Source organism: Thermobia domestica, chromosome 9 (assembly GCF_964235325.1).
Source record: "Thermobia domestica chromosome 9, izTheDome1.hap1.1, whole genome shotgun sequence".
Lineage (NCBI taxonomy): Eukaryota > Metazoa > Arthropoda > Insecta > Zygentoma > Lepismatidae > Thermobia > Thermobia domestica.
In genome coordinates, this window is record NC_137462.1 from 140364864 (window position 1) to 140436952 (window position 72089).

Below are 72089 nucleotides of genomic sequence, written 5' to 3' on the forward strand. Positions count from 1 at the left end.
CTCAGCCTTGATGGTAAAAACTACAATATATACATATATTGGTGCTCACGACATTTGAGGCTGTCTTTTTATTTTTTAGAAAATCTATTGTGGTCTCGTTATCGAGACGAGATGAGATGCAAGCAGTGTCCTCTCTCGTGAGCAACACTAAAAGGATTACACATTACAGCTTACATTTCTCATGGCTTTCGCTTTCCAGTTTAATCAGGCCACGATTTCAAAACGAGCTAAAACGAGCTAAACGAGCGAGTCATGTATCAAACTCGACTCGACTCGAAACTCGATCTCAAAAACAGTAACTCGGCTCGGAACTCGACTCGAGAAAACTACCTTTGACTCGGCTCGAAACTCAACTCGAATTCGAGTCGAGTCGAGTTTCAGCTCGACTCGTGCCCATCCCTACTTGCAAGTGTTAATTTCTGAAAGCATTCCAAAAGAAACTTCTATTCGCAGGAAAATACCCCTGTACAATATGGAAAATGTTATGGATTCTCAGTTCACAGTATTTTTCTCACAAAAAACTTGAAAAATCAGTTTTTCATGGTTTATAAAGGTGCTCGGGTACCCTATGTGAGAGCATCTGCATAAAGTATGCTCATAATTGTAATTTGTGTAATCACTAAAACACCACGTTAAATTTAAGTTACAAATATGCATAATTGCAATTATTATGAATATTTATTCAAAGCAGTTTACCTAAAGCATAGAAGAGACTTACTAAAAAATAGGTACAAAGTTGAATAACACAAATAAGCCATTACTAATACAAGTATACATTTTCTAAACTCGTAATTTTTCACCTTAAAACAAATCTGAAATCGGGTTTATTTCCTGTTGGTAACTTTTTCGCGGTAAATCATCCGCAGCGGAATGATGTCCAACCTTCAGCCAAGAAATAACTAGCTCGTGTACTTTGAGCTTGTCTAGCGGTGGGCCATTAACATTGATGAACAACAAGTTAGACAATGTTTGAGCACTTAGTCTATTTCTAATATCAGTCATCTGTAAATTCATAAGGGGAAATCCCCGTTCGCACTCTGTCGTGGAAATTGATAATACTTCTACCCGATTTCTGCCACTCCTCATCGACAATCTGCTTGTTAGACTTAAGTCTGATAACGATTTTTCTTAGTCAGTTTTGAAATACTCAGCAAGAAGTACGTATGATCTCTCTATCACCATACAACATCTTTTCCATATCGACCATGTCAGTTGGCAATGTCGACTCATGGAGAATAGAAACTTCATCTACCACGCCTTTGGTAGGGAATCTTGTGAATAAATTATCAATTAAAGCCTGATAAACTGATTATTTCTTATTTGTTTATAAATTTAATTTTTGTAATTACACATGAAGGTTTGATGCAATTACCAAGTTCCCTCCCCCGTCTAGAAAGCGAAAGGGAACGAGGTTCCTGGAGTGTTCAGAGGTGAATGGGAATTTCCCTCCTTCTTCCCCTTCAATTACCACACTGCTGTTTGCCATTGACAAATTACGATGAATTTCAATTAAATTATCATAGTATAATTATTTCCTTGTTGAATTATTAACACTTATCAGTGGAAAAAAGGATGAAATTTGAAAGTTCCAAATCAAGGTAAGTAGACCAACGTAAAGGGGAAAAAAGTGTAAAATTTTCCATATAATTATGCGTACAATCCAAACTTAAAATTTCCGTGTAATTAAGCTTACAGTACAAATTTTATGCCTATTTTAGTCACATGTTTTTGGGTTGATTGCCCTGTGCTGTAAGTGCTCCATATAATAAACATAAGCTTCATCAATTATTATAGTAGAAAGCAATGGATCATTTTTACAAACCAACTCAATACCAATTTTCCATATATAGAAAGTGCCCCCTTCCACAAAGGAGAATTTTAAATTATGCTAGGACACATTGGGCCTTATGCAGAGTCGTTTTGACGCGTTATTTGTGCCATACTAAAGAGTTCGGCTAACATATGTTTCCTGCAGTGGACAGGCCTTTAGCATGACGCTAATCATACGTCAAAATGACTCTGCATAAAGCCCATTCTGTTTATTTTCAATAAAGAATTAATACACTGAATTTCAGCTCCGCAAGTTTAACGGTTTGCGAGATACTAATTTTCTTTTCGCAAAAATTCGGATCCTCTCTATCTCCTTAGGATATTATGCATTATAATGAAAGCAATATAACATCCCAGTTTGGATTAAGGCCTAACTATATACCAAAAGTCACTTCATTTGACTTTGCAATTTGACCGTAATGATCAAGCACACACAGTTACATTCAATTTTTTATATAATAATTTATATATTGCAGTGATTCAAAAATGTATTTTTTCCAGTAGTTAGCTCCTCTAAAAACTCACAGATCTCGAAAGCCAAGTAGTAGTAGAAGTCCTATTACTATTTTAGAATTTAAAATATCAATATCCAAAAGTCCTGAAGTTCTTTTTTCACTTGGTTAGATATACTCACCTCAGGTAAGTAGACAGAAACAAGTGGAAAAGGAAGGGAAATGAAGATCTTGAAAGTAAAACGAAGGCAAATTTACCAGTCTTCAGAAGATACTGTCTACAATGCAGTGAGCAGAGAGGGTCGGTAGATCATACTTAGTCGGTGGGTCGCAGTAGGTCATGGTGGGTGGTGGGTTGCAGTGGGTCACGGTGGGTGGTAGGTCGCAGTGGATCATAGTGGGTGGTGGGTCGCAGTGGGTCACGGTGGGTGGTGGGTCAGATGCTGTTGACCCACGACCCACTGACCCACTCAGAAAACTTGACCCACCGACCCACTGACCCACCCCATCTCTGGTCTATGCCCCACTCAACCGTTTCTTCCAGGGAATGCGAAACACGTACTCCCTCAATTTACGTCTACAATATTTGTGCTCAATTTCGTCCAGGGGGGCGCGGTGGCTCAATGGTAGAGCGTTCACCTCTGGTGCTTGGGGTCCCGGGTTCGATCCCAGCCCCCGCCAAGTGAACTTTGCGGTGGACAAACACCGTGCTCGTGGGTTTTCTCGGGGTTCTCCCGTTTCCTCCCACTTTCTTCATTCCACCATTTCACTCATCTCTCATTATCACCGTCTCCTTTAGCCTAACGGGCATAACCGTGGGACGTAAAACTTGGGGATTTCATTTCATTTCAATTTCGTCCACTTCCGTAGACTTCTTTTTGCCTTTCGGGCGTCAAATTTCAAAATTTTGGGTGCGAGTTTTGCTCCTAAAACCGTTTTCTGGCAGAAAATAAAAAAACTCGTATTCCTTTGTCTTTTGTTTATTGTCCCTACACAAAGTTTCGTTCCAATTCTTCATGTCCTTTAGGCATGTGTGACATACTGTTGTTAGCATTTTTGATATTTCGTGATCAAAGGTTTGGAGGGGTCCATGCCCCACTCAACCGTTTCTTCCAAGAAAATACGAATCACGTATTCCCTCAATTTACGTCTACAATATCTGTGCACAATTTCGTTCACATCGGTCAACTTGTTTTCGTCTTTCGGGCGTCAACTTTCAAAACATTTGGTGAGGCTTTTGCCCCCTAAAACCGTTTTTTCTGCAGAAAATAAAAAAACACGTATTCGTTTATTTCATGTTAGTATCTACCTGCCAAATTTTATCAAAATCGGAGTGTTACACTTGGGAAGTGTTACTTGTTAATCATGCGTTACGCAAAATGGGACAAATAGAGCATCCAAGATGTCAATGCGAAAAAAATAAGCACACCAGAACATCACGTATTATAATGTCCATTACTGGAAGAACGGCTAGAGGGAAGAGATCAAATAAAAAGGAAAGAAGTAAACGAAATTATACCTAATGAGGAGCACTATAGGATATTAAATAAATAACTAATAACTAATCAGAAGTAATAAGAGGACAATTCACTAGGACAAATTATTAAAATCGTAAACAAAACGGAGAAACACCAAAATAGGAATGATGTTTATAATAGTGTAGCTGAATGAATGGAAGAGTGGCTGTGAATCTTCCTGGGCCAGAGGACTCCTCCAGGAACGTCGGCGTTCCGCGTGTCCCAGAAAGAAACTGAACTCGGTATATCCCCGGGTAAAACCGGATACGAACTCTGGATATATCAAGTGTGTGTGTGTGTGTGTGTGTGTGTGTGTGTGTGTGTGTGTGTGTGTGTGTCGAGAACGGTGTCGGAAAGTGTGTTTTCTGTAAATAGTAAATTTATAAATAACTTTAATGAAAAATGTGTTGGAACGGAAGCACAATTCAGTATCCGCATTGCCATATTCAATTGACATGCGAATCTCAAGGAACGTACATGAACCTGTCGTCCGCATATCCGAATCATACCTGGTCCATTCGATAAACATAACAAAAATATGTTCATCACTAAAAGTTAGGTACCATGGCCAATGGAATAAGTCCCTGGAGCCCATTAATCCTGTTAGCATAAAAAATTTAGACTCGCAGTGAAAAAGATATTGCATCAACACTGTTCATTGGAAAGTCATACTTTATAGTTCATTCTCTTCAGGATGAAAGAAGTTCTCTAGAGGTGCTATGTATTGGCGCCCATAACGTATTTGAAAACGGGAAATTGGGAAAAATTCCCTCAAAAAATACCTCCCATTAAATTTGGCCCCCCCTCTGGAGGGGCCCCAGATAAAAGCACACAATCCAAAAGTATCTTTAAAAATACTACAGGGGTTAAAAAATGAGTATACCAAGTTTCGTTTTGATAGACGGAATAGATATGAAGGGAAAGATTATATATTAATACGCTATGTATATACAAAACCGAACAGATGACTTGAGCTATAAAGAGAACACAATATAAAAAGTATAAACGCAATACTATTTATTGAGATATCAAGAATTGTACAACGTTTGCTTTGGGAAAAGATGTGCACTGCGGGCCATGTATGAGCTCTTTTTGTCATAGGTGTCCAAACTCAGAGCTCGGGCTCGCGAGCCCACTCGTGGTCAGCTGAACTAGGGCTCAATATTTGAGCGCGAGCCCGATCCTAAAGAAGTGAGCGCGAGTCCGAGTGAGAGTGAGGCCATTCAAGAGAAGTGCGAGTGCGAGCCCAGTTTGAGGAAGTGATTGCGAGCCCGTGTGAGCGCGAGTCCAGTTGAGAGAAGTGATCACTAGCGCGAGCTCAGTCGAGAGAAGTGAAAGCGAATTCGAGGGAACGTGAGCCCACTTAGTGAGCGCAAGCTCATTCGAGGGAATTGAATGCGAGCCCGTATGATCGCATGCCTAGTTTAGGGAAATGATCGCGAGTCTAGTTGAGAGAAGTGATCGCGATTTCGAGCCCGGTTGAGGGAAGTGAGCGCGAGCCCAAGTGAGTGCGAGCTCAGTTGAGAGAAGTGAGCGCGAGTCCGAATGAACTCGAGCCCATTTAGGATTAGTGAGCGCAAGCCCAAGTGAGTGTAAGTCCGAGTGAACCCGAGCTCACTTAGTGAGCGCAAGCCCGAGTGAGCGCGAGCCCACTCGAGAGAATTGAGTGCGAGCCCGTATGGGAGCGAGTCCAGTTGGGGAAGTGATCGCGAGCTCACTTGAGAGAAGTGATTGCGAGCCGGAGCCCGGTTGAGGAAAAATTGTATAAGTAATTCACGTATTAACAATAAGAAAAAAATAAGTAGTAAATATCTCAAAATAAACAAAAAGATTAACATGGATAACAAAAAGATTAGTCAACTCTATAAGAGAAAGAGATAGATTAAGTCGTTAAGTAATAAAACACCAAAATGATTTAGAATTTAAGAAATATTACAGAAGGTACAGAAATAAACCTACACAATTATTAAAAGAAGTTAAAAGTGACTACTATAGAAAACAAATTATATTATATAATAACAATGATAGTAAATTATGGAAGGTAATAACAGACAGATAAAATGGAAAAAAATATGTAGAAATAAATTAACTAAACACTAAAAATGGTTTAGTAACGTTTGAACGTGAACCAATGTTAATAGTTAAAAGTTTTAATGATCATTTTTCCAGTGTTGGCAAAACAATAGTTGACAAAGAGATTGATGATAAAATATATTTTAATTTTAATTCCCAAACTAAAGTAGTAAACTCTATATTTTTCGCTCCAATCATTGAACAGGAAATTGAACGCTTCATAAATGAATTATCACCTAAACAACATCTCGTATAGATGGGTTATTAGCAAGTGTATTCAAACATAAGAAATCAAGTATATTAAAAAACTTTGCAGTACATATTTAACCTAAGTTTAGAAACAGGTGTATTCCGGATGATTTTAAGGCCCATATTTATAAACACTCCTTGAACTGTTCCTTGACTTGACTTCAAGGCTTCCTCGGATAAGTGTTCCTTGAAGTTCAAGGGCTACTTGAAAAAAAGTCATATTTATGAACCTTCCTCGACTGTTCCTTATCGAAGGTTGATTTCAAGGTAGACTCAAGGAAAGACGTCATAGAAGTGATGAGGTCATAGCCAACAGCCAATGAGTACTCATAAAATAAAAGAAGTACGAAATTCGCATTTTGTAAATTATTCCTTTCAAACTACTATGTTTCCTCAATGATTTTTGTTGCTTCCAACCTTCCATTTTTGTTTAATATTTTAATGTATTTGGTCTAGGAATTAATTCGTGCGGTTGGTACGCACACATTGAAGCTGTAGTACAAACACAAAATACATAATACCTTAAGAAAAATATTGTCCATCGCTAGCCACCACTTTCGCCCATCTGTCAGGCAATGTACGGATTCCGTGGCGAAAGAAGTCCTCATCCTTGGAAGCGATCCAGTCAGAGACCCATGTTTCGATATCTTCTGAAGAAGTAAACCGCTGTCCAATCAAATCGTTGTTCATGCAATCGAACAAGTAGTAGTCCGAAGGAGCAACGTCTGGTGAATACGGCGGGTGGGGTAAAACTTCCCATCCGACATTTTCTAAATAGGTTTTGACCGGTTTTGCGACATGTGGGCGAGCGTTATCATGTAGAACAATAAGTTTATCATGTCTGTTCTCCCATTCTGGTCGTGTTCTGGCCAGAGCTTGCTTCAAACGCATTAATTGTCGTCGATAACGTTCTCCATTCATAGTTTCACCCGGTTGCAGCAGCTCATAGTACACCACACCTTTCATATCCCACCATATGCACAGCATAACCTTTGCACAGTGAATATCTCGTTTTGGTTGTGATGGACCTGGTTCACCTGGTTTCACCCAGGCCTTTTTTCGTTTAGGGTTCTCGTAATGGATCCACTTCTCATCACCCGTAATAATTCGATGCAGAAACCCCTTTCTGCTCTGTCGTTGAAGCAGCAATTCGCAAATGGTTTTTCGTCTTTCAACGTCTCTGTCTTTCAATTCATGTAGAACCCAATGTGGCATCTTTTGAATCATTCCCATGGCTTTCAAGCGTTTGGAGACTGTTGTTTGATCAACGCCTAATGCTTTCTCAAGTTGTTCCTGCGTTTGACACGAATCCTGCTCGAGCAATGCTGTCAATTCTTCGTCTTGAAATTTTTTGGGCTGTCCAGCTCGCTCTTGGTCTGCCAAGCCGAAATCACCACTTCTAAACCGTGCAAACCACTTCTGACACGTTCGCTCAGCTAGAGCATGGTCACCATACACTTCCACCAAAATACGATGACTTTCAGTCGCACTTTTCTGCATGTTAAAGTAATGCAGCAGGACACCCCGCAAAAACACGTTATCAGGCACAAATTGCGCCATGTTCACTTAACTACAAACTGGTGTTGTTGACGCTTTAATCCACTGCCCTATACTACGAACGATACGCGATGACAGGGGTTTGCAACACATGTGTGGATACACGGAACTGTGGGACGCTCCGTTCGTTGCGCCATCTCTTGTCCACCCGCACGAATTAATTCCTAGACCAAATATTATGTCAGTGCTTGCACTAGTAATCAATGTGATACGCCAAAATGAAGTAGCAAAAACTTATCAACAATATGTGCATCTACAATTGGAGTTTGGCAGCCCAACCTAATATTTAAATAAGTTAAGAAGAAGCCTAGTAAAACGAACACTGTTATATATTTTAAAAGATTTTTGCCGGCAAAATCAAACTACCGCAAATTTTGTAATTTTTGGTAAATACCTCGAAAATAAGTAACATGTCAATTTTTGATGTTGCAGTCTGGTTTGGTTGTTCAGAGGTTCGTTCTCCGTGCTTTTTTTTTCTTTCTAAGGTTTTTAAAGACCATATGCAATATGTTTTCCCGTGTTTTCAGTTGTATGTAATATGGTATTACAACTATCAAATTTATTGTGTGTGCTGGAATAGATAGTTAAACAGGAACTTCCCATGTTCTGTTAGGCTTACTAGATAGGCCTAACTGCACATGAACATCCTCACATATAAATAAATTATATATCCGCACTGCAAACAAATCATTATCAAAATATACAGGGTGGACACAGATTCCCTTACCCCTGAAAATAAGTAGTTGAGTTGATTTTGAGTTTAACGTCCCTTTGAGCAGCGAGGCTATATGAGACGTAGATCTACTAATTATCGTGGAATCCGAACCAGATGAGCTCCCGCCAGGAATCGAACCCGGGTCTCCCACGCCAAGTGAAAATAAGTAACATAAACCACTAAACCTACGTAAATAACTACACGGAAAGAACTGAATGACATGAACGACAATGCTTTCGAGAAGTTTTACTGAGGTAGGAAACATTAAGTCAAAGAATCAGTCTCTCGACCGTCATTCTCATGACAAAGCCGCCAGGTTCTGGGAGACATTTTGAGGAGCATTTCAGGTGTAACTTGAGTGAAAACTTCTTTTACTGCTTCTGTCAGTTCGAAAGTGGTATCCTAACGTTTTTGTGCAACGATGCCCATAATGAACTCCCATAGCGCACTATCACAGATGGTGAGTTCTGGGTTTCTCTCATGTACCCAACAACTTCCAATAACACGTTCTTCAATACTGTAACTGGAAGTATCACACAATCTGGAACAATGGAAAACCTTACATTTGTATTTATAAAGGAGTAATGGGAAAACTTACATTAGCATTTATCAAGGGGTAACGGGACTTTCTGGCCACCCTGTAGACTCTACTACTAGACATATACTTTAATACTAAATACTATTTCCAAGAAAATGATGTCAACATACACACATACAAAATATTTAGACAATATAAATGAATACTTATTATAATCCTGCAAGTGTTATAAAAATCTTCCGCTAATTTCTTTATCGTCACGTACGATTTCTCTGCTTTGTTATCATTCATTCATTTTAGTCTTATTCGCCCTCTCCCTTCTATTTTTGCATCATACCCTCTAGGACGTCCATCACGATACAAATCCTTCTTACCTAATATCCCAAACAGTTTCTGTTCCTGTTAATAATATCTAAAACTCTTCCTTTCAACCCCACCATTTCTAATACCCTGTCATTCATTTTCCGCTCGACCCAACTAATTCTCCCGTTCTTCTCCACACCCACACTTCAAAAGCTTGTAGTCATTTTTGATCATTTTTGCGTAATTTCTGTTTCTGTCCCATACAGTACAATACTCCACACGAAGCAGTGTATGAATCTTTTTCTCAACTCTTTATTCATAGTTCCACAAAATAGTATTTTCTTCCTCCTAAATGCTTCTTTCGCCATTCCTATCCTTACTTTTTTTTCACATTCACATTTCATGTCATTATTAATAATACTACCTAGGTATCGAAAACTAATCACTAGTTCTATTTTCTCACCTTCCACTTCTATATTTGACACCAATCCCTTCGTTCCAATCACCATGGCTTTTGTCTTTCGAACATTTATTTTCATCCCATATTCTTCACAGCCCTCCCTCAAGTTTTCTAACAACTTATTGTTTTCCTCTTCAGATTCTTCTACAGCCTCCATATCATCTCCAAACCATATACACCTAATCATTCTATCTCCTACCGAAATGCCGTCTTCATTTTGTAAGGTCTTTTCACTATTTCTTTTAGGTTGATATTAAATAATGTAAGCGAGAGACAGCATCCCTATTGAACTCCTCCTCCAATTGAACTCTCCGTTGTCATTTTCTCCCCTATTCTAAAACTTACTTGTTGGTTCATATATAAGTTTATTATGAGTCTTCGATCTTTATTTTCCAACCCAACTTTCTTTAGAATTTAAAACAACAATATTTCCAATTAACACGGTAATAAACCTTTTCTAGATCAATAAATGCCACATATACCTCTTTCCCTTTTTCTATAAATCTTTCACCGATCACCCTTAATAATCAAACTGCATCTCTTGTGCCCTTACCTCTCCTGAACATAATAATGCACATTAAACACAGTTCTTTTTTCTTTTAATCTAAATTTTCATATTGAATTGCGCCGGTACCTACTAACGCAATTAGTACATGTTCCTAATCTCCCAATATGTTTTTTTTTTTTATCTTGGACGGGAAGAACCATGAGGAACGAACTTCTGAAGTACCTAGAAAAGACAAACTTAAGCACCACAATCGCCGTTGCTTGTTTCATGTGTGCAGGATCTTTCGGGCGAGTTCAAATGTACCGTCTACCTAAAAGCTACAGTATCTATTTCAGCATCCCTTGAGGCACAATCTATTCCAGTGCAATCCTCTCAACCGAAATAATAATAATAATAAAAAAGAGTTAACAAAAATATCACAATTACCCTGACGAAGTGATAGCAAACATCTTACACACGGTGCCTTCCAGTTTCCTAACTTCAAGCAGCCAGAGATCTTGGCAGAACATGCCAAAAATAATAGCCATTATTATTTGAATATATAAAAGGGTGATTCTTTTACAAATTCAGTTAAATAATTCTTGATTGGAACCACATACAGACTTGGTTTATATGTCATTATACAGACTGGAAAAACACTTCGAGCCTTATGAAGAGTCGCTCTGAAGCATGATTAGAATCATACTAAAGAGTTCGACTAACATATGTTTCCTGCAGTAATCAGGCTTTTAGTAAGACGCTAATCAAACGTCAAAACAACTCTGCATAAGGCAGTTCAAGTTTAACTCACGTATTGAGTAGTTGCGGAGGTGACCACACGCGGCGCCACCGGTCAGTCGTTGAAAATGGAGACTTTCGTTGGTGAGCTAAATGCGTATTTTGGTTTGAAGGAACGAAGTCAGCAACGAGTGTACAGCGTAAGTTTCGCATACAATACAGCAAGGAACCACCCAACAGACCAACAGTGTACAAATGGCACCAGACATTTGTTGAAACAGGTTGTTCTGTGCGACACACAACGGCTCCAGGGCGCTCACCCGTGACTGACGATGTGATGGAAGCAGTTTTGTCCACAGTCCTCGGAAATCTATACAATGTGCATTACAAGAAACTGGTATCCCTCAGACCACTGTTTAGCTCCTATGTCGTAGACGTTTGTCCATGAAGTCATACACATTGTCCTTGGTTCAAGCATTGAGTGAAGCGGATAAACATACCCGACATGAAATCTGTGTTACCATGTTTGATCGCATTAATGGTGATGAGTCATTCTTGAACAATGCGGTATACAGTGATGAATCAACTTTTCACCTTTCCGGCCGAGTCAACACACACAATTGTCGTACTTGGGCCACGAAAAATCCACATGCTCACATGGAGCTGGTTCGTGTTTGAGCGTCAAAATGAACGTGTTTTGCGATGTGTCCAGAGCAAAGGTGTATGGACCATTCTTCTTTGCTGAGAGCACCATCGCCTATCTTGATATGCTCCAGAACTTTGTTGTTCCACAGTTAGATGAAGATGACTACGATGGCCGCTTATGGTGGCAACAAGATGGCGCCCCGCCGCACTACCTGATAGACATAAGAGAATTTCTTGATCATCGTTTCCCAGATCAGTGTATAGGTCGTAGTGGATCAATTGCCTGGCCGCCGTGGTCTACAGATTACACGCTACTTGACTTCTTTCTGTGGGGGTTTGTGAAAGATAAAATGTACACCCCTTCCCTACCTGATAATGTTAATGAACTGAAACATCGCATCACAACAGCCATCGCGGACGTTTTCCATGAAATGCTGGCTACTGTTTGGCAGGAAAGCGACTTTGGTTGGGATGTGTCCAGGATGACCGCAGGTGCACACATTGAGCCAAAATGGATTTGTCACAAAAAAAAAAAAACTTGAAATGTTTTGCAGTATAATGACATATATTAAAATAAGTTTGTATGTGGTTCCAATACAGAATTATAACTGATTGAAGTTTTAAACCCTATAAAGTATCACCTTGTATAACAAGTAGTACTGAGCGACAGACTAACTAATCAACTTCCGGGCCAAATCGCTTAACCTCGAAACTCCCAATTTTGAGAGTGCATAGAAATGACAGTGAAATGAAATCTTTCAGTTTAACTTTCCACGATTATCCCTTTAGGCTAAGGGAGAGTGATAATTAAGGCAAATGAATGATGATAGAAGAATTGGTGGAATGATAATATAGGAGGAAACGGGAGCACCGTGAGAAAACCCACTAAAACGATGTTTTTCCTTACAATCTTAATTGGCAGGGAGTCGAACCAGGTACCAGGAACAACACGCATCAGAGTTAAGCGAGTGCTCTACCCCTGAGTCACCGTGCCCCGTGTATAGACATCTGACATAAGGTACCGATAAGGGATATTTTTTGAAAATTCGATAAAAAGAGGGAGAAATAAAGTAAAGAAATGATACTAAAATATTTGCAACATCTGAAGGTTAGAGACATAAAATTTGCTATGTGAACTTCTCATTTAAAATAATTAGACACGTGTTTCAGATTTGTTTGATATTTTATCTAGAAGGGAAAATAAAGTGCTGAGAACGAAAAATATTTAGGAATTACAATTTCTGAAATAAGATCCCATATCAAGAAATCTCTTAAGTTTAGTGACATGAAATTTGTCATACGAACTTTCCATTGAAAATAATTATTCACATGTTTAAGCGTTTTTCCGATACTTGACCTAGAAGGGAAGTAAATGGTTGAGAAGGAAAAACGACGAGAAGTACAATTATTTTAACAGCTTGTCCCATAAATAATGTCGTGTTTTCGATGACTGCTATAATAACGCCATTTGACAACAGACTAGTGAAGTAGAGGCCACGTGAAATGACGGCAAGCATCCAGAAGAAGAACGATTTGTTGCTTGTGTTTGATTATGGCAGCGTCGGAGGACCGGATCACATACGGCATATTATGTTAAATGAATTATACTAGGGATATCAGTCAGCGTAGCGACATGAAACATCAATTTCGTATATAGGTAGGATAGTTTGGATATGCGGAAGTACCAGATTAGTCTGGGGATACTAGCCTCACCGATGAGCAACGAGAAGGGACATCTGTGCAGCTGAGCAAGAACCCTTGCGAACAGCAGTGAAGGCAAATTCAATATATATTGTTGTAGAACTGGGCAGGGAACTCCATGTTACCTATTTCGACCGTTCATCGCCATCTACAGGATCTTAAGTACGTGTGAAAACTCGGTAAATGAGTATCCCATGCACTAACGCCTCAACAGAAGCAGCAGTTAGTGACATTTACAGTTTCTTTTCATCTGTCAAAGACATGAGCCATTTCTCGACACAATTGTGACAAGGAATAAAAAGTTAGGCCTCTACCTTAACATTACACGTAAACGTCAGTGAGTACCAAAAGAGGAGATGACCACAGGAACTGGGCCAAAACAGAACCTCCATCCCTGTGAAGTAATATTGAATGTTTGGTAGGATATCCATGGTATAATCCATTTTGAGTTATTGCCACGTAATAAGATCCAATCAATGCAGGTGACTACTGTCAGCAACTTGAATCCATACGGACTGCATTGTTGAAGAAACGTCTTACTCCGGTTCTTGGCATGGTGTGCTCTTCCACGCCCACTCACGTCAAGGAAGACCTGTGATAAGATCGAGAAATGTGTTTGGAAGAAAATCCCCATGCGGCGTTTTTACCACATCTTGCACCAACAGACAACTATGTATTTTGCAGCCTATAGAACCACCTTTCAGGTGAACATTGCTAGATAAGGATGGCATGCGACGAACTATGACCCAGTTATTTGCCTCCAGGACTGGTGATTTCTTTCAGCGGTGGATTCAACAACCGGTTGACAGGTGCCAGAGTTGTGGAGTCCGATGGAGACTATTTTCCTAGCTAACGGTAGTGTTATCGTTGTTTTCCTCACGGTGCAAATATATGACATTGCTTATGGGATGACGCAGTAATAATGTGCCCATATCTCAGAATCTCTCAAGATTAGAGGCCTGAAATTTTGTATTTGGACTTCTCATTTTAAATAACTAGATACGCGTTTCAGCGTTTTCTTTTTTCCATATTTGATTTAGAAAAGTAGAAAAGAGGTTGGGAATAAAAAGAGACGGGAATTATAATTATTATAAGGAATCCATAACTCGAATCTATATATAAGGTTAGGGACATAAAATTTAGTATTTACACTCCTCACATAAAATAATAAGTGATGTACTTTAGCGTTTTTCTTTTAATATTTCACCTAGAAAGGAAGAAAACGAAGTGAACAAGAAACGAAACCTGTGGGATTACAATTACTATCATAAAAGTTCCATATATGATAAGATGGCCATATCTCGGAGTTCCTTAACGTTAAAGGCATAAAGTTTGGTATTTGGACTTTTTATTTAAGATAATTTATTACATGTTTCGGCGCTTTTTCGTATTTGTCCTAGGAGGCAAAAAAAAAAAAAAAAAAAAAAAAAAGAGAGAGAGATAAGAAACATATCTCGGATTCCTTTAATGGTATAGACATGAAATTGAGTGTATGGACCCATCATTCAAAATAACTAAATAGGTGTTTCGTTTTTTCATACTTGTCGTAGAAGAGAAGAAAAGAAGGGAGAAGAGAAAGGAGTGGTGCTTTTTAATTTCTTTTACTCAGATATCCACATTTCGGAATCATTTAAGGTTAATGATATGAAATTTCAACAATTATAACTCCTCACAAAATCCAGATAGAAACCTCATTCTGATCAAACTATAATGAATGGTAAAAGTATCTTTGGTTAGTACAAATCTTATATAGTGTCGCCATCTTTAAACATGGTGTTATTATACTTGCTTTGTGACGAATAACTTAAACTATTAGAAATAAGGTAAAAACGCCTAGAAGTAAACGTTATTGAGAAGAATCTCACTTTTCTAACTAAATTATAATAATATTATTTCCCTGACTTTGAAACTCAGGGAACTAGTTCATTTTATGTACAGTATGCGGCAAAATAAACAGTACTGAAATTCGCGTACGGGTGGCGCTCAGATGGAATGTGGTATGAGCTGTGTGTGCCACATGTGTGCTCTGTTTGTGTGGACTAGCGTAGTTTGCAGTTGGTGCGAAGATAATGTTGCTCACAACAGAGGAGAAGGTACTTAGTTTCGAGCAATATTTCCGCTCATAAGGTGAGGGGCAGCGTCTCACTGCAAGAGATTAGCGTGGACGTCTACTGTATTGCTCTGGAGTGTTAGCTATGGCATATGAAGATTAAGATTTCATAAGTAACATATGGTTCAGTGATGAAGAGCTATGTGTACTTTAATCGCCATATCAATCGACAGTTGATTATTGACTCTGTCTTGCATGATTTGTGCGGCTTTTACCACACAAAAAATCTGTCTTTAACAACAATGGATGCAGCAAGACGAAGCTATTGCCCACACTGCAAGTGAGTCACTTACCCTTCTGCTCACAAGTGTTTGGACATCGCTTGATTTCCTGTGGAACGGATTTTCCATATCCTTCCCACTCCCCTCACCTCACCTCATGACTCGAGATGCCTACATACGGGGTATGCTGAAGGATTCAATTTTCCTAACAGATAACTTCTTACCACTATACCGGAGTTAAGAAAAAAGATTCGGTCATTTGCTTTGTCATTCCACCAAACCGTGTTCACTAACATTTTCTTCGATCTACAGGACCGCTATAAAGAATATGTGCGACATAATGTTCAACATTTTGAATACACAATGTACAAAAATGTTTCCTTGTAAATTTACTATAAGTGTTGAGTAACATTTAATTAACATCCAGTTGCCAACCTTTCTTATTTTTGATTATGTTGTACAAAAAATAAATAATTGTCAACGATGTGATTTCAGTACCGTTTGTTTTGCCGCGTACAGTAGAACAAAATGTTAAAGTTTGTGACGTTGGTTTACAATGAAGCCTACTTTGCATTTTTTTAAAGAATAGATTTTACAATTGATTGAAATGAAAACAATATTGAAAAGGTATTGAACATATATATTACCGTCCTATGAAAACGTCTGATAATCACTTAATAAATAAATAAATAAATAAACACGATATGGGCGCCGAGTAGCCAAGCATGGACATTGTGAGTAGCAATGGTTTGTACGACAATGTTTGTTCTGCATGAAGTTATAAAAAATAAAATTTCGAACAACAAATAGTTACAAATATACTGAGAGAAGTTTATTTACTGTTGTAAATTTCTTAAGAATATAGTAATCAATAACCGATATTAAAACTTCACATTGTTTGTTAGAATATTTGGTGCTGCAATATCACAGATATTTGCTCTATGCTTACTTTCAAAATAGTTATCATAGTATGAATACACAGGGATAAAGATGGAATAAGGACTACAATCAAATTAGTAATACAAACTGATCAGTCATTAGAAGAATCATTGTCACGAGGTGGATCCGGTGACAGAGAACGTTCCTGGTTTTTACATAATACGCACGCACAAACATCAATATATTGAAGCCTCTGTATGACACATACACATGGACACTCCTCTGTTCTAAACATTTTGGTCTCTGTGCAAGAACAGCTAACCGTTTCCAATATTTCTTCTTAAGTAATATTTTCTGTTGTCCATTTTATTTGGGCCACTCACCACTTGTACATTAACACTAAGGATGCATTTCTTGATTCTAAATGTTTCAGTGCTTTTCCTGCGAGGATTTCTTTTTGGAATATATCTACAGTCAATATATCCTACAACTCTAGGAAAACTAGCCATTTGATGAAATTGAACTTCAGGAATGGGGAATCAATCACATATATCAGGCGACGAGCAAAGACTGATAATACTTTCCTCACAATCTGGCAAATTGTTGGGTGGCTCATGAAATTGGTTATCTTCAATGTGTATCTGTAAAACAAGCACAGAAATACGTTACATTAAAAAACATCAGGAATATTCTTACTGGAATCTTTTTTGCTAATTTTGCAACTTCAAAATTTATTCAGATGCACCTTTCCCGTGTGAAACAACGCTACCTATAATTATGGAAAGTCACATTTGTGTCTACTTTTGATTTAGGAATGAGTAGATGGAAAATGGTAAATATTAGCTAATTTTTAATAAAATCCCTTTTGGAGCAGCCTCACTGCCATTAAGTTTAACAACCCTAATTTACAGTTGTTTTTGTTTATTATCTGTAAAATAAATTAAATTAATCAGAAAATGAAAATTATAACTAAGTTTCTTAGATTATGTTATTTTTCATCAAATGCTGTAGCTAAGACTCACCTACATAATTTTATCAATTATCAATTATGAGGATGCAATGGGAGAATAAACTAGTTTTATTATTCTCGAAAGAGAGTTTGCTAAAATCCGAACAAGAACCTGAAGGTATAATCTTGACACCATTTCGCGGATTGTTGATAGGAAGAAATACCTACGTGTATATTCTTTTCTTTAACAACTTGTATAGTTCTTTATCTTGCTGAAAATCATGGAACTATGAATAAATTGATTTATTCTGTTGTTATTTTTGTTCTGAGCTATTTTCTAAAAGTATGATATAAATTAATTACGAAAGTGACTTTGATATTAACAAAGAGTATTGCGAATTATGCGATTGATTCATCAGAGATAAACTTTGATATAGACCACTGAATCATGGTTTTCAACTGCAAAACTTTCAAGAAAAGAAAAGAGCAATTATGGAAAAGATTGAAATATTGATTATTAGGAAAGATAAGACAAAGATAAGAACATAAACCTTTTTTGTATAATTCGCCATTAAAATATAATCACATAATCGCTGGTACCTACTGTTTATGTGACAAATAAAATTTTGCTGTGAAATGTTCAACACCATTAAATAATCGAAATTGTATCGTGTGTTTGGTGCTGTAACATTTTATTGGGGACTACAAAGTTCTATATTTTCTATTATACGAAGTGTAACCCAGTACGAGGGTCACAACGAAAGTTTTGAGATACGCATTGTTGTGGCACAGTGTTTGAATTCCAACAACTGCGTTCGGTAGCGGTATCCAGAGCGAAGAACCGAAGCAAGTTTCAACTCACCTCGCTTATCGGCGTGGCCATATCGCCTTCGCTTGTTTGTTGATGTGAGCAGTATATTCGGCTGTCTAGAATGGAGCTCGAAAGGGAACATTTTCGGGCAATGATCCTTTACGATTCCAAAGGTGGTATGAACGAGACACAAAGCCTTGACCGTTTGCAGGGGGCATTTGGGGACCTTGCTCCTTCCCGTGCTACAATTTTTCGGTAGTTTGTTGAATTCAGAAGAAGCCGAACATCGCTTAAAGATGATGAGAGAGCTGGACGTCCGGCAACAGCTGTGTCAGATGAAAACATTGCTGCTGTGGAACAAATCATTCGAGAAAATCCTCGAACAACTTTCAAGGACATTGAATCTACAGTGAACATTGGATCGCCAGCAGTAACAAAAATTCTTCATGATCATCTTCGGCTCAGGAAGGTTTCATCTCGTTAGGTGCCTCACACGTTGACTGAACAGCAGAACCGCATGCGTGTGGAATGGTGTGAAGAAATGCTTGCAAGATTCGATGGAAGCAATTCTCGACGCGTCTCTGACATTGTTACTGGTGATGAGACTTGGATCTATCAATTTGTCCCTGAAAATAAACGCCAGTCTACAGTTTGGATCTTTCCAGACGAAAATCCACCCACGAAAGTGAAGCGACCGCGAAGTGTGAGGAAGAGGATGGTCGCAACTTTCTTTTCCAAATCTGGCCATGTAGCAACTGTTCCACTTGAAGAACAAAGGACTGTTACTGCTCAGTGGTACACCACTGTTTGCCTAACAAAAGTGTTCCAGAAGCTTCGGGAACGGCGTCCAAAAACTGGATTGCGTGGGATCCTGCTTCATCAGATGCGCCCGCACACACGGCCAACATCACAATTCAGTTTTTAGAATCTACGGAGGTCAAACTTATGGCTCATCCGCCATATAGCCCTGACCTGGCCCCGTGTGACTTTTTTCTGTTCCCCAGGATCAAAGATCGCATGCGTGGGAAGAGATTTTGCAGCCCTGAAGAAGCTGTAGTGGCTTACGAGAATGAACTTTCAACACTTGAAGAAAAAGACTGGCAACACTGCTTCCAAAAGTGGTTTTCGAGGATGCAAAAGTGTGTACAGTGTAATGGTGAATACTTTGAGAAAATGTAAGTGTTAAATTGATTTTAAGTATGTAAGTTATTTCACATTTCAAAACTTTCGTAGTGACTCTCGTATATAATAGTATGGTCTGAAAATAATGAAAAAGAAACATGATTTTACTACTGGTAATATTGAGCAATAAAATATTAAACTAGTTTTTGAAGAAAACATAGTGAAAATGGCAGACTACATTTTTTTAAAATTCATATGTTATGTGGTTCATAGAAAATAGCGCCTACCTGATAGTTCCCATTCACATAGAATCTTAAAACCGTGAGTACTTTCAGAATTGCTGGTAGTGAACGTTCCCACAAAATAATATTTTCTAAATCGTCTCCCAGTAATGGAAAAATTTATCTCAGAAATATTACTTTCGAAAACCTGGACCGAGAAAAGAATACAGCTTAAAACCAAAACCTGAAACGAGAAATGAATACAGTTTGAAACTAAAACCAAAATCGACACACTTTGTGTAATAAACCTATGATCAACAGAAATAAAACCTAACCTAAACATTTCCAGTTAATACTTGAAAATCAAATGAGCGTGTTCGCGGACTTTAAAGGTGGAAGACAGGCCATGACCAGTATGGAGCACGAAAGTAAGTGTGGCGTTAGTAGCTAGGTTAGGTTACTGTCGTTTTATTTCATACCGGTACTTCAAAATAAAATTCTACTTCTGCGTAGAAGTCATGCTACAGAAATGACCAGGGCGAATATATGAACAATGGAAGCGAGACCGGTTTTTGAGTACATGAACCTTTGTACAATACGCATGTGCAGGAGACATGTTACGGAAATAACCAGGCGCGGAGATATGGATTACCGAATAGGCATTTATGTCCGCTCCTCATAATTTCCTTAACATTACTCCTACACAGGTGTATTCTCTGAAGGTCCCTGTATCCCTGCTGAAAATCTCATGAAAATGAGGAATATCACAATGGTAAATGACACTCAAGTCGAGCAGCGTATATTTGACGTACAAGAATATGGAGCAAACCAAAGCTTCAAAAACTACCAACCGTCACTGACGCGCCTGCTCCCTTCGGACGTAGCCCCTTGCTACAGAGCGGGGCCATTAGTTTTGCCCTGCCCTGACTCGTTTAGATAACATTTGTGGTTTTTAAAGGCTATCTAGCACAAATCGATTTTTGATTTTTGAATTGTCGTTTTTACAGCATGTCTGCACAGAGTATGTCATATAATGTTTAAGTCCCCCTAAAATTAATCTACACATATGAATGGAATTCCTTCCATAAGAAACAATTTACAAGAACCATTTCCTGAGCAAAAGAAGTCATAATTAATGAATTTAAACATGGATACTTAATCTGGAATAGTACCAAATTGTGAAAATTTTACATTGTGTACAATTAATGCCTACCTAACCTAATATTGTGTCTACTTCGGTAACAAATCGTAAACATTTTACATTTTATGTAATTAGTGTCTGCTTCCCTTCTATAATACAATTGCATTATACTTCTTGGCTAAAAACAACAAAACACTACATTCTTAATCTAATTATACGAACGTGCCGATATATTGAGATACAAGTTGAACACGTAAATAAATTTCCTTCTGCCAATTTAATTTTACACAAACACAAACCGGTATCAAGTATAAGATTTGTTTATACAAGTAATGAATTTTGGTAATAGGCTATATATAAAGTCCTACTTCCTTTTATCTTCATGTTCCTTGGCTCCTGAGTTGCATGATTTTCTGTCTTAACCTTGTGCAGCACCCATGCGTATGGTTCTTATGTTATTGTATCTTGCACTAGATGTATTACAAGGATCTACTGTGAAAATTAATAAAATAAGCTATTCTAACCTAAACCATCCCAACCTATTTTGTTATTGCAGTTAATTTTTAAAATAATATGTAGGTAAACTTGAAACTATAAATTATATTGGGAATTTTTTTTTACACATGGCTAAATGAAAATTATGATTAGAGCAATTTAAACATGGAATACAACGCCATGAAGTGAATGTCTCTTGGTTCAAAAAATAAGACGAAATAGTTAAAACGAAAGGTCCGAAGAGAGAAGTGCCCAACGAGAATAGGATCTACAACCCATAGAGAATATAACTGTAAAAACTCCCAGAAAAGTAAAAGGAAAATAAGTGGAACTACTCATACTTTGTGTGTACAATGAATATTTGTTATTTTTGTCACTATGTTACTGTTATTAAAATTAGCATAAAAGTTAAAATCAAGATGCATAGTTGACTTACCTGTATCTCTCAAAGAATTGATTATCGTTATACAGCTCGTGGATTTTCTATGTGCCTCGTATGTCTTGACGCATCATTAGTCATCGCAAAGTAATATTTTTTTTAATATTTGTTCTTCCACATACATGACATTCAACAAAATCGTTTATTTCCATGCCAGAACACGAATCTCTATACTGTTAAAGAACTCAAGGAAGGCTTAAGGTTAGTCGATAGCTACCTTGAGTCAAGGAGAGATTTTCATTAAGGCTTCCTTGAACTCAAGGGTTCCTTGACATCAAGGAAGGGTTATAAATACCGATTTCAGTCAAGGGAGGCTTCTCAAGGAATCCTTGAGTTAAGGTAGCCTTAAGGAGTGTTTTTAAATATAGGCCTTAATTCGTGCGGTTGGTACGCACACATTGAAGCTGTAGTACAAACACAAAATACATAATACCTTAAGAAAAATATTGTCCATCGCTAGCCACCACTTTCGCCCATCTGTCAGGCAATGTACGGATTCCGTGGCGAAAGAAGTCCTCATCCTTGGAAGCGATCCAGTCAGAGACCCATGTTTCGATATCTTCTGAAGAAGTAAACCGCTGTCCAATCAAATCGTTGTTCATGCAATCGAACAAGTAGTAGTCCGAAGGAGCAACGTCTGGTGAATACGGCGGGTGGGGTAAAACTTCCCATCCGACATTTTCTAAATAGGTTTTGACCGGTTTTGCGACATGTGGGCGAGCGTTATCATGTAGAACAATAAGTTTATCATGTCTGTTCTCCCATTCTGGTCGTGTTCTGGCCAGAGCTTGCTTCAAACGCATTAATTGTCGTCGATAACGTTCTCCATTCATAGTTTCACCCGGTTGCAGCAGCTCATAGTACACCACACCTTTCATATCCCACCATATGCACAGCATAACCTTTGCACAGTGAATATCTCGTTTTGGTTGTGATGGACCTGGTTCACCTGGTTTCACCCAGGCCTTTTTTCGTTTAGGGTTCTCGTAATGGATCCACTTCTCATCACCCGTAATAATTCGATGCAGAAACCCCTTTCTGCTCTGTCGTTGAAGCAGCAATTCGCAAATGGTTTTTCGTCTTTCAACGTCTCTGTCTTTCAATTCATGTGGAACCCAATGTGACATCTTTTGAATCATTCCCATGGCTTTCAAGCGTTTGGAGACTGTTGTTTGATCAACGCCTAATGCTTTCTCAAGTTGTTCCTGCGTTTGACACGAATCCTGCTCGAGCAATGCTGTCAATTCTTCGTCTTGAAATTTTTTGGGCTGTCCAGCTCGCTCTTGGTCTGCCAAGCCGAAATCACCACTTCTAAACCGTGCAAACCACTTCTGACACGTTCGTTCAGCTAGAGCATGGTCACCATACACTTCCACCAAAATACGATGACTTTCAGTCGCACTTTTCTGCATGTTAAAGTAATGCAGCAGGACACCCCGCAAAAACACGTTATCAGGCACAAATTGCGCCATGTTCACTTAACTACAAACTGGTGTTGTTGACGCTTTAATCCACTGCCCTATACTACGAACGATACGCGATGACAGGGGTTTGCAACACATGTGTGGATACACGGAACTGTGGGACGCTCCGTTCGTTGCGCCATCTCTTGTCCACCCGCACGAATTAATTCCTAGACCAAATATTATGTCAGTGCTTGCACTAGTAATCAATGTGATACGCCAAAATGAAGTAGCAAAAACTTATCAACAATATGTGCATCTACAATTGGAGTTTGGCAGCCCAACCTAATATTTAAATAAGTTAAGAAGAAGCCTAGTAAAACGAACACTGTTATATATTTTAAAAGATTTTTGCCGGCAAAATCAAACTACCGCAAATTTTGTAATTTTTGGTAAATACCTCGAAAATAAGTAACATGTCAATTTTTGATGTTGCAGTCTGGTTTGGTTGTTCAGAGGTTCGTTCTCCGTGCTTTTTTTTTCTTTCTAAGGTTTTTAAAGACCATATGCAATATGTTTTCCCGTGTTTTCAGTTGTATGTAATATGGTATTACAACTATCAAATTTATTGTGTGTGCTGGAGTAGATAGTTAAACAGGAACTTCCCATGTTCTGTTAGGCTTACTAGATAGGCCTAACTGCACATGAACATCCTCACATATAAATAAATTATATATCCGCACTGCAAACAAATCATTATCAAAATATACAGGGTGGACACAGATTCCCTTACCCCTGAAAATAAGTAGTTGAGTTGATTTTGAGTTTAACGTCCCTTTGAGCAGCGAGGCTATATGAGACGTAGATCTACTAATTATCGTGGAATCCGAACCAGATGAGCTCCCGCCAGGAATCGAACCCGGGTCTCCCACGCCAAGTGAAAATAAGTAACATAAACCACTAAACCTACGTAAATAACTACACGGAAAGAACTGAATGACATGAACGACAATGCTTTCGAGAAGTTTTACTGAGGTAGGAAACATTAAGTCAAAGAATCAGTCTCTCGACCGTCATTCTCATGACAAAGCCGCCAGGTTCTGGGAGACATTTTGAGGAGCATTTCAGGTGTAACTTGAGTGAAAACTTCTTTTACTGCTTCTGTCAGTTCGAAAGTGGTATCCTAACGTTTTTGTGCAACGATGCCCATAATGAACTCCCATAGCGCACTATCACAGATGGTGAGTTCTGGGTTTCTCTCATGTACCCAACAACTTCCAATAACACGTTCTTCAATACTGTAACTGGAAGTATCACACAATCTGGAACAATGGAAAACCTTACATTTGTATTTATAAAGGAGTAATGGGAAAACTTACATTAGCATTTATCAAGGGGTAACGGGACTTTCTGGCCACCCTGTAGACTCTACTACTAGACATATACTTTAATACTAAATACTATTTCCAAGAAAATGATGTCAACATACACACATACAAAATATTTAGACAATATAAATGAATACTTATTATAATCCTGCAAGTGTTATAAAAATCTTCCGCTAATTTCTTTATCGTCACGTACGATTTCTCTGCTTTGTTATCATTCATTCATTTTAGTCTTATTCGCCCTCTCCCTTCTATTTTTGCATCATACCCTCTAGGACGTCCATCACGATACAAATCCTTCTTACCTAATATCCCAAACAGTTTCTGTTCCTGTTAATAATATCTAAAACTCTTCCTTTCAACCCCACCATTTCTAATACCCTGTCATTCATTTTCCGCTCGACCCAACTAATTCTCCCGTTCTTCTCCACACCCACACTTCAAAAGCTTGTAGTCATTTTTGATCATTTTTGCGTAATTTCTGTTTCTGTCCCATACAGTACAATACTCCACACGAAGCAGTGTATGAATCTTTTTCTCAACTCTTTATTCATAGTTCCACAAAATAGTATTTTCTTCCTCCTAAATGCTTCTTTCGCCATTCCTATCCTTACTTTTTTTTCACATTCACATTTCATGTCATTATTAATAATACTACCTAGGTATCGAAAACTAATCACTAGTTCTATTTTCTCACCTTCCACTTCTATATTTGACACCAATCCCTTCGTTCCAATCACCATGGCTTTTGTCTTTCGAACATTTATTTTCATCCCATATTCTTCACAGCCCTCCCTCAAGTTTTCTAACAACTTATTGTTTTCCTCTTCAGATTCTTCTACAGCCTCCATATCATCTCCAAACCATATACACCTAATCATTCTATCTCCTACCGAAATGCCGTCTTCATTTTGTAAGGTCTTTTCACTATTTCTTTTAGGTTGATATTAAATAATGTAAGCGAGAGACAGCATCCCTATTGAACTCCTCCTCCAATTGAACTCTCCGTTGTCATTTTCTCCCCTATTCTAAAACTTACTTGTTGGTTCATATATAAGTTTATTATGAGTCTTCGATCTTTATTTTCCAACCCAACTTTCTTTAGAATTTAAAACAACAATATTTCCAATTAACACGGTAATAAACCTTTTCTAGATCAATAAATGCCACATATACCTCTTTCCCTTTTTCTATAAATCTTTCACCGATCACCCTTAATAATCAAACTGCATCTCTTGTGCCCTTACCTCTCCTGAACATAATAATGCACATTAAACACAGTTCTTTTTTCTTTTAATCTAAATTTTCATATTGAATTGCGCCGGTACCTACTAACGCAATTAGTACATGTTCCTAATCTCCCAATATGTTTTTTTTTTTATCTTGGACGGGAAGAACCATGAGGAACGAACTTCTGAAGTACCTAGAAAAGACAAACTTAAGCACCACAATCGCCGTTGCTTGTTTCATGTGTGCAGGATCTTTCGGGCGAGTTCAAATGTACCGTCTACCTAAAAGCTACAGTATCTATTTCAGCATCCCTTGAGGCACAATCTATTCCAGTGCAATCCTCTCAACCGAAATAATAATAATAATAAAAAAGAGTTAACAAAAATATCACAATTACCCTGACGAAGTGATAGCAAACATCTTACACACGGTGCCTTCCAGTTTCCTAACTTCAAGCAGCCAGAGATCTTGGCAGAACATGCCAAAAATAATAGCCATTATTATTTGAATATATAAAAGGGTGATTCTTTTACAAATTCAGTTAAATAATTCTTGATTGGAACCACATACAGACTTGGTTTATATGTCATTATACAGACTGGAAAAACACTTCGAGCCTTATGAAGAGTCGCTCTGAAGCATGATTAGAATCATACTAAAGAGTTCGACTAACATATGTTTCCTGCAGTAATCAGGCTTTTAGTAAGACGCTAATCAAACGTCAAAACAACTCTGCATAAGGCAGTTCAAGTTTAACTCACGTATTGAGTAGTTGCGGAGGTGACCACACGCGGCGCCACCGGTCAGTCGTTGAAAATGGAGACTTTCGTTGGTGAGCTAAATGCGTATTTTGGTTTGAAGGAACGAAGTCAGCAACGAGTGTACAGCGTAAGTTTCGCATACAATACAGCAAGGAACCACCCAACAGACCAACAGTGTACAAATGGCACCAGACATTTGTTGAAACAGGTTGTTCTGTGCGACACACAACGGCTCCAGGGCGCTCACCCGTGACTGACGATGTGATGGAAGCAGTTTTGTCCACAGTCCTCGGAAATCTATACAATGTGCATTACAAGAAACTGGTATCCCTCAGACCACTGTTTAGCTCCTATGTCGTAGACGTTTGTCCATGAAGTCATACACATTGTCCTTGGTTCAAGCATTGAGTGAAGCGGATAAACATACCCGACATGAAATCTGTGTTACCATGTTTGATCGCATTAATGGTGATGAGTCATTCTTGAACAATGCGGTATACAGTGATGAATCAACTTTTCACCTTTCCGGCCGAGTCAACACACACAATTGTCGTACTTGGGCCACGAAAAATCCACATGCTCACATGGAGCTGGTTCGTGTTTGAGCGTCAAAATGAACGTGTTTTGCGATGTGTCCAGAGCAAAGGTGTATGGACCATTCTTCTTTGCTGAGAGCACCATCGCCTATCTTGATATGCTCCAGAACTTTGTTGTTCCACAGTTAGATGAAGATGACTACGATGGCCGCTTATGGTGGCAACAAGATGGCGCCCCGCCGCACTACCTGATAGACATAAGAGAATTTCTTGATCATCGTTTCCCAGATCAGTGTATAGGTCGTAGTGGATCAATTGCCTGGCCGCCGTGGTCTACAGATTACACGCTACTTGACTTCTTTCTGTGGGGGTTTGTGAAAGATAAAATGTACACCCCTTCCCTACCTGATAATGTTAATGAACTGAAACATCGCATCACACCAGCCATCGCGGACGTTTTCCATGAAATGCTGGCTACTGTTTGGCAGGAAAGCGACTTTGGTTGGGATGTGTCCAGGATGACCGCAGGTGCACACATTGAGCCAAAATGGATTTGTCACAAAAAAAAAAAAACTTGAAATGTTTTGCAGTATAATGACATATATTAAAATAAGTTTGTATGTGGTTCCAATACAGAATTATAACTGATTGAAGTTTTAAACCCTATAAAGTATCACCTTGTATAACAAGTAGTACTGAGCGACAGACTAACTAATCAACTTCCGGGCCAAATCGCTTAACCTCGAAACTCCCAATTTTGAGAGTGCATAGAAATGACAGTGAAATGAAATCTTTCAGTTTAACTTTCCACGATTATCCCTTTAGGCTAAGGGAGAGTGATAATTAAGGCAAATGAATGATGATAGAAGAATTGGTGGAATGATAATATAGGAGGAAACGGGAGCACCGTGAGAAAACCCACTAAAACGATGTTTTTCCTTACAATCTTAATTGGCAGGGAGTCGAACCAGGTACCAGGAACAACACGCATCAGAGTTAAGCGAGTGCTCTACCCCTGAGTCACCGTGCCCCGTGTATAGACATCTGACATAAGGTACCGATAAGGGATATTTTTTGAAAATTCGATAAAAAGAGGGAGAAATAAAGTAAAGAAATGATACTAAAATATTTGCAACATCTGAAGGTTAGAGACATAAAATTTGCTATGTGAACTTCTCATTTAAAATAATTAGACACGTGTTTCAGATTTGTTTGATATTTTATCTAGAAGGGAAAATAAAGTGCTGAGAACGAAAAATATTTAGGAATTACAATTTCTGAAATAAGATCCCATATCAAGAAATCTCTTAAGTTTAGTGACATGAAATTTGTCATACGAACTTTCCATTGAAAATAATTATTCACATGTTTAAGCGTTTTTCCGATACTTGACCTAGAAGGGAAGTAAATGGTTGAGAAGGAAAAACGACGAGAAGTACAATTATTTTAACAGCTTGTCCCATAAATAATGTCGTGTTTTCGATGACTGCTATAATAACGCCATTTGACAACAGACTAGTGAAGTAGAGGCCACGTGAAATGACGGCAAGCATCCAGAAGAAGAACGATTTGTTGCTTGTGTTTGATTATGGCAGCGTCGGAGGACCGGATCACATACGGCATATTATGTTAAATGAATTATACTAGGGATATCAGTCAGCGTAGCGACATGAAACATCAATTTCGTATATAGGTAGGATAGTTTGGATATGCGGAAGTACCAGATTAGTCTGGGGATACTAGCCTCACCGATGAGCAACGAGAAGGGACATCTGTGCAGCTGAGCAAGAACCCTTGCGAACAGCAGTGAAGGCAAATTCAATATATATTGTTGTAGAACTGGGCAGGGAACTCCATGTTACCTATTTCGACCGTTCATCGCCATCTACAGGATCTTAAGTACGTGTGAAAACTCGGTAAATGAGTATCCCATGCACTAACGCCTCAACAGAAGCAGCAGTTAGTGACATTTACAGTTTCTTTTCATCTGTCAAAGACATGAGCCATTTCTCGACACAATTGTGACAAGGAATAAAAAGTTAGGCCTCTACCTTAACATTACACGTAAACGTCAGTGAGTACCAAAAGAGGAGATGACCACAGGAACTGGGCCAAAACAGAACCTCCATCCCTGTGAAGTAATATTGAATGTTTGGTAGGATATCCATGGTATAATCCATTTTGAGTTATTGCCACGTAATAAGATCCAATCAATGCAGGTGACTACTGTCAGCAACTTGAATCCATACGGACTGCATTGTTGAAGAAACGTCTTACTCCGGTTCTTGGCATGGTGTGCTCTTCCACGCCCACTCACGTCAAGGAAGACCTGTGATAAGATCGAGAAATGTGTTTGGAAGAAAATCCCCATGCGGCGTTTTTACCACATCTTGCACCAACAGACAACTATGTATTTTGCAGCCTATAGAACCACCTTTCAGGTGAACATTGCTAGATAAGGATGGCATGCGACGAACTATGACCCAGTTATTTGCCTCCAGGACTGGTGATTTCTTTCAGCGGTGGATTCAACAACCGGTTGACAGGTGCCAGAGTTGTGGAGTCCGATGGAGACTATTTTCCTAGCTAACGGTAGTGTTATCGTTGTTTTCCTCACGGTGCAAATATATGACATTGCTTATGGGATGACGCAGTAATAATGTGCCCATATCTCAGAATCTCTCAAGATTAGAGGCCTGAAATTTTGTATTTGGACTTCTCATTTTAAATAACTAGATACGCGTTTCAGCGTTTTCTTTTTTCCATATTTGATTTAGAAAAGTAGAAAAGAGGTTGGGAATAAAAAGAGACGGGAATTATAATTATTATAAGGAATCCATAACTCGAATCTATATATAAGGTTAGGGACATAAAATTTAGTATTTACACTCCTCACATAAAATAATAAGTGATGTACTTTAGCGTTTTTCTTTTAATATTTCACCTAGAAAGGAAGAAAACGAAGTGAACAAGAAACGAAACCTGTGGGATTACAATTACTATCATAAAAGTTCCATATATGATAAGATGGCCATATCTCGGAGTTCCTTAACGTTAAAGGCATAAAGTTTGGTATTTGGACTTTTTATTTAAGATAATTTATTACATGTTTCGGCGCTTTTTCGTATTTGTCCTAGGAGGCAAAAAAAAAAAAAAAAAAGAGAGAGAGAGAGATAAGAAACATATCTCGGATTCCTTTAATGGTATAGACATGAAATTGAGTGTATGGACCCATCATTCAAAATAACTAAATAGGTGTTTCGTTTTTTCATACTTGTCGTAGAAGAGAAGAAAAGAAGGGAGAAGAGAAAGGAGTGGTGCTTTTTAATTTCTTTTACTCAGATATCCACATTTCGGAATCATTTAAGGTTAATGATATGAAATTTCAACAATTATAACTCCTCACAAAATCCAGATAGAAACCTCATTCTGATCAAACTATAATGAATGGTAAAAGTATCTTTGGTTAGTACAAATCTTATATAGTGTCGCCATCTTTAAACATGGTGTTATTATACTTGCTTTGTGACGAATAACTTAAACTATTAGAAATAAGGTAAAAACGCCTAGAAGTAAACGTTATTGAGAAGAATCTCACTTTTCTAACTAAATTATAATAATATTATTTCCCTGACTTTGAAACTCAGGGAACTAGTTCATTTTATGTACAGTATGCGGCAAAATAAACAGTACTGAAATTCGCGTACGGGTGGCGCTCAGATGGAATGTGGTATGAGCTGTGTGTGCCACATGTGTGCTCTGTTTGTGTGGACTAGCGTAGTTTGCAGTTGGTGCGAAGATAATGTTGCTCACAACAGAGGAGAAGGTACTTAGTTTCGAGCAATATTTCCGCTCATAAGGTGAGGGGCAGCGTCTCACTGCAAGAGATTAGCGTGGACGTCTACTGTATTGCTCTGGAGTGTTAGCTATGGCATATGAAGATTAAGATTTCATAAGTAACATATGGTTCAGTGATGAAGAGCTATGTGTACTTTAATCGCCATATCAATCGACAGTTGATTATTGACTCTGTCTTGCATGATTTGTGCGGCTTTTACCACACAAAAAATCTGTCTTTAACAACAATGGATGCAGCAAGACGAAGCTATTGCCCACACTGCAAGTGAGTCACTTACCCTTCTGCTCACAAGTGTTTGGACATCGCTTGATTTCCTGTGGAACGGATTTTCCATATCCTTCCCACTCCCCTCACCTCACCTCATGACTCGAGATGCCTACATACGGGGTATGCTGAAGGATTCAATTTTCCTAACAGATAACTTCTTACCACTATACCGGAGTTAAGAAAAAAGATTCGGTCATTTGCTTTGTCATTCCACCAAACCGTGTTCACTAACATTTTCTTCGATCTACAGGACCGCTATAAAGAATATGTGCGACATAATGTTCAACATTTTGAATACACAATGTACAAAAATGTTTCCTTGTAAATTTACTATAAGTGTTGAGTAACATTTAATTAACATCCAGTTGCCAACCTTTCTTATTTTTGATTATGTTGTACAAAAAATAAATAATTGTCAACGATGTGATTTCAGTACCGTTTGTTTTGCCGCATACAGTAGAACAAAATGTTAAAGTTTGTGACGTTGGTTTACAATGAAGCCTACTTTGCATTTTTTTAAAGAATAGATTTTACAATTGATTGAAATGAAAACAATATTGAAAAGGTATTGAACATATATATTACCGTCCTATGAAAACGTCTGATAATCACTTAATAAATAAATAAATAAATAAACACGATATGGGCGCCGAGTAGCCAAGCATGGACATTGTGAGTAGCAATGGTTTGTACGACAATGTTTGTTCTGCATGAAGTTATAAAAAATAAAATTTCGAACAACAAATAGTTACAAATATACTGAGAGAAGTTTATTTACTGTTGTAAATTTCTTAAGAATATAGTAATCAATAACCGATATTAAAACTTCACATTGTTTGTTAGAATATTTGGTGCTGCAATATCACAGATATTTGCTCTATGCTTACTTTCAAAATAGTTATCATAGTATGAATACACAGGGATAAAGATGGAATAAGGACTACAATCAAATTAGTAATACAAACTGATCAGTCATTAGAAGAATCATTGTCACGAGGTGGATCCGGTGACAGAGAACGTTCCTGGTTTTTACATAATACGCACGCACAAACATCAATATATTGAAGCCTCTGTATGACACATACACATGGACACTCCTCTGTTCTAAACATTTTGGTCTCTGTGCAAGAACAGCTAACCGTTTCCAATATTTCTTCTTAAGTAATATTTTCTGTTGTCCATTTTATTTGGGCCACTCACCACTTGTACATTAACACTAAGGATGCATTTCTTGATTCTAAATGTTTCAGTGCTTTTCCTGCGAGGATTTCTTTTTGGAATATATCTACAGTCAATATATCCTACAACTCTAGGAAAACTAGCCATTTGATGAAATTGAACTTCAGGAATGGGGAATCAATCACATATATCAGGCGACGAGCAAAGACTGATAATACTTTCCTCACAATCTGGCAAATTGTTGGGTGGCTCATGAAATTGGTTATCTTCAATGTGTATCTGTAAAACAAGCACAGAAATACGTTACATTAAAAAACATCAGGAATATTCTTACTGGAATCTTTTTTGCTAATTTTGCAACTTCAAAATTTATTCAGATGCACCTTTCCCGTGTGAAACAACGCTACCTATAATTATGGAAAGTCACATTTGTGTCTACTTTTGATTTAGGAATGAGTAGATGGAAAATGGTAAATATTAGCTAATTTTTAATAAAATCCCTTTTGGAGCAGCCTCACTGCCATTAAGTTTAACAACCCTAATTTACAGTTGTTTTTGTTTATTATCTGTAAAATAAATTAAATTAATCAGAAAATGAAAATTATAACTAAGTTTCTTAGATTATGTTATTTTTCATCAAATGCTGTAGCTAAGACTCACCTACATAATTTTATCAATTATCAATTATGAGGATGCAATGGGAGAATAAACTAGTTTTATTATTCTCGAAAGAGAGTTTGCTAAAATCCGAACAAGAACCTGAAGGTATAATCTTGACACCATTTCGCGGATTGTTGATAGGAAGAAATACCTACGTGTATATTCTTTTCTTTAACAACTTGTATAGTTCTTTATCTTGCTGAAAATCATGGAACTATGAATAAATTGATTTATTCTGTTGTTATTTTTGTTCTGAGCTATTTTCTAAAAGTATGATATAAATTAATTACGAAAGTGACTTTGATATTAACAAAGAGTATTGCGAATTATGCGATTGATTCATCAGAGATAAACTTTGATATAGACCACTGAATCATGGTTTTCAACTGCAAAACTTTCAAGAAAAGAAAAGAGCAATTATGGAAAAGATTGAAATATTGATTATTAGGAAAGATAAGACAAAGATAAGAACATAAACCTTTTTTGTATAATTCGCCATTAAAATATAATCACATAATCGCTGGTACCTACTGTTTATGTGACAAATAAAATTTTGCTGTGAAATGTTCAACACCATTAAATAATCGAAATTGTATCGTGTGTTTGGTGCTGTAACATTTTATTGGGGACTACAAAGTTCTATATTTTCTATTATACGAAGTGTAACCCAGTACGAGGGTCACAACGAAAGTTTTGAGATACGCATTGTTGTGGCACAGTGTTTGAATTCCAACAACTGCGTTCGGTAGCGGTATCCAGAGCGAAGAACCGAAGCAAGTTTCAACTCACCTCGCTTATCGGCGTGGCCATATCGCCTTCGCTTGTTTGTTGATGTGAGCAGTATATTCGGCTGTCTAGAATGGAGCTCGAAAGGGAACATTTTCGGGCAATGATCCTTTACGATTCCAAAGGTGGTATGAACGAGACACAAAGCCTTGACCGTTTGCAGGGGGCATTTGGGGACCTTGCTCCTTCCCGTGCTACAATTTTTCGGTAGTTTGTTGAATTCAGAAGAAGCCGAACATCGCTTAAAGATGATGAGAGAGCTGGACGTCCGGCAACAGCTGTGTCAGATGAAAACATTGCTGCTGTGGAACAAATCATTCGAGAAAATCCTCGAACAACTTTCAAGGACATTGAATCTACAGTGAACATTGGATCGCCAGCAGTAACAAAAATTCTTCATGATCATCTTCGGCTCAGGAAGGTTTCATCTCGTTAGGTGCCTCACACGTTGACTGAACAGCAGAACCGCATGCGTGTGGAATGGTGTGAAGAAATGCTTGCAAGATTCGATGGAAGCAATTCTCGACGCGTCTCTGACATTGTTACTGGTGATGAGACTTGGATCTATCAATTTGTCCCTGAAAATAAACGCCAGTCTACAGTTTGGATCTTTCCAGACGAAAATCCACCCACGAAAGTGAAGCGACCGCGAAGTGTGAGGAAGAGGATGGTCGCAACTTTCTTTTCCAAATCTGGCCATGTAGCAACTGTTCCACTTGAAGAACAAAGGACTGTTACTGCTCAGTGGTACACCACTGTTTGCCTAACAAAAGTGTTCCAGAAGCTTCGGGAACGGCGTCCAAAAACTGGATTGCGTGGGATCCTGCTTCATCAGATGCGCCCGCACACACGGCCAACATCACAATTCAGTTTTTAGAATCTACGGAGGTCAAACTTATGGCTCATCCGCCATATAGCCCTGACCTGGCCCCGTGTGACTTTTTTCTGTTCCCCAGGATCAAAGATCGCATGCGTGGGAAGAGATTTTGCAGCCCTGAAGAAGCTGTAGTGGCTTACGAGAATGAACTTTCAACACTTGAAGAAAAAGACTGGCAACACTGCTTCCAAAAGTGGTTTTCGAGGATGCAAAAGTGTGTACAGTGTAATGGTGAATACTTTGAGAAAATGTAAGTGTTAAATTGATTTTAAGTATGTAAGTTATTTCACATTTCAAAACTTTCGTAGTGACTCTCGTATATAATAGTATGGTCTGAAAATAATGAAAAAGAAACATGATTTTACTACTGGTAATATTGAGCAATAAAATATTAAACTAGTTTTTGAAGAAAACATAGTGAAAATGGCAGACTACATTTTTTTTAAATTCATATGTTATGTGGTTCATAGAAAATAGCGCCTACCTGATAGTTCCCATTCACATAGAATCTTAAAACCGTGAGTACTTTCAGAATTGCTGGTAGTGAACGTTCCCACAAAATAATATTTTCTAAATCGTCTCCCAGTAATGGAAAAATTTATCTCAGAAATATTACTTTCGAAAACCTGGACCGAGAAAAGAATACAGCTTAAAACCAAAACCTGAAACGAGAAATGAATACAGTTTGAAACTAAAACCAAAATCGACACACTTTGTGTAATAAACCTATGATCAACAGAAATAAAACCTAACCTAAACATTTCCAGTTAATACTTGAAAATCAAATGAGCGTGTTCGCGGACTTTAAAGGTGGAAGACAGGCCATGACCAGTATGGAGCACGAAAGTAAGTGTGGCGTTAGTAGCTAGGTTAGGTTACTGTCGTTTTATTTCATACCGGTACTTCAAAATAAAATTCTACTTCTGCGTAGAAGTCATGCTACAGAAATGACCAGGGCGAATATATGAACAATGGAAGCGAGACCGGTTTTTGAGTACATGAACCTTTGTACAATACGCATGTGCAGGAGACATGTTACGGAAATAACCAGGCGCGGAGATATGGATTACCGAATAGGCATTTATGTCCGCTCCTCATAATTTCCTTAACATTACTCCTACACAGGTGTATTCTCTGAAGGTCCCTGTATCCCTGCTGAAAATCTCATGAAAATGAGGAATATCACAATGGTAAATGACACTCAAGTCGAGCAGCGTATATTTGACGTACAAGAATATGGAGCAAACCAAAGCTTCAAAAACTACCAACCGTCACTGACGCGCCTGCTCCCTTCGGACGTAGCCCCTTGCTACAGAGCGGGGCCATTAGTTTTGCCCTGCCCTGACTCGTTTAGATAACATTTGTGGTTTTTAAAGGCTATCTAGCACAAATCGATTTTTGATTTTTGAATTGTCGTTTTTACAGCATGTCTGCACAGAGTATGTCATATAATGTTTAAGTCCCCCTAAAATTAATCTACACATATGAATGGAATTCCTTCCATAAGAAACAATTTACAAGAACCATTTCCTGAGCAAAAGAAGTCATAATTAATGAATTTAAACATGGATACTTAATCTGGAATAGTACCAAATTGTGAAAATTTTACATTGTGTACAATTAATGCCTACCTAACCTAATATTGTGTCTACTTCGGTAACAAATCGTAAACATTTTACATTTTATGTAATTAGTGTCTGCTTCCCTTCTATAATACAATTGCATTATACTTCTTGGCTAAAAACAACAAAACACTACATTCTTAATCTAATTATACGAACGTGCCGATATATTGAGATACAAGTTGAACACGTAAATAAATTTCCTTCTGCCAATTTAATTTTACACAAACACAAACCGGTATCAAGTATAAGATTTGTTTATACAAGTAATGAATTTTGGTAATAGGCTATATATAAAGTCCTACTTCCTTTTATCTTCATGTTCCTTGGCTCCTGAGTTGCATGATTTTCTGTCTTAACCTTGTGCAGCACCCATGCGTATGGTTCTTATGTTATTGTATCTTGCACTAGATGTATTACAAGGATCTACTGTGAAAATTAATAAAATAAGCTATTCTAACCTAAACCATCCCAACCTATTTTGTTATTGCAGTTAATTTTTAAAATAATATGTAGGTAAACTTGAAACTATAAATTATATTGGGAATTTTTTTTTACACATGGCTAAATGAAAATTATGATTAGAGCAATTTAAACATGGAATACAACGCCATGAAGTGAATGTCTCTTGGTTCAAAAAATAAGACGAAATAGTTAAAACGAAAGGTCCGAAGAGAGAAGTGCCCAACGAGAATAGGATCTACAACCCATAGAGAATATAACTGTAAAAACTCCCAGAAAAGTAAAAGGAAAATAAGTGGAACTACTCATACTTTGTGTGTACAATGAATATTTGTTATTTTTGTCACTATGTTACTGTTATTAAAATTAGCATAAAAGTTAAAATCAAGATGCATAGTTGACTTACCTGTATCTCTCAAAGAATTGATTATCGTTATACAGCTCGTGGATTTTCTATGTGCCTCGTATGTCTTGACGCATCATTAGTCATCGCAAAGTAATATTTTTTTAATATTTGTTCTTCCACATACATGACATTCAACAAAATCGTTTATTTCCATGCCAGAACACGAATCTCTATACTGTTAAAGAACTCAAGGAAGGCTTAAGGTTAGTCGATAGCTACCTTGAGTCAAGGAGAGATTTTCATTAAGGCTTCCTTGAACTCAAGGGTTCCTTGACATCAAGGAAGGGTTATAAATACCGATTTCAGTCAAGGGAGGCTTCTCAAGGAATCCTTGAGTTAAGGTAGCCTTAAGGAGTGTTTTTAAATATAGGCCTAAGACTGCTGTAATAAAACCTATATATAAAAAGGCTCAAGACTGATCCCAAGAACTATAGACTTATATCAATCCTCAGTAACGGTGCTAAAATATTAGAAAAATGTATAAAGAAAAGATTAGTTAATTTTCTTGAACAAAATAAATTATTTTCTTCAAATCAATATGGATTTCAAAAAGGTGCGGTGTACAATTTAACAGAGATTGTTTGTAAAAATGTTGATAAAGCTGAAAAAGTAATTGCAGTTTTCCTAGACCTTAGTTAAAGTATTCGACACAATATCACACAAAATTCTCTTAAATAAACTAGAAAGATGTGGAATAAGGGGCATATTGCTATCTTGGTTTAGCAGTTATTTGAAAGACAGAAAACAGTCCGTCCAAATAGGTAATTTTCAAAGCAGTTGTTCATATGTAAAACGAGGAGTCCCACAAGGAACTGTGTTTTTATATTACAGTTCCAATATTATTTTTAATTTATATAAATGATTTGTGTAATTTAAAAACTGTAACGTGGGTTCCTGTCACCACGGCATGGCGCGTCCTCAGGTTGCGGATCGAGGAGAAGGCCTCTAGATATAGAGGTTAGCTGCGAATATACTGAATAAGCAGTCGCCGACAGACGACTAGGAGTGGTCCTCCAGCTTGGGGGTTTGGGTAAGGCTAACACCCTCATCCTGTAAAAAAAGGTACTTGTTCAGAAACATTCACAAAAGCCTCGGACAAGGACTGATAACTTGGCACGACATCAGCAAAAGAAAATGGACATGAGATTTGGAACATGGGATATTAGAAGTCTTTATAGGGCAGGCGCGTTAAAATCTGTAACGAGTGAGTTAGAGAAATACAGGATGGACGTAGCAGGAGTTCAGGAAGTTAGGTGGGAAGGAAATGGATCTGAGAATTCCGGAAATTTTACGTTCTTTTACGGGGAAGGAAATAAAAATCACCAGTTAGGAACAGGGTTTTCGTTCACAAACGAATATTACCAGCAATTAAACGGGTTGAATTTGTTACTGACATACTTTCTTTTATTACTCTTAAGGGACGGTGGTGTGATATTATTGTTTTAAATGTACATGCTCCAACTGAAGATAAGGGTGACGATATAAAAGATAGTTTTTACGAAGAAGTGGAACGGATATTTGACCAACTCCCGCGATACCATATGAAGATTCTATTAGGGGATTTCAAGGCGAAGGTAGGACGAGAGGATATTTTCAAACCGATTATAGGGAACGAAAGTTTGCATAAGGAAAGTAATGACAACGGTGTTAGACTCGTGAACTTTGCAACATCCAAAAACCTAATCGTGAAGAGTACAAAATTCCCACATCGCGACGTTCATAAATACACTTGGACATCACCAGACGGAAAAACACATAATCAAATTGATCACGTGTTAGTAGATAGAAGAAGACAATCTAGCATAATTGACGTCCGGTCGTTTAGAGGGGCTGATTGTGACACTGATCACTACCTGGTAGTAGCGATAATACGGGAGAGATTAGCGTTGAATAAAGGTAATACTCAATGTCCGAAAACGGAGAGATTTAATTTAAAGAAATTAGAAGAGAGCCAGGTAAGAGAGAAATACCAGATTGAAGTTTCGAATAGATTCTCGGTTTTAGAAGACTCGGAGTGCACTAGTGTTGAGGATACTTGGATTGAAATTAGAGATAGCATTAAAAGTTCAGCAATAGAAAAATTGGGACACGCGGAAATACGTAGGAACAAACCATGGTTCGACCAAGAATGCATTAAACTAGCAGAGAAGAGAAAACAGGCAAAATTACGGTGGCTACAAAATCCGAATGAAATAACTACACAAAATTTCGCAGATATCAGGCGGGAAACTTCCAAAACTTTTAGAACAAAGAAACGCGATTTTTTGAAAGCTAAAATTAAGGAACTTGAAGATAATAGTAAAAATAAAAATATTCGGGACATGTATAAGGGGATCAGCGAATTTAAGAAAGGCTATCAACCTCGTGCTTATATATTAAAGAAATCTGACGGGACAATTCTCACTGATACGGATAGCCTCTTAAATAGATGGAAAGATTTCTTTGACGAGTTGCTGAACACGCAGCCAAAAACTAATGTGCGTGGAGAAAAGGAGATACACACCGCAGAACCGTATATTCCAGAACCCAATCGAATAGAAGTGGAAGCCGCTATAAAGAAATTAAAGAAACACAAATCTCCGGGTGTAGATGAAATTCCGGCTGAGTTAATTTTAGCTGGAGGCGAAAAATTGTGGAACAAGATACACAAACTCATTCTCCTTATCTGGAACAAGGAAGAATTGCCACAAGAGTGGAAAGAATCAATCATTGTTCCAATTCACAAGAAAAGCGACAAAACTGACTGTAATAATTATCGAGGCATTTCTTTTCTGTCAACGTCCTATAAAATCCTTTCAAATATTCTGTTAGCAAGATTGACCCCATACGCAGATGAAATTATTGGAGATTATCAGTGCGGATTTAGACGAAATCGATCAACTATCGACCAAATATTTACCATTCGCCAAATACTCGAAAAGAAGTGGGAATTCAATACCCCGGTACATCAACTATTTATTGATTTTAGAAAGGCTTACGACTCGGTTAGGAGAGAAACATTATACAACGTTCTTACAAAGCTTGGAATACCGAGAAAGCTAATTAGATTAATTAAGATATGTTTAAGTGAATCCCAAAGTAAAGTCCGGGTAGGAAAATTTTTGTCCACGAGCTTCCATGTCGAAAATGGCCTGAAACAAGGAGATGCGTTGTCGCCATTATTATTTAACTTTGTGCTGGAATACGCCATAAGGAAAATCAAAGATAGCAACCAGGGCCTAGAGTTGAACGGCATTCACCAGGTTATGGCATATGCTGATGATGTAAATTTAATAGGGGATGATAGGAGAACAGTAGAAATAAATGCAGAGATATTATTAAACGCTTGCAGGGACATGGGTTTAGAAGTAAATGCAGAGAAAACTAAATACATGGAAGTGCGTCGGGACCGTAATACGGCAAATTGTGGAGGCGTTAAAATATTAAATAATACTTTTGATAAAGTGGATACTTTCAAATATTTAGGATCAATATTAACAGACGAAAATCATATTCAAAAAGAAATTAAATGTCGACTAAAAGCAGGGAATTCGTGTTACTATTCGGTTCAAAATCTCTTGTCGTCGCGAATTCTGTCGAGGAATTTGAAGCTTAAAATATATAAAAGGATAATCATGCCTGTTGTTCTGTATGGTTGCGAAACATGGTCGCTTACTCTGAGGGAAGAACATAGACTGAAAGTATTTGAGAACAGGATCCTGAGAAGAATATTCGGACCCAAGAGGAACGAGAATGGGGAATGGCGAAAGCTTCATAACGAGGAACTACATAGTTTATACGGTTTACCCAACATTGTTAGGGTCGTCAAGTCTAGGAGGCTTAGGTGGGCAGGTCATGTAGCTAGAATGGAAGAAAGTAGAAACGCTTTCAAAGTCTTGACTGGTAAACCCATCGGAAAACGACCATTAGGAAGACCTAGGCGCAGATGGGAGGATAATATTAAGATGGATCTCTCAGAGATAGGAATACAAAGTAGAAACTGGATCCAATTAGCTAAGGATAGAAGTCAGTGGAGAGCTTTTGTGAACGCGGCATTGAACCTCCGGGTTCCATAGGCCATAGAGTTAGTTAGTTAGTTAGTAATTTAAAAATGGACGGGCATATACAATCATTTGCTGATGACACCTCTCTTATATTTACTGATAGAACATGGACAGATGTATTCAAGAAAACTGAAGCACAAATGAAGAAAGTGAAACAATGGCTTGATAATCAGTATTACCTAGGTAAATGCTGAAAAACAGGTATATGACTGGTTTTTGCCAACCTTAACAGGACGGCCAAAAACACGTCACTAAAATTGCATTATTGTCAAAATACTGAAAAATGTAACTGTAGTCCTCTTATTAGTGAAACTAAAGTAAAACACTTAGGTATATTTATTGATAATAATCTAAAATGGTCTTCTCACATTACACATATTGCCACAATATTAAGAAAATTATTATATAAATTTGTTCAATTACGAAACATTGTAAGCAAAAAGATATTACGTACTGTATATTATGCTCTTGTAAATAGTATACTTACATATGGTATATTAATTTGGGGTACTGCTTACCCTGCTCATTTAAAACCTTTGATTGTTCAGCAAAATAATATTGTAAGAATATGTTTAAACAAGAATTTTAGGAATGATCCAAAAAATGGATCAAAAGATTACGATCTGGGCCAAGAATTTTACGACTGATCAAAAAAATGCATCAAAGGATTGCGATCTTGGCCAAGAATTAGGAGCCACAAAAGTTCGGAACGACTCGTAAATCAAGTTTTCGTATTTTTTACGCAATGCGCACATCATACTGAGTTAGCTGATAGTTTGGGTTTGGCTGCACTATACGTAGTTCTCCACATACAAGGCGTACAAGAAAATGTTTGATTTAATGAAATATATCGAATTTTTTGGATCAGGCGCCACAAAATTTTTGAATGGCCCCTAAATCAAGTTTTCATATTTTTTACGGAATAAGCACATCATCCTAAGTAAATTGTTAGTTTTAGTTTGGCTGCACTATATGTAGCTCTCAAAATATGTGGCGTACAAGAAAATGTTTGATTCAATGAAATATTTTTAATTTTTGGTATCAGGGGCCACAAAATTTTTGAACGGTCCCTAAGTCTAGTTTTCGTATTTTTTACGGAATAAGCACATCATTCTGAGTTAAATGATAGTTTTGGTTTCGGTACACTATATATAGTTCTCGAGATCTAAGGCCTAAAAGAAAATTTTTGCCAGAAATATATTGGAACTTTTGATCCAAAAAGCGAGTTGAAAGTAGACTTGATAGACTCTATGACCAATTTTCAGTGTTAACACTTTCAAAATTATGTTCGCAGAACATATTAATATATGTTAAAAAGGATAGTAACGAATGGGACGTAATAGAACACATGTGTATAACAAAAAATGTGACAAACAAAAATTTTGAAACTAAAGCAACGAGTAAATCTATAACTCAATATCAAACATATTACAGAGCTCCGAAGATCTATAACGAACTTCCACTCCGAATCAAAGAGGAAAGTAATTTCAAAGCATATAAAAGGTTAATTTTACAGTGGTTAAAAGAATCAAAAAGTATTTAAAAAACTATTTTAGCTAAAAGTAAGAATTATAAACCTCATATGTTACGGTAAGAAAATAAATGAATAAAACATGAGAATCAGGCTCACACACAAGCATTTGCTTAAGTGAGCCATTTTCTATCTTTTCTTTATTCTTTGCATAAGAAATACAAAAATTTCGCAATATAGAAACAAGTGCACTAATCTGCCCAACACCGGAAGTTAGGCATGACTTCCGAAAGTACAAAGTCCTGTCATCTATAAATACCAGGTACGTTAAACTCTGTTAATAAAGGGAATTTAGGAAGTCTGATTTCCTTTGGAGAAGTAATAGCACTTACAAGTAAGAAATTTGACTTGCTAATTTCATTAGCAGTTAATTTTTCCTTATACTTTTAATTTATTCCATTAATATTTTGTATATTGTTATTTTTTATAATTTAGTTTGTTTATGTATTTTTATGTACATTCTATAATATATTGGGTACATCCAATACATACATTTTCTTCTTTCTTTAAATAAATAAAATAAAAGTGGTTCTCAACCTAATTCCTATCTTGATCCGCTCGTGTGAGTGCAAGACCGAGTGACTGCGAGCCCAGCTGAGAAATGTGAGTGTGAGCCCAAGTGACCGCGAGCGCGAGTGATTGCGAGAACAGTTGAGGGAAGTGGTCGGAAGCGGGATCCCAATTGAGGTAAGTGAGCGCGAGTCCAGTTGAAAGAAGTGGGCTCGAGCGCGAGCGAGCCTAGTGTAAAATGTTCATCTATGGTTTTTGTCCATGAGCTGTTTTGCTCACGCGGTATTTGCATGCGCTGTTTTGGTCTTTGCGTGGTTTTTGTTCATGCTCTGTTTTGTCCACGCGGTATTTGCATGCGCTCTTTCTGTTCGTGTGTGGGTTTTGTTCATTCGCTGTTTCTGTCCACACGATATTTGCATGCGCTGTTTTGTCCTTGCGCGGTTTTTGTTCATGTGCTGTTTTTGTCCACGCGGTATTTGCATGCATTGTTTTTGTCTTTGCGCGGTTTTTGTTCATGCGCTTTGTCCACGCGGTATTTGCATGCGCTGTTTTTGTCCTTGCGCGGTTTTTGTCCATGCGCTGTTTTTGCCCTTGCGCTGTTTTGACCGGATACCGTTCTGAATACGAAAACAATATTTCAGTGGTAGCGCTACTCGAAGTTGGAAAACCAGCTAGTGAATTTTTTTTTAACATAATAAAAAGCTCAACATTAGTCGCATGTTCATATACCGCACCATCCAGCGGTTCCTTAATACTGGGTCTGTTCAGGATCGACCGAGAACTGGTTAACTACGAAGTGCAAGGACTCCAGAAGCTATGAAAGCAGTGGCAGCGCGTGTGATTAGAAATCATGTACGAAAGCAGACAGTAATGACCCGTGAGATGAAAAATCTCCAAGCAAATGATTTCCAGACTACTCGCGGACGATATTGGTATTCGAACCTACCGATGGTCGATGGGACACTTTCTGACGCTGCGTCTTAAGGTGGAAAGGAAGCGTAAAAGTAAACGCCTGCTTCAGCGGTATGCGCAAAATCAGCACAGAGATTCTGTTCACCGATGAGAAGTTGTTGACTATCGAAAAGTGATAGAAGTTAAAATGTATGCCACATCAGCTCAGGAAGCCAGGGAGAAAGTTGCGAAAGTCCAGAGAGTCCATCATCCCGTGTCCGTCACGGTGTATGGGGAGTGAGGTATGCTGGCAGAACACGTCTCATTTTTGTGAGACAGGAGTGAAAACTAGTGCCTGGGTGCATCAAAACACTGTGTTGGAGTCTATAATGAAGCCAAGAGTGGCTGGCGCACATTGTCCCTGACTTCTTATTCACTGAGGACTGGTCCTTTAGCAACCCTGACTTTAATCCCCTGGATTACAAACTGTGGACAGTGCTTAAGGATGTTGCCCGCAAAAAGTGTCTTCCCACAGTTGCCAGTTTGAAGTGTTCTTTACTGGCTGCATTGGCGTCAATTCCCCTGGAGACAGGGCGTTTTGCCATAGAGTAGTCGCCCGCCAGACTCCGAGCCTGTGTGCTTGCTAACGGCGATATTTTGAAACATAATTGGTGCAAACTCGGGCCCGAAAAGGTCCACGCATGCCGGATGCGAACGGGCGTACCCAGATAGTGGAAAGGCCTCAGGCGAAATAAGCAGGAATGACCTGACGAATAAGCAGTCGCGGAAAATAAGGCTGAGAGAAAACCCAGACAGAAAATCATGGTTTTCAAGGTTGGGGGTTGAGCGTAGAGCTAACAACCTTGCCTCGTAAAAAGAATATTGTTGCGGAAACCCTAACCCAGTCTCGAGCTCCTTCGTGGCTAAGCGGTTAGCATACGCGCCTTTGGCGTGGGAGACCCGGGTTCGACTCCAGGCGGGAGCTCATGTGGTTTGGATTCCACGTTAATCAGTAGGTCCCGTCGCTGCTGAAAGAGACATTAAACTCAAAATCAACTCAACTCAAGCTAACCAGCCTCGGAATTGGAATGGAAACTTGGAATCGGAACAGAAGATTAAGAGGATAATGAGAAGGAAAAAGGATATAATACTAGCCACATGGAACATTAGAACCCTAAATAAACCCGGTAAACTAAAAATAATAAGAGAAGAGCTGGATATATACAAAGTGAACATTGCTGCATTACAGGATGCACGATGGCAAAGAAATGGAATAATTAGAACCGGCAATCATATATTGATGTACAGTAAAAGAAACACGAATACCAAAGGCATAGGATTTTTGTTACGGAAGTCGCTCCAACCATAAGTAATTAAATTATCACCAATCAACGACAGAATGTGTATCCTAAGAATAAGAGGAAAAATTTTCAATACGACAATGTTCAATGTGTACGCACCAACAGTAGAAGCAAGTACGGACGAAAAAGAAGAATTCTATACGAAATTAGAAGAAACAAGCAAAGTTCAAAGACATTATATTAAAGCAATACTAGGAGATCCAAATGCGCAAGTAAAGAAAGAAAAGATTTACGGAAGCACGATAGGAGAGGAAAGTCTACATGATAACAACAATGATAATGGACCGAGATTAATAGACTTTGCCAGTGAGAAGATGATCGTAAAAGGCACTTCGCAACTTAGAAAAGATGTACATAAAGAAACATGGGATTCTACGGATGGAAACACAAAAAGCGAAATATACCACATCATAATAGATAAACGACATGCATCAGACATAATAAAGGTAGAGGAGCAGATGGGGATACGGATGACTTCCTAGTTAGGGCTACATATAGACAAAAATAGATACAATGAAAACATAAAAGGAGAAAGACAGGAAAGACACAACATAGAAGGAATAAAAGATAGAGGATTGCTAAATAAATACAAGAGAAAGTTAGAGGAAAAGCTGGATATAGAAAGCGAAAAATGGAAATAAAATAGCTTAGATATAAAATAGAACATGCTGAAGTGCAGCATCAACAACGTAGTTGAAGAAATCTTAGGAAAGAAGAAACGGGAGAAGAAAACGGAATAGTTTGATGAAGAATGTGAAGCTGCGATAGAAGAAAGAAACGAAACCAGAAATAGAATGATACAGAGCGGACAAGATAATCAGTTAACGAATACATGAAGAAAAGAACAATAGCAAACAAAATATGTAGAAGAAAGAAGAGAGAATATGAGAAGAAAAGGATAGAAGAGTTAGAGAAAATGAATGAGAAAAAGAAAATCAGAAACTTCTTTGCAAGAACAAGGGAAATAAAGAAAGGATTTCAGTCAAGAGCAGTGCTCTACAAAGATAAGCTAGGTAACCTAATAGGAGACAAAAAGAAGGCATTAGAGAGATGGAAGGAATACTTCTGCGAACTGTTAAATGGAGAAGAGGAAGAACTGAAAGAAAAGGGAAAAATAAGTAAAGAGAAATCACCTCAGGAAAACTTAGAAGAAACCATACCCCCATCACTGGAAGAGGTACAGAAGGAATTACTAAAGTTAAAAAAATAACAAAGCGCCCGGAGAAGATGGAATACAAGCAGAACTCCTGAAGGGAGGCGGAGAAGTCGTGGCAAGAACATTACATCAATTAATAATGGAGGTGTGAAAAAAAGAAAATGCCTGATGGGTGGTATATGGAAATAATACACCCCATACATAAGATAGGGGATAAGTTAGACTGCGGAAATTATAGAGGAATAACGTTATTAAATGTGGCATATAAAGTGTTTAGCAAGATATTAGGAACAAGACCAGAACACTGGGGCGAATACATAATAGGTGATTGTCAGACAGGACTCAGGAACCAACGATCAACAACGGACCAAATATTCACTTTACATCAAATACTAGAGAAATTCTACGAGTACGACAAGCCACTGTACCAGATGTATATAGATTTAAAACAAGCATATGGCAGCATATGGCAGTCTGTACAGAAACAAGATATTCGAAATTTGGCGCGGGAGACCTGGGTTCGATTCCCGGCGGGAGCTCATATGGTTCGGATTCCACGTTAATCAGTAGGTCCACGTCTCATATAGCCTCGCTGCTGAAAGGGACGCTAAACTAAAAATCAACTCAACTCAAGATATTCGAAATAATGGAAGAATTTGGAATCCCAAAGAAACAAGACAGTCTAACTAAAATGATCTTAAAATCTACAAAGTGTAAAGTAAGAATAGAACAAGACTTGACTTAAGAATTTGAAGTTAAGAGGGGATTAAGACAAAGCGATGTAATCTCATAGCGCTGGAAAAAGTAATACGACAACTACATATTAACCCAGGATGAACCATTTCAAATAGAACAGCTCAAACTCTAGCATATGCAGGCGATATGGTAACCCTAGCAAGAAACAGACACGCACTAGAAGATAATTACCAAAGTAATGAAAAATAAAGCAATGGAAATAGGGCTAGAAATAAATGCAAACAAAACAAAATATATGAAACTCGAAGGTTCCAAAAGGACCAATAAGGAAGGAGATTTAAATATGGATGACCATACAAGCGAACGAACAAGAAAGTTTCAGGTACCTGGGCACGACAATCACCCAAGACAATAAAACAGCAGAGGAGATACAGGAAAGAATAAGAAACGGAAACAAATGCTATTATGCATTACAGAATATATTCAAATCTAGAAACGTCAGCAGAAAAACAAAATTGAGCCTGTACAATACGATACTAAAACCAATAGTTATGTATGGTTCGGAAAGTTGGGTAATGACCACGAGAAAGGAGGTATGGTTAGTGAGATGGGAAAGAGAAATCCTGAGAAAAATATATGGACCAATAGGAGAGAATAACGCATGTCGAAGTAAAACGAATTTAGAATTGCAAGAACTATGCGACCAACCAAATATAACTGCAGGAATCAAACAAGATAGACTAAGATGGGCAGGACATATACAGCGCATGCAGGAATGTAGAACTGCTAAGAAGGTGTTCGTAGGGAAACCAGACGGTCGAAAAAGAAGAGGCAGGCCTAGAAAAAGATGGATAGACGATATAGAAGAGAACATAAAGAATTAGGAAGTAGAGGCTGGAGAAGAAAGGCAGATAATCGAGAAGAATGGAGTAGAGTGGTTAGGGAGATCAAGATCCTTCAAGGGCTGTAGTGCCGACAGTAAGTAAGTAAGATCGGTGCAAAGTGTTGTCAGACCATGTATACTTTACATACTATATGCATATTAAATTCCCTTTTCTGTTATTGCTGATGTTGAGTATTTTCTTTGTAACAGTATTTATGGCTAGACTAGGTATATATATTTACTCTATACTAATTAACATAGAATGTTCTGTTTTAATTTTTGTTTTAAAAGTAAACAGTAACAGTAAACCCTGATAATTATATAGCTGGATACGAAGTCGAATTCTACTACGCATTTGAAAGAAGTATACACGTTTTATATATATTACTTTTTTCGGAATGGAATATTATTCAAGCTATAGAACAAACTTATCAATCAAGTTCCTAATGTGACACATTACCAAAAGGTATCATCTTCTGTTTTCAGTTACTGCGAGACTGCGGATAATTTTGGATCTTATTTAAATATCAACCTTCTTGACCGAAATCTTCCTTAAATTGCTGCAGTCTTCTCAGGTCTTCTTCATTTACCGTTGGTTTTGATGTCGCCAAAGATCGTAACATATCACTCATTGTTACTGGAGGTTCTAGTAATTTATCTCCTGGCACTTCCATCCAAGACATTTCTATGGCTCCCGGGCATCCAGGGGAACAAGGTGTTAACAATTCAGTGTCCACTTCCTTTGGATCTCTTCGAGATTGCCCGGTGACTTTTCTAAAATGCGTAGCAGTCTGAACTTTTCGAATTGGTTGCATCAAGGCATCTCTAACAACAATACTTATATCAGCACCAGAGTAGCCAGCAGTTTTCTGTCCTAAAACTTTGAGGTCATCTTCTGTAATGGCATGAAAAGTATTTCCCAAGTGAATTTTGAATAGATAACGTCTTGCATGTTCATCAGGTAACGGAATATAAATCCTTTTTTCAAACCTTCTGCGAATTGCCGCATCCAATACCCAAGGTATATTCGTTGCACCTAATACTAGAAGTCCAGATGTATCACTACCTACACCTTGCATTTGAATTAAAAATTCTGTTTTAATTCTTCTCGCTGACTCAGATTCGTTATCTGAGCGTCTTGAGCAAAGTGAATCTACTTCATCAATAAATATAATACTAGGTGTGTGTTGCCTTGCGAGTTCAAATAAGCTTCTCACTAATTTTTCGGATTCTCCAAGCCATTTTGAAACAAGGTCTGATGACGAAACTGAGAAAAACATGGAATTACTAGCTTCCGTTGCAACAGCTTTTGCTAGATATGATTTACCAGTGCCTGGTGGTCCAAATAATAAAATCCCTCTCCATGGAATTCGCTTGCCTGTAAATAAGTAAGGAAATTTGATAGGCAAGATTACAGCTTCTTTCAGTGCTTCTTTCGCTCCATCCAACCCTGCAACATCAGACCATTTCACATTTGGCTTCTCGATAACAATTGCCTCCTCTAATTTTGATTGAAGTTTCTTCTTTTCAGAATCATCGTCCTCACTATCACTGTCAGTTTTCTTTATTCTACGCCCTGATTGTGTTCCTTGTTTCGATGAGTTTTCCTGATTCGATTTCAAATGTTCTTTCAATCTTTCAGCTCGTTCTAAGTACTGTTTGCATTTATTACGGATACTCTCTTTTGCCCTGTCACTCAAGTTATCATGCTTTATTGCATGTAAAAAATACTCTACACCATGTTCGTATAATTTTAATGCATCAATATAATTTTTAGATTTGTCCTCTTCTGTTGCTCTTGTAACAAGATCTATAGCTTTTTGTAACGTAGGAGTGGTTGCCATTATATCTAATGAAAATGTTGTAGATATCCAATGGAAAGGGGACAAATCAACAAGTTTTCTTCATAAATCACGAATGTACAATGTCTTGATCTTAGTATTTAGTCTCTTCATTCGCTGTTACACGTCGATGCACGAGCTTTATGTTATTCCTGAATCCATTGTTTTTGTTGTTTTATCCATACTATATTCTATCATGATCTGGAAAACACTGATTCTTTTCTCAATCTTCAAAGGTTTATTTTCCGTCATGTGCAGATCATGTCCATATCACCTAAATCCTTGAAGTAGTTAAATTAACTTTGTTATTATTAGATTTGGTTCTGATGAATTGATTGTTTATCCTTATGATTTTCGCTTGCTCTTTTAATATTGTTCAACATGTAAAGTGCATATTGATTCTTTAGATATTTCACTATAATTTATACAAGGATGCAGATTTTTACACACGTTGCCTATTTTGCTTACATAAGTTTTAGTTAAAATTATATCAGTATAAAATGTTTATGATAGAGTACTGGTTTCTTTTTCTCTACAATTTTGTAGTAACTTTTATATATTTCACATGCATTATCGTATTAAATACTCATTAAAATATATTATCATAATGTTTAATCTATTCACCATGTGTAATGTTTAAGCAGTAGTTTTCTTTATACAATTCATTACATAATGTTCAAAATTGATATATTATCATAAAATATTCATTGTACCTAGGTAGTAGAATGGGAAGCAAATGTGTTAACTACTGACATAATAATAGTTTCACTTGTATTAAATTAGATTGCCTTGTTATTAGCAATGCTTGTAGTAAATAAGTTGAATCTTAAAATTTTAGAATCGTTACTGGTAAAATGGTAGTTAATTAACTAAGGAAAAAAGTATGTATTTCTTTTTCGTAAATCGACTTTTTTGTACCTGACAAATTATTTTTGGGGTGTAGCCTTGCATTCCTATACACAGATTTAGTTTAGGAGGGTGCTATACACTATTAAGAACTATTATACACGTACACTATTAAGAACTATTATACAAAAGTCACTAACTTGTGCTAGACGTCCATTAAAAACCAGGAATGCTATCTTCCAAGAATGAAAAAGAAAAAGGAAAAATAACATTTACAACGGCTTTGAATGTTATTGTTTTCGAAATGCATTTGTATTTCGTCAGAAGGAGTTGGGCAGAAGTGTTCACGTTAGCTCAGTGGTAAAGCACTGGATTTGTAATCGTAATTTCATGAATTCGATTCCAGTTTGGTTCAATTATTTAGTATTGAATGATATGTCCTTCAATGCAAAAAAGAATTACATAAAATAGTTACATTAAAATAAATTAGTTGCAATCATCTCATGAAAAATTATTATGTTTAAAATATAACATCTGAGATGTGGTGGGTGTTGACAGAACGTTTAGGTGTATTATGTGAATATTAAGTAAAAATTAAGTAAAACGTGTAATGGCAATGCGTAAATGTGTGTTGTGTATTTGTCTGCAGCTACTTGTCATACGGAAATTACTTTTCAATATTCTCATTACGTCATGGGGTTTATGTTCTTAAATATAGTATTATAATAGTTAAATATGATACTTTGCGTCTGCCGTTTAATTCACTGCTAAAATGATGTATTAAAAGACACTTTATTCGTCTAATAAAATTGTTTCCAACTTCGTTTACTTGGATTCCACTTTGTAAACCTTGCATACATCACGGTCTCCATTCCATCGTCCTTTTTTACTCTACGCCTTATGTGATTTTTTGCTGACTTCTGCGATCTCACCGTCAGATACAGTTTTGAATTCTCAAATCTTCAATAATAATAATAATAATAATAATATCCTATTCTCAAGAGTTTATATTTGTTTGCTGCAAGATCTCTACATACCAAATCTGGTCTTTATGAAACCACAGTTCTTATAATATTTATTATAATATAAGAACTCAATTATAGTAGCACTTGATTATTATAGTGACATTTATCGTATATGTAAGTTAAATAACCATAAGAAAAATCGTAATTTTGTATACATTCTTGGCCTCTTGTAAATTAGTTATGAATTGTTTAAATGTCACTTAATTTTTTAGTACTTTCAAAGACAACTACAACCCTTTTCGACAAATAAAAAACTACAGACGTGTTCAAATTATTATACTCATGCTCGATAAATGCAAAGTTGATGTTGCAGTCCTAATTTCGGAGTTTTAGAACATGTAATTTAATGGTTAAACTACCAATATAGGATCCTTCGTTTATTTATTGTACACTTGAAGTAGTGATATCACCGTTGAACAGCAGATGGTATTAGTGGGGGTAGAAAGTTCTGAAAATGGTGTTTCAGCTGTAGACAGCTATTGTAGTTTCTATCAACAAGTTACAATCTAAAGTGTTGTGGTTGCAGTCGTAAATAGTTACGACATTCAAAGCGTTCAACAGTTCGAATGGGCCAGTTTAAAGTGATCGTGACGTGTTTTGAGTATTAATCTTTTATACTATGAAGTCCTGTAATTGTGGCATAATTTGAAAAGCCAGAGACCTTTCAAGGCTTTAGAGTGAAAATAAAATGAAATGAAATTTTTGAGTTTTACGTCCCACGGTTATGCCGGTTAGGCTAAAGAAGACGGTGATGATGAGTAATGAATGAAATGGTGGAATGAAGAAAGTGGGAGGAAACGGGAGAACCCCGAGAAAACCCACGCACACGGTGCTTGTCCACCACAAGGTTCACTTGGCGGGGGCTGGGGACCCCAAGCACCAGAGGTGAACGCTCTACCACTGAGCCACCGCGGCCCCAGGCTTTAAAGTGTAGGATACTACGACATTAACCAAATCTCAGTGTAAGGTGCAAAGGAACAGTTTAGGTAGGTACAAGGGAACTCAAAAGAACAACTTTAGGTTAAAATCCTGTATGCCTGGTAAAACTATTATTGTAGCTGACAGTCATGGTCGTGGCGTAGCTTCGTGTTTAAATGAAGAGTTAACCAATGTAACTGGGTTTGTGAAACCAAATGCTAAGCTGAATGAGGTAGCAGCCTCCTATATTAAAAGTAGCATAGAAATGACGTACAAGGATACAATGGTAGTGATTGGTGGTGCTAATGATGTGGCAAGCGGAAGATGTAACTAGAACATTGCGTGAAATCCTTCTGATGTTATTACATACAAATGTTATTGTAGTCAGAATACCCTTTCTCCACGATCTGAACAATCTGTTCTGTGTAAAAGATACTAATAGTAAGATAATTAAGTTATGTAAACATTTCCATAATGTAAAATACTGGATATTCAGATTATTCCTAGAAGTTATCATACAAAACACAGGCTGCATTTGAATGGTTCAGGGAAAGGGTATTTGTGTAGTAAGTTAAAGGAAATTATAACTGCAAATGTAGCTGATAGTATGAATTCCAATATAATTCCGCTTTCATATGAAATAGATGAAACTAATGTAGACAATGTAGTACACATAGGTGTCTGTAAACCGTTATGATGAAAGACTCAACTATGTGGATAGGATTTGTCTATTGCTGAAGACAGATCATAGGGTAGATCACAAAGCTGAAGACTCTAATAATGACGTTTTAGTGCAAGGGCAAATTAGCAGTAATGTTAGTAATATGTATTGTCCAGTAATAGAACTAACTGAAAAAAAGAAGTTTGATACATACAAGAAACACACTGGAAATAATAGCTATATTCAATGTCTAACACGACAATCAAACAGAGTTAGATATCCTCCTTCTAAACTCAGTAATGGTGATTTTTTATGTGTAACATTGCACAAATAGATGGTAAATATCAGAATCAAGGTACGAATTCGAACAAATTAAAACTTAATTTGAATACTAAAAATCAACAAAACACGTCAATATGTGAAAATATAGATCATCCTCCAAAGAAATACACAAGGTTTTAACACATATAAACAACTCCAATTAGCAGTACAGTTACATGATTCGTACAGAAATGTTGATATTATATGTATAACAGAACATTGGCATAGGGGTCATGAGATTGACTATATTGCAATTTCAAACTTTACCTGGGCAGCAAGATATTGCAGAACTAATTTGTCAAGAGGTGGATCATGCATTTTTGTTAAGAATGAAATGAAAGTAAAAAAGTGTAGTGTTTGCAAAACTTAATGAAGAAAAACAGTTTGAATGTAGTATAATAGAGATACCTTTGGAAACAATATGTATTATTTGTGTTTATAGGACGCCCGACAATAACATTGAAATATTTGTCAATAAGATAGATAAAATACTGGCGTATTTTCATGTTAAAAAATATATTCCAATTATTATAGGTAAATTTGAATGTAAATTTCCTATGTGAAAAACTGAATGAAGGCTTTGTATCTTTACTTCAAACATACAATTTAAATCCCACAATTAAATTACCTAAAAGAATAACAAAAAATTAGTATCTAACGAACAGATTTTGGTAAATCCATTAGTCATGAACTATGATTCAGAAGTTATAAATACAGGGTTTTCAGATCATGAAGCACAAATTGTAAAAGTAAACATTTTAAAACAAACACCTGCAACTATAGCGAAGCCCAATGAAACGCCTATAATAACAAGATGTTTTAGTTCAAATAATATTAGTTATTTTGCTTAATTGCTTAGCTTGGAGACGTAGGATAATATTTATGAATGGGACAATATTTATGACGTAGGATAATATTTATGATAACCAACGTGAATGACGTATATGAGAGAATATATGATGCTGTAAAGCATAGTTTTGAAGTAGCATTTTCAATAAAACTTAATTTTAGTAAAATAAAGAAGAAAAATAAAATGGATTACACCTTAAATCTTAAAAGCAAACATGGTAAATATACAACTAAATAAAACTAGGAAGCGTTACCCTACTAGGATGAATGAATTAATTTACAGACAACACAAAACTAGTTATAAAAATTGTTGAAGATAGCGAAACAAAATTATAACAGTAGAAAGATTCTTCAATCACACAATAAAACAAAGGCAATGTGGAAAATAATTAAAGAAGAGCTCAACATGCAAACGCATAGTATCCATATAAGTAGCATAATTTATGACGGCATAAGCATGACAAATCCAAAGGACATAGCAGAGTCTTGTAATAAAAATGTTACAAATGTAGGACAAACCCTTATTTAAAACAAAGGAACTTGTAAAACTAACTGAACGGAACATAAAATTAAAAAATATGATAAATCTATATCCTTGAAACCAGTAACAGAGAGTGAAATAATTATCATAATCAAACAAATGAAAAATTCGAACCCGGCTGGGACGGATGAAATCTCTAACAATTTGATAAAAAGCTGTTACAAATATTTAGTTAAACCATTATGTTATCTCTCAAATATTTCAATCGCCACAGGAACCTTTCCCGATAAACTAAAAGTTGCTGAAGTTAAACCATTACACAAAAAAGATATACTCAATGAAATAGAAAACTATAGACCGATATCATTGCTACCCGTTATAGGTAAAATTCTGAAAGAAATAATGTTCAATTGGGTAATGGATTTCATTAATAAATATTCTATTATATCCAACATACGACATGCTTTCTTAAAAGGTAAGTCCACAGAGGCAGCAATTTTTTAGTTTCTAGAAACCTGCAGAAAGTTGTTGGATGAGAAAGAATTATCTATAGGAATATTTTTAGATCTAACAAAAGCCTTCGATTTAGTAAATCATAATATATTGCTAGAAAAACTTAGTTGCTTTGGTATTAGAGGCTTAGCAAATAAATGGTTTGAATCATACTTTAAAGATTGGAAGCTAGTAACAGAAATCACAGGAATAGTTAATAATAAAATTCAAAAATGTGTATCAAGTGAAGAAATTATTAATCGTGGAGTATCACAGGGATCAATTCTAGGGCCACTTCTCTTTCTTCTTTATATAAATGATATTTCTGAAAGTATTAACAGTTCATGTGTGACTTTATATGCAGATGATACAAACATAATAGTTAGTAGGAAAGATGAAAGCGAATTAGCTTCAAACTGACAAACGGCAATGAACCAACTTTTAAGTTGGATGACTAAAAATGGCCTAATTATTAATGGAAATAAAACATATGACTTAAATTTTCACAATGGTAAAAGTAATCAAGCCAATCCAATAATAAGAATAAATAATAAGACAGTTAAATACGTAGGAACTGCTACCTTTCTTGGAGTTAAAATATCTAATAATTTCAACTGGGAACCACATATAGAACATGTAAGAATTAAGCAAACTATGTTATGCAATTAGATACGTAAGAGATATGATTAATTTAAAAACAGCTAAGTGTATATATTGCTCAAATTTTCATTCTATAATAACATACGGCTTGATGTTCTGGGGAAATGCACCTAAAAGTATTGTTATCTTACCCCGAGTACAAAAGACAGTGGTAAGAGTACTTGCAGGAATAGAATGGAACTCTTCTTGCAGAAATATTTTTAAGGAACTTGAAATGACTCTTCCCTCAATGTATTTGTTCGAAATGTTAATGTATTTGAAAAAACATAGTAGTGAATTTTTTTTGTTAAAAACATTCACAGGTACAACACAAGAAGTAAAGATGACATTTATTTGCATGGACATAGAACAAATGTATACAATAAATCAGTTACACACAAAGGTACTCTATTATACAATCTACTTCCATCATGTGTAAAAAATCAGGTTTCTGTAAATAGCTTTAGATCCAAACTTAAAAGATACTTGATAGAACAATGCTTTTACTCGGTTGAAGAATATGTACAAAATAATTCGTATGTGTAAAATTAAATGTATAGTAAGTAAATTAGTGAATCTGTAAGAAAAAATGAAATCTTTAAGTTTTACGTCCCACGCTTATGCCGGTTAGGCTGAAGGAGGCAGTGATGATGAAAGATGAGTGAAATGGTAGGTTGAAGAAAGTGGGAGGAAACGGAAGAACCCCGAGAAAAACCACGAGCACGATGTTTGTCCACCACAAAGTCCACACGGCGCGAACTGGAACCGAACCAGGGACCCCAAGCACCGGAGGTGAACGCTCTACCACTGAGCCACCGCGCCCCCCGTGAATCTATAAGAATCCATATGTAATAATAGTATGTATGTTTATGTATACTGGTATCAACTGACATGTCCAATTTCGTTGTATGACGATGATCGGATGCAATAAATTATGATAATGTTATTAAAACACTTCTAGCGGAAGGAAGATATACACAATGATAAATTGCTACTAGAGTTGGGGTAATGCAAAAATTTGTGAGTTGATACTCGGTTGCAATGAGCAAGAAGGAAATGTATTAGCAAAATAGAGTTAGGAAGTGTGGACGAAAACTAAATCTATCGCTAAGAGGTATCAGAACACTAAAAAATTGGTTCTGGGAAACAGAAACGCAACTTCTAGAAATACAAGCATAAAAATGATTAAGTATGGAGCAGACATTTCGCCTGAAAGTGTTCGAAGGAGTCTTTATGCTGAGGAAATAAAAGCACGCAGGCCAATAAAGAAAGGAAAAATTACTCCAATCATGGCAAAGAAGCATCTCGAATAGGCACGAGGCTCAGAATATTGGACTGCTGATGATTAGAGAATAGGGTATTTCAGTGATGAATCATGTGTCTTCGTGTCTGACGAATGTTCACAATATAGGTGTGTGACGTCGACCTGGTGAGGAATTCAAGTTGGAATGTCTCCAACAAACCGTGAAGCATCTTACTTCAGTCATAGTCTGGGGTGTGATGTTTGTTTCCGGGCCTGGGAGACTGTATGTAGTATAGGGAACAATGGAGTACGACCAATACCTATAAGTTCTTCAAGAAGAACTGCTTCCCTACAATGCAGTCCGGTTTGATGATACACACTTCATCTTTATGCATAATGGAGCTCCATACTACCGGGCAAAGCTTTGAAAAATTCTTCGAGAACAACGAAATTACTGTTGTTTGTGGCCGGAAATATTCCTGATATAAACCCGATCGAAAACCTTTGGAGCTTTATGAAGGAAAACCTAAAGGAGAAGCACATTACAACCAAACTTCAATTCATCAAGGAGATCAACAATTTGTGGTATCATAATGTTGAACTGAAGGCAAAATGTGCTAAACTTGTACATAGCATGCCACAAAGGATAAAAGACTTAGACCTAATAAAGAATAAGCGATTTCTTACGAAATACAGTACGAGAGATCATATTTTATGTAGGTATTCCATTTCGATTTTCGTTTCCAATTTGGATATACACACTGAATAGTAATTATATTTGAACGTCTCGTAGGCATTTGTTTTATTGATATTGAAAAGCATGGGCCACACCCACTAGTAATTAGGAGAGAGTTACAAACCAGCAATTTGGACTAAGTTCGAAGTATTTTCTCACGTAATATTGTAAGAACAGTAAAATATTCAGAAAGTGAATGTTGAGTCTAATTGAACACGTCTGTAATCTAATTGTTAACAAATAGCTTTAAAAACAAAGAGTTGCGGATAATGTTGAAAGAGAGCAGAACAAATTAATAAACGAAAAACCTATACTATTTATTTTGAAACTGATTAGTGATCGATTGATAATCGGCTCTATCTTTCTTGTTTCAACAGTGTCGCTATTGTGCTTCTGAATAATAAATACTATAACGCCAACTGCCTATATCTGCAGTATCGGAACCATTCACAAGCTATTGTTCGTTTCATTAATTTTCCAGGCTGGTGTTCTGATCTGAGGAGTTTATTTTGTGATGTGAATGCTATATTGATTTTGTAATTTCTCGTTTCCTTCGCAATGTGTATGTGAAGAGAAATTGCAGTGAGAAGATATATAATGAAGATTACATCAGATATGGTTTTACATTCATTGAGAAAGATGGTATCCAGCTAAAAGAGCATGTGTGTGTCATGCGTGTGTGAAGTTGGCCCCTCAAATGTTTGGGCTACACGAGATCTTTATTCCGCCAGAAACTATTTCATTTGGGCTGTTTGGGCTTCCATTACAACTGAAAGAAAAATTCCCGAACAATACCTTTAGTGTATGTCATTAGTTTTTAAATTCTTAGTTCGTGTAAACACTGAATAATTACTTTTATTCATAGTTCGTGTAGACACTGAATGCACTGACTAACACTAAGCACTGTGAAAACACTGGGGGGTGAACATAATGTTCAATTGAATGATTGCGGTCTCACTTCGAACAGTGGGAGGTGAAAGGCAGGGTCTTCAAATTGTCCTCATCGTGGCCAGCGATGAACGATGAATGTCTCTATTCACCCAATAGAAATCGAAGTGAAGACTGGATAAATAGGAGATGGCGTGATCTGCAGCTAGTTCTCTGTAAATACAGTATTCTCTCAGGGATAGCTTAGAGCTGCGACTAACAGTAGACAACCTATGACGGTTCCTGTAGATCCTGGCCTTCATATGTAGTCGGGACTCTAGTGAAGGGTGATGAAGAGCTACGCATTTGGTGTGGAATCTTGGCGTCACCTTTGGCTGGGAGCTGCGAATTAACGATGTCCTGGTCGAACCAAGGACCCTTGATGGTGGATGAAGAACAACTTGGCATCGCGTCGTGTGGATCTGAAGCGAGCTAAAGCTGCGACGATTGATTATCCAAATTCTGGAATCAAACCTCGGACCTTCATGATGATAAAACAGCTGTGGCTCTTGAATATTTTGGCAACCACTGGAGCTGGGAGCTGCCATACGTAGGAGCAACCTGTGCTGCTGAGTGATGAAGGTGACGATGTATCTGTGGTGAAACAGGAACAGGAGAAGATGCTGACTGGTGTGGTGGTGATTCTGGAACTGCTGAAGAGAAGCTGGTCATAATTGCAAGGATTAGTTGACCATTAGGTGCTCTGACTCTGGAGGAGGATGGCTTGATCTCCATGTGAGAGGCGCTGAAGAGAACAGAAGCGTGCTGGCGAAGGCTCGTACCGGAACATCTGTAAGATGACCCTTGTAGAAACTGGAACTATCATCTGGAAAAAGATTGTGCTCATGGTGGTGGACTACATTTTGCGGGAGAAGGAACTGGCCTTTTGAAGTGACATCTTGTTGCAGTTGCGTAATGACAAGAGATAGCATTAGTTTTTTATTTTTATTATTCTTTTTAAAACTTTTGTGTTTTTGTCGTATTGCAATGTAAAGTAAAATCTAACAATATCGAAAATTTATGGTAGAAATATGTTTATAGTGTAAATTAGTATTATTATTTAAAACTATTTTCTTTCTGCAGAAGGTCTGTCAAAATCTGTCCAAAGGTCTGCTCTTTAGCAGACAACTACTAACTCCGCTTATCTTGATGCTGTGTGTAGATATATCTGAAATGGAGGGTGAGATTTGCAGTAAGCTAGACGATTGTCAAGAAGGATTTTTTTTAAATTTTGTTGATATTTCACTACATAGTATTAAAGTGGCATCATATAGTGGGTCCAAACATAGTAGTTTTACATGAACTAACCAAAGCTAAGCTAACCTACACTTGACGTTCAAGGACGGAAAACAAATATCTCAAATGGCTATTTTCGTAAATGACACATTATCCATTATGGACTTCTGTTAGGGGGTTTGTTTCAGGTATATTTTTCGGGAAGCGGGAATGGTTACTGGATTCTCTATGCAATTTTCGCTAGGTAAACTATATATTACTACAGTTGTTTTAAGATTATTGAACCATTAAAATGTCAAACTCCGTTGAATAAAAATTAATTTATTTATATTTGTTGTCCTGACAACGACATTCCAAAATCCTATTATTTACAAAATATAAAACATATGAATATCTTTTTATATCGATATTATAATTAATATATACCTTTTTCCTTTTCTTCTTCGAATTACATAATCAGCCTAGTAGATATTTTAAAATATCATATGCCCAAATAAAATAAGGATTTAGAAGTAGTAAAAATATACAAATATATAACGTACTGTTGTATATTATGGCGCTCGACGGACTTTTCTTTTTATTTATTTACTCAATAAAAAGAAAAAGAATTCTGGACCGTTTACCTTTACATATTAATCATTCTAGTTTTCGAATGCACCTCGTATACTTGAAAATTACAATTCATATAAATATACATACATATCATATTTAATTTTATATAATAGTCATTACTTTCATACGTTTACATTAAAAATATCCCCTTGTTCTTTAACATCTATATTATTTACATAAATTCGAATATAATAAGAACACAAAAGTAAGAATTGCTTGAATATGAATTTCTTAAGAAAATCATAAATTATTAACTTCAATATATATTTTCGCATTACAAAGATGCTTTTAAATATACTTCAATAACATGGAACACGAATAATGTGATTGATATTGCGTTCTGCTATCATAGGAAAACGCACGAATATTAGGAAATACGAATATTAAAGAAAACACATAACATTAAGACATTTGTTGACATAAATTGAGGAACTGCGATTACAGGCATGAAGTCAAAGATTAAATAACAGAAAATAAAATACATTAAACAAACTTACATATCCATGAAATGCTTCTTTTCCTCCTATCTGAAAACTAAATTCCCTCTGTTAAGTATTCTTTATATTAGCTTTCCTTATAATCTCTGGATGAACTAAAGTTTTGACTAAATCTATCCACTGTTTTCTAGTGTTCTCAGTAGGTTGCCATAATTTAATTTCATCAATATTTCGTAATCCTAAAATTTTCCCCGTTCTTATATCCATAAGTTCAAATACTTTAGGATTAATTTGTTTCGTACATAAATAAGGTCCAGCAAACAAATCACAAAATTTATATATCCTTTTCAATGATGCATCACTCTGGGGATGTAATCTTAAGAATACCGAATCATTAGTCTGAATTTTAATTTTACCCAATTGCTGTTCTTCAACTTTCAAGTTTCGAGACTTGAATTTCTGCATTCTGCAAAAATGAATCACTCACAAGATGTGAATAATCAGTTTCATAATCAGAAAATCGATTAGAAACATTTAACGCTGATTGATTAGAGGTATTTAACGCTGACGTGGATTCAACCCCTGCCACATCAGCACAAGCTATTTAAATTACGTTGACTCATGACTTCGGTTAGATTACATTGTATTCCACAATCTTGAGTACTATCTTGGCGATTACGCACTGTTGTATCATTCGGGTTTCTATTAACGTAATTTCTGCCCTCTGTAAATCGATTTTGTGTAAAAATGCGATGATTATTGTTCCTATTGAAGTTCCGATTACTACTTCTAAAATTCCTGTTTCCATTTCTGCGATTAAGTTGGGTCTGATTACTGATAACATTGTGATAATTTATTCTGCTATTAAAACAATACGAATTGGAAGTATTTTCTGGTTGTATATTCAAATTGCGAACTGGAGCATATTGTATATGATTACGACCAGAATTGCCTTGACCTCTGTCCTGCCCTCAATTACCATTTTGCATTACAGATTGACTTTCATAATTTTGGACAAGCATAATCAGATGATTAAAATTGATACATTGCGCAGACATTAATAGCTGTTGTAACCTAAAAGGTAATAAAATCCGGATAGAAGCAATGATTCGTGATTCTGGATGACTCGGATTTAATGCTCTTAACTCGTTAAATGTAGAAACCACAAATTCAGTGACGCTTTTATGTACCTTGGGATTGAATGGTTTCGTTCTAGCAATGCATCCCTATTTGCTATCATGAAATCGTTCTCATAGATAGCAATGCGTTCTTAAAGTCGGAATAAGTACGGAGACTACTCCTAATGGCCTTGAACCAAGTCAGATACGGTGGCAATAATATATGTGGTAGTAATTTTAAAAATTGAGATTCGTCTACGCCCATTAGTTCACATTCGTCCTCAAATTTTTCGAGGAACCCCCTTGCTGTTATATCTTCCGGAATACCATTAAATTTTGTAAGTGATTTCACATCACTAAACCGTAACAATTTACCTGTGTTTGTCCTGAAATACGTGTATTGGCTTCGTTTCTGATGGGATGATTGCCTCCCTCTTCTTTCTCCTTCGGTGCTTTCTTCATTAGAGCTCGAGGATTCATTACGTTCATAAGTTGTTCGGGGATGACGTGTAGATTCCCAAGCGATAGATGTGGGATGTACAGTATTCGAGTGCCCATCAGTCTGCATTGCAATTTCGTGGATACGCCTTTCTTTAATGAAATTTACTTCATCTTGTAACTGCTTGATTTGGTTAGCGCAGCGTTTCCCAACCGGTGTGCCGCGGCACATTGGTGTGCCGCGAAAGGGCCGCTGGTGTGCCGCGAGAAAATCGAAATAAAATTATGAATTCTATAGTAACCAAATTGCAAGACACATGAACAATGTATATTTGTATTTCATATTACCATGAACTTCTACAATGGAAAAATTACTGTAATTATTGTACATACAATTCTGTGTAAAATATAGTATTTCGGTAATAGAATTTTATTTGCCAGATCCACATACACATTTTTACGGTTAGCTGCTACGTTACGCTTCAATTGAAAGTCCATACAGACAGGTGGAATGAACTTTCAAATTTATACCGTTTTCACTTTGTAAAGCGCTCTCCCAAACAACTGAGGGATAAAATATATTTGATATAGTAAGTGATTATTTTGATGCAGCAGGTTTGTTATATAAATCTTGTTTGAGTGTTGGCACAGATGGCGCTCCCTCTATGACAGGTTCCGTAAAGGGATTTTTGGCATTAGTAAAGCAAAAGAATCCGGAGATAATATTTACACGTTGTTTTTTTTTCGTAGAGAAGCACTTATTTGAAAATCACTTATTCCTGAACTTGCAAAACTATTAAATCAATTGGTGAAAATGGTTAATTACATAAACCCAAAACCTCTTGAAACAAGACTATTTTCAGGTCTATGTTCTGCAATGAATTCTGAATACAGTCAGTTGCTTATTCACACAGGAGTAAGGTGGTTGTCTCGTGGTCGCATGTTGTAAAGATTTTATACACTCAAAGAACAACTTCTCCTATTATTTCTGTCAGAAAAAAGTGAATATGCCGATTTTCTTAGTAATGATTCTTCTTGCAATAAAGTACCTTTTCTTGCCGACATATTCCAAACACTGAATGCACTAAACAAAAGCATGCAGGGGAAAAAACGAAAATATACTATTATAACTTTAAGTGACAAAATTAACTCAACTCAAAACTTGTTCATTTAGGAAGAAACTCTCACTTTGGTAGAATAAAATTAGAAAACAAAACAAATGTGACATTTTTGAGCTTACAAAGTGCTGTAAAATTGACACAAACCTCTCTACAGTCATTTCAGACACATTGTCTTTGTTGCGTACCAATGTTGAGAAGTATTTTCCTACACTTCAGTTGACTTCATTTGACTGGGTGAGGGACCCCTTTGCGAATTCTCTCCTACAGTCAGCAGAATTAAATGTTCAGGAAGAAAGTGAATTGGTCGATGTGAGGAATGACCGAGGTTTGAAGCTCTAGCACTCATAACAAGACAGGGCATCATTCTGGATTTCTCTCCAGCAGCCCTATTTCTACAAAGGCTGTGAAAGTCCTCATTCCCTTTTCTACATCCTACTTAAGTGAAGCAAGATTTTCTGGAATGAACACGATTAAGTGTAATAACCGGAAGATATGAGGGCGTGTTTGTCAACTATCCGTCCGCAATTGAAAAAGATCATAAAAGAACATCAAGCTCAAGTTGCACATTAATTTTGCTTCGTGCAGCAACTTGTCTTACTTATTTTTTAAAAATTGTATTATTATTAAACAATTGTAACTTTTAATATATATTATTGAAAGATTGTTATATTACTAATATTATTTAACAATAACCTTCATATAATATTTGAAAATGTATATTAACCATGTTAATAAATTATAAGTTTCCTACTGTGCTACTTTTCTGTACATTTTTAATGTTAAAAACATTATTTATCACTATTATGACCATTATTGCTTCATTATTTGCAGACTATTTCGTAACTTGAAATTTTAAAATACCGCTAAATCCTTCTGACAAAGCAAACATGCATACAAATTACCTACATTTGTGTCTTAAAAGGAAAAGAGATTTGCTTGTTCGTTCGTTATTTAGTGATATTCTTTCTTAGTGAAATATTGGATACAATTTTGAAAAAGAAAGTGCATTTTAAAAAAACTGAGTCCTATTTTTATTGCAATTCTTTTCTATTTTTAAATTAAAATGAAAAATAAGCATATTGATTTACCATGGAAGAGAAACAGTGATCGAGCTTTCTTCTCTGTGAGAAAGGGATCAGTAATCACAGAAAAAAATACCATTCTATTTTATATTTACAAATAATAATAATAATAATAATAATAATTATTATTATTATTATTATTATTATTATTATTATTATTATTATTATGAGTGTGCCGCGAAAATTCAAGTTACACTCGTAGTGCGCCGCAAGGTGAAAAAGGTTGGGAAACGCTGGGTTAGCGTGTTCATTTACCGTTGTCTCTATAATGTCTACAGAGTCTTGAACTTCGTTGAATCTCTGTACTATCTTGCCCATTTCTTCATCATAAAACTCGAACCTAGCTGTAATTTGCGGATTCATTTGACTTAATTGTTGTTGTATTTGGTCCCATTTGCCATCGTTATATTGCTGCAATTGCTCTAACTTTCCATCAAAATGTTGAGCTTGGGGATTCATCTTTTTATCTAACTGTTCAAACTGTTGAGCTTGATCCTTAGTTTGTTCCGATATTCCCTTTAAAACATCCATCATGTTTTCTGGAAAATTCATATCAGTATGTATATTTTGGCTATCCGTAGCACTCATATCATGATATTTCGAGATATTATCTTGCCACTTCTTAAGATGGTACAATTAATATCAGGCTCAATGTTGCTCGTTTTTACTTTACTTCTAAACGATACAACCTATTCTCGGTGTTTCGGCACCATTTAGAACGGTTCTTTTAAGATTATTGAGCCATTAAAATGTCAAATTCCGTTGAATAAAAATCCATTTATTTATATTTGTTGTCCTGACAACGACATTCCAAAATCCTATTATTTACAATATATAAAACATATGAATATCTTTTTTATATCGATATTATAATGGACATATTTCTTTTTCCTTTTCTTCTTCGAATTACATAATCAGCCTAGTACATATTTTAAAATATCATACGCCCAAATAAAAAAAGGATTTACAAGTAGTAAAAATATACAAATATACAACGTACTGTTGTAATATATGTTTCAGTTTGTGCGCTGAGGGAGTTTGAACCCATTTTGGACCCATATATATAATCGTATACCCTATATTTCGGAAAATTTTACACTAGTATTACAAGACTAATAGTTTTGAAAAATATGTCCCAGAAATGCATCGTTTCTAATCCTTGCTAATGTTTGATTTATATACTGTTAATCGAATGTAGTTTCCCGTATGTGCGAAGGGATAATAAGTAGAGCGGGCAGTGCAAACTTCACTCCTTTCGCTTTCTCTCTCTTCGACCGTTGTTCCGTTAACAACCTCCAGCTACAACTACTGATTGGCTGGTATGCTCAAAGGTGGGGTAGGTTAGGTTATTCTGATAAATCACGGATGAGGCTAATGGAAGTAAACTCGTTTCTTGAAGCTACTCTATGACACTACGGAATTCACACGTTTTTTTCTTGTTTTCCACATTCATGGTAAACGTAGCCCTTGAAGTAATACTAAAGATACAGTGCTGGTTTACTTTCGACACATCACATTTTGAGAGTCACAAGTAAAATTCAATACCTAGCATAAAAAGAATTCAGTACAAAGTAATACAGCTATATTTTAGGTTTACTAATGTAGGCTTACAAGGGACATCACCCAATTCTCCGGCTCCGATTTCAATGAAATTTTTATTGCTGATAGAGGACATGTATTCATTACTTGTGATGACAGAAATTTTTGCCATGGTGCATGTTTTCTATTTTTTAATAATTTTTAAAGGTTGTGATGTGGATAATAGAGATTACTGCAGAAGTCCCTTACTACCCTTTGTAAACGGAGTGTTAATGAAAGAACAACCATGTAGATACGTATAGGACGTAGGGGAAGTCGTATGGTACGTATGAACTTGACGGCAGCCATCTTGAAATCCGCCATTTTGAATTAAGGTCAAGTTTTTTAAATGGGAATAGGGTAATATGATACATAATTTCGGGCTAGAATTTAATCAGGAAGACAATGGTGAAGTTAGTTTTAAGATGCGCTCATTTGGTGAAAAGTTGCAGGCATATTAATTGTTTATACTTACTATGTGCGTAAGTCCCTGACCTCCGCTTTTAACCCGCGTATTAATGATAATAAGTGGATAAAGGTTTCGGTAATACATATTATGCCTAGAGGGAAGTGATACGATAAGGGTATCATTGACGGCAGCCATCTTGAAATCCGCCATTTTGAATTAAAGTGAAGTTTTGAAAACTGAAAACCAAAGCATGTGGCACCAAATTTTAATAGTAACAGTCATTAATAGTAATAGTAATTTTAATGTGACAGTCATATTATGTCTCTTTGATATTTTCTATCATTGCTGCTGTTCCTTTAAAGTTGTAAAGTTGTATTTATTTAAAAAAAAATACTCTTTGTCGTTTGCGCAACATGTAGGCTACATTTCATGATAATTTTGAGTTCGTGTTACACCAATTTCTTATAATTTCATTTGTATTTCTTTACATCACATAAGTCCATAGGTTCCTCATGTACTCTGGGTTAAAATAAATAGTTACACTGCCTAGTAAATTATTAATTACATGGCAAGTCTTCAAAATTCAGAAAGATTGCTGGATGCTTATCCCAACACTATTCATGAACTGACAAATCGCAACTCTTAAAAAAAATGTAATAAATTTAGAAAACATGAGCCATGGAAACAATTGCAAAGTGCCAGTTGGAATCTTAAAACATGCGATGAAAATTAGGAGTGTTGCCAATTTGGAAGGTCGCATAATTGACGTTTCGTGCACATTAGAAGAGTCAGAAATTCATACTTGTTAACTATAGAACAAAAATAAGCATATCATTGGCTTTTGGGGAAAATTTACTATTAAAATTTGGTGCCACATGCTTTGGTTTTCAGTTTTCAAAGCTTCACTTCAATTCAAAATGGCGGATTTCAAGATGGCTGCCGTCAATGATACCCTTATCGTATCACTTCACTCTAGGCATAATATGTATTACCAAAACCTTTATCCACTTATTATCATTAATACGCGGGTTAGAAGTGGAGGTCAGGAACTTACGCACATAGTAAGTATAAGCAATTAATATGCCTGTAACTTTTCACCAAATGAGCGCATCGTAAAACTCACTTTACCATTGTCTTTCTGATTAAATTCTAGCCCGAAATTATGTATCACATTGCCCTATTCCTATTTAAAAAACTTGACCTTAATTCAAAATGGCGGATTTCAAGATGGCTCCTGTCAAGGTCATACATACCATACGACTTCCCCCTAGGCCGTATACGTATCTACATGGTTGTTCTTTCATTAACACTCCATTTACAAAGGGTAGTAAGGGACTTCTGCAGTAATCTCTATTAACCAGATCACAACCTTTAAAAATTATTAAAAAATAGAAAACATGCACCATGGCAAAAATTTCTGTCATCACAAGTAATGAATACATGTCCTCTATCAGCGACAAAAATTTCATTGAAATCGGAGCCGGACAATTGGGTGATGTCCCTTGTTAGTATGGTAAAATCATTAAAAGTGCTTTACGAGGGACTAAGTGCTTATAAAAGATAGACTGTTTTGTGCGAAGGGATAATAACTAGAGCGCTTTATCTCTACTATCTTCCATCAGCGGTGTATTTCTGTACAATGTACAGAAGCTGTATTTCATGTTTACAAGTGAAGCGCTATTAGTATGAAATCATGACAATTGCGGTTGAAAGTCGTATCATTGCCAAAACCAAATAGCTTTCACTACCCTCGCTTACGGAAATACCCACTGTCCCTGGTGCGCCTGCTTCTTCAGATGCAACCCACGTTATAGCACAGACCTGCCAGTTTTGCCCTGCCTCTGTTAGATAGCAGCCCTGCTTTTCTTAGTGGCCGTCTAGCACAGATACGTTTGGGTTTTATACTAGTTTTTTTTATGCCATACATCCGGACGCCGTAATTATACGTAAACCGTACAAGACTTGTAACTTTTCACCAATTACTTCTAATAGCTTCCTTGAATTTTATTCCAAGTAAGATATTTACATATCGCCCAGCGCAATCGTTTTGGAGATAATAAGAAGGAAATGAAAGAAAGAATTATTATATTTCAATAATTATTTCGAGTGGTGTGTGAAAATTAAGCCTGTACGAAAGACTTTCTTATTCGATATCTTCTGTTTAACATATTCACTTAAATTAAGGTACTTTAAAAAGCTTTGGATACTTGCCTCACATGATCTTTCATAAAGTGGAACATTCTTATCTGTGGAAAACTTAATTTGCAGCCAGGAACAGCGCATTTTCTTTACAGAAAACAGTGTCTGTCTTCCATATCCTCCAAAAGTTGCATAAACCGTTCGACGCCATCTCGGGAATAACTCGGCATGATTACCTAATATTGCAATGAACAACAAAACAAATACCGTAGATGCGGGCTACTTGGATCTAATTATGCATTAAATTTGTTCTTTTGTCCTGTATTCATCTACGAAAACTCGATAGTCATAATTAATAAAACTACAGGCATTAGCGTACATATCGAGGACGTTTTCAGTTATAGATATTGGAAACAAACTACAGGCGATTGCCATGGGACCAAGTAAGACTTGCGTTCGGGCTACTTGAACCCACTCCCATATTTTCTAACAGAAAACCATTGAAATCTGACCTGGGACTAAGTAGGACGTAGGTGTTCAAAGAAAAACACTTTTTATTTACTGCAAAACAGAAATAGAACATGTTAGGAGGTATTATCAAATAAGATATGAGACATATTGTAGGCACAAGTACATGTTGCTACTAAAAACATAAATTGATTCCACTAATGGCATAAACTCTCCCGCTTAGCCCAAGAGAAGTATTTGAAATTAAATAATACATAGTTACGAACATAAAATAAAATAAGGCATATCTGTCGTGGGTCATCTTCAGTAGACCTAATTGCAGTTGGGTTTCAGAAGTGTAGTGAAAACAGCCCCCTTTTAGTCTTCGTTGTAATATCATGCCATTTGTAGAAAAGTGTTCCCTTCTTTTTGGGTCATTTCCAGGCTCTTTATGTAGGCTCCATATAGTCTACAATGGCACCTTCAGGCAAAATGTTCATTATTACATCTGGAAACTCTTTCCCATTCAACAGAACAAGAACAAAATCCTTTGCCCGCACATTTTGAAACTGGTAAAAGGGATGGTTTGTCCCAAATGACTGGTAACTTCATCATCAGTATTAGAAGCACATAGATCACTATCTTCTGACGACTGAAGGCTAAAACAGTCTTCATGTGTAAAGCATGTGTCAAGGGTAAAGTAAGTTTCAAATGTTAAATTCTTTAATACATTTCTCGCTGCTGAAATTTACGCACCTGTGCGGTGTATGCGTATTATCTATCAGGAAAGTAAATGTACAACTGTTTTTTGAGCCTAGCATTCCTGTTCTCCAGCCATGGAGAGTATGAGAATTAAATCAATCAAATGTTTAGTGAGGGGAACGAAGAGAAGTCCAATCTGAATAAGATCGTGCAGAGGGGCACAAACTGTGAGTACGAATAGTGCATGGTGTAAATAAATTACGACACCAAAAGAGAACTTCAGAAACGGCTGCTAAACGGAGAAAAAGAGTAAAAATTGTCGAAGTGGGAACATAAAATACAAATACAAACAAATATGCCAACAACTAAACACTTGCCAAGCAAAGATCCTGGTGTAGTGGCTAAGACGCTAGATTATAAATCCAAAGGACGTAAATTCGAATCCACACCAAGTAGAATGATGGCACGTGAGAGGTGGTAGAAGATAGCATACTACTCGTTTGAGAAGTAAAAACGAGGTAAAAATTCCAGTTACATTTATTAGAGGAGCGTAACCATGAAAACGAGGAAGCAGGTATATCTATTCAGGGGTATGTATCAGAGGGCGGTGATCGGAAAAATGAAATTTTCCCGAATTTCACACATATGAGTTTCTACAATAGGCAAACTTCTTCAGAAATATGCCTATTGCAGAGACCATCATACTCCACCAATTACGCTAGCCAAAGTTTGTTTAACAAATGGTGTAGTGTTTTTTCATTCTTCACGATTGCTTTGAAAAAAAAAACTTGAAAAGGATTTGAATCTATATTGATTAGCTGTATTGCTCAGAAGTGCAGCACTTCATCCCTACATTATCTTCTCATGCAACATCATAAGATAAATATTGCTAAGTTCAGTACTGATGTTTGGTACGAACCAGTAATGTTCTTCCTCTAATGATATTTCCACTAAAATTGCATGCCGAAGTTAATTTATTCGATGACCTGGAGACAATTTACTCCACGACATCACTGCACAAGACGAAACACAGGCTTTTTCTCGCCTCTCTAAAACAAGACATTTTCACATGAAGAGACGAAACAGGCAACCATGTTGTGTCTAGCGCATCATAACCATTCCTTTTATAAAATTCTGTTTTCATCTCATTATCAAGTTATTTCTCGAAATCCGACCTCGGATCATCTTTTCATTGAGCGTCATTGTTTCCTTCACTAACTTGTGTTCATAATTGTAATTTTTAAAAAAATCATTTTATTTTCTACGGTTTTCATTCCACGGTCAGTCTACGGTTTCCATTCTACCACTTGTGAAGTGGAATTAACATACGATACGTTATAATGGTGTTGTGAATGTTTGTTATGTGTCTAATTGTTTGTAACCAGTGTATATTTAGACAATCGATATTATGTGGGGTTAATTGCATTCATCTATTACTACTTAACTGTCTATGTATGGTATATCTATAAGTGTAGTGTTCTACGTTTCCCTCCGTAGAACAAAGTTGTTTGAAAACTCTGGATTAAGTATAATGGAATTGTATAGTAATCTAGGCATAACTTTGATGGAGAAATGGAAGTTAGAACTACAGCATGAAGTGTAGAAAGAGGGGTCTTTCTTTTTTTTCTCCT

General features: G+C 36.7%; 1 protein-coding gene, 2 long non-coding RNA genes and 1 pseudogene across 3 annotated transcripts; 1 reads left to right on the plus strand and 3 right to left on the minus strand.

The window, feature by feature from the left end:
* Positions 1-16406: 16406 nt before the first annotated feature.
* Positions 16407-20016, minus strand: LOC145694157 (uncharacterized). The gene is made up of 2 exons (XR_014132945.1): positions 19645-20016; positions 16407-17116 (listed from the first exon to the last, which is right to left on the minus strand). It is a non-coding gene; the product is annotated as an uncharacterized LOC145694157 (long non-coding RNA).
* An 11829-nt stretch (positions 20017-31845) lies between these two features.
* On the minus strand, positions 31846-35455 carry LOC145694158 (uncharacterized). The gene is made up of 2 exons (XR_014132946.1): positions 35084-35455; positions 31846-32555 (listed from the first exon to the last, which is right to left on the minus strand). It is a non-coding gene; the product is annotated as an uncharacterized LOC145694158 (long non-coding RNA).
* A 10050-nt stretch (positions 35456-45505) lies between these two features.
* Positions 45506-45907, plus strand: LOC145661046 (uncharacterized). The gene has a single exon (XM_081726484.1). It carries the CDS (start codon positions 45506-45508, stop codon positions 45905-45907), a length of 402 nt encoding a protein of 133 aa, XP_081582610.1.
* Positions 45908-47806: 1899 nt separating this feature from the next.
* On the minus strand, positions 47807-50305 carry LOC145695059 (vacuolar protein sorting-associated protein 4 pseudogene; annotated as a pseudogene).
* Between the last annotated feature and the right edge of the window lie 21784 nt (positions 50306-72089).

Coding starts and splice junctions, on each gene's coding strand:
- LOC145661046 (XM_081726484.1), top strand. CDS start 45,506: ATGTTCAATGTGTACGCACCAACAGTAGAAGCAAGTACGGACGAAAAA.